Source organism: Macrosteles quadrilineatus, unplaced genomic scaffold, assembly GCF_028750875.1.
Source record: "Macrosteles quadrilineatus isolate MER2022 unplaced genomic scaffold, UCM_ALF_1.0 Scaffold_8__2_contigs__length_117827958, whole genome shotgun sequence".
NCBI classification, from domain to species: Eukaryota; Metazoa; Arthropoda; class Insecta; order Hemiptera; family Cicadellidae; genus Macrosteles; species Macrosteles quadrilineatus.
Window position 1 is genome coordinate 2,212,313 of NW_026542601.1, and position 60,948 is coordinate 2,273,260.

Genomic DNA, 60,948 nt, shown 5'->3' on the forward strand with positions numbered 1-60,948 from the left:
CAGTTTTGAAAAACAATTCCTACATACAAAAATAAGAAAGTTTCCACGTTTGATATACAATTTTTTATTAATGAAGTTAAATATTATTTTGGATATGAGATTTCATTATGCAGCTTAAACTTTTCATAAATATACTTTTAGAAGGGAATTTTTATATACAAGAAACTAAAAGAATATTTGTAAACTAATCACAATCACAAAAAATCAGGTTAAGAAAATTAGGCATGATAAGCAGTTTTGGGTGAATTTAAGTTGTTTTGTAATACAGTACAATTTACTGCATTTTAATCTATTATTATTTTTTTAAGTTAAATATTTATTTAAAACTACTTTCAAACAGTATAGCAGGGTGGCTGAGTCGTCGTAGAACTTTTACAGTAATCTGATACTGAGAAAAGTCAGTACCTTTTTGATAGTTTGAAATAGCACTGAGTCACTGAGCTTTTGGTAAAGTTGACCATGACTAAAGGAGCAGCTGGTTCAAGTCAATTACAAAACTACACAGTCTTGTATACATAAAGTCCTCTTTAATTCATATTTTTCCAAATAAGCCCTTGTGTCGGGAGAATCTTGTAATGTAATGTCTGGTAACACTAAAAAAAATCTCTATCAACTCTCAAAACTAAAGGCTACAATGCTAACCTAACTCTGCCTCCCTGTATTTTAATCTTATCCCCTCAACTTCTAAAAAGTGAATACAGTCAAGAACAAGAGCACAATAGTAAGTCATCCTTCATAACAAGTGTCGTTTATAAAACACCCTTGATGTTGCATACTCCCTAAATGCATTTTATTACTAAACTTGACAAGAAGTCTACCTTTATAAGTCTTAAACTACTACCATATCGAGTTTCTGCATTACTATCGCGTACTCAACAAATGAACCTTAACCCCGGCGAAGTGGAAGTCAACGACCAATTTGAGGTACGAAGTTTAACAAGCTTCCGTAACCAAACCCTGCTCCAGTTCAGAGTTGCAACAAGCCATTCGCTCACGTCTGGACGTTTGTTACGTGGAGTGGAGCGAGCAAGTGTTGTGCTTGGGATGACAAGACCATAGATCATCGTGCTTGTTGAGAGGGCACTCAAACTGACGCAAGTGGGGACGCCGACTACCGCATCCTTTAGTGGTCATTGCTGCTGGGTTGTTGCAATTTAACTTTTAATTCAGATCTAGTTTTGACACCCTTTAGTCGCCAAGTGATTGTTGTTGGGTTGTTGCAATTTAACTTTTAATTCAGATCTAGATTTTGACTCGTGTGGATTGACTGGCAATCGTTTCAGTTGGAGATACACCGTAGTTTTTTGATAGTCTGTCATTGTAATCTGATCCCCAGTACAATTAATACAATTAATACCCCAGATGCTAAATATACAGTATACCAGAGTCATAAAAGTCGTGAATGCCAACTAATATAAACTACAAATAATGGATTATGAATACGTTACAAAAATGTATTATAACGATGGATCAAATTTATTCTCAGAGCTAATTAAAACATGGCTTACTGTTAAAACCTGCATACGTGTGGTTTCGTCAATTGGTCACGGTTGATGTAATTGGATTTTTTAAATTTTACTTATTTCAAATTCAACTATTGTTTAAATTTGACTTTTTCTCGTATAGTTCCTACTGGATTATAATCTTTCTAGTAAACGTTAATACCTGATGTTTCGTATGGCTTTCATAGGCAATTTCCTATATTTCTTCTGTACACTTAACTGTAAACATTTACAAGATTGTAATTAGCCTATATCAAACGTTTTATAACCACAATCGTTTTATACCAGTCATTCCGATCCCCTACCAGATAAATTGACCGCTATTGTAAAATTCAATATGTGCCGTTTGAAAAAATGTTCACAGTATAAAATTTATATATATCGAAAAGTGTTGTAAAACGTACTTTTCTACCCATATGCCAAAATACGTATTGTGGGGGTACAAGCGGTACAAGCAAAAACTACTCGTGTATTCTATTCACAAGTCTTTCCTCCAAAAAAACATAATTACCCAGCAGCATCAAGTGACAAAAACTAGTGAAACAACAATTATACAGTTTCAACATGCAATTTATGATGTTCGCACAATAGCATAGGCAGATGGGAATAACACCTTGGAGTTTATGAATGGGAAGTCGGCCAGTGGTAAAAACCATGATGTGGTAATGAATGAATGCAGTGTCAGACTGACAATATGTCTGAGAACCTGCGATGATAACCATTCTGTTGTAGATCTTATCTTAAACGCTCTCTCAATTGAGCAAGTGCAACGTTTTGTAATTACTGTGATTGTTCGTTGTAGGTCTTATGAACAGTTGTGGACGTTTGAGGTGTTCCTTGGTTTTCAAATCAATAGTTGTATCATGTTTATCAAGATTGTATCACAGACAATAACCATTGATTGGTCTATTGTTTGTGATTGTGTACAACAACTTTGGTTTTAGAACTGGTTTATCCTTAACCCTACATGACAGGTTATATTGTTATTTACCATTGTTATTGCCACATTGTTATTTACCATTGTTATTCATATTGCTATTATGAAATTGAGGTGGTATCTGTCTGTCTGAGCAGCTGTCACGGCTAAAATACTAAACTGATACAGCCAAAATTAAGCACAAAGATTTTCAACATACCTAGGAATGTCATAGGAATATTCACTTCTCTGAGTTCATCTCGGGCTACGCCCCTTGGATGTCCAAGGTTTTGAGGTGATGTTTTCCAAAATTAAATATTAATTGGTCTCCATTGAAGCATGAGAAAATTCACAATGTTTACCTTTCGTTGACATTTCAATGTAAACAATCAGCACGACTAGATGCTTATTTCACAATTCGAGATAAGACAGCTGACAAATTAAATACTATTTACAAATAATAATAATAATAATAATATTTTACACAACTAGAGGGTAGGTTTATTTATTTTAAAACTATAATAACTATTGTCATTGATTATCAATATTAAAATTAGCGGAAGGTAGATAAATTAAATTAAATTTTAAATAAATAAAATATATATATATATAAACAAAATAAATAGATAACATTTTACTTTCCAAAAATTTAATAACACGTACAATGCTGATCAAGAAGTTATTTACATAAATTAGGACAATACTAAATGTATATGTATTTGCTCTAAATTTCTACCTTGTATCAAGACTATTCAAAGTTCAAAATACCTTATAAATATAGCTCTACAGAAAACAAATTATCAAATTATTTACGTTTCAAATTATCAATATGCCACAAAACATAACTACGTTATGACCAAAACAATATTCGAATTACGTGATTTTATTGATTTCCTATACAAATAAACTGATAAAATTCAAAAAATATTTTTAATCTGGTCAAAAATATTGAACAACTTTGTAAACATGTCTACAAAATGCCGAAGTGAATCGCAGAATTCAAAATCCAAAACAAAACAATGATTTACGACTACACAACAGGACATCAAATACGTGATTTTTACCCCTGGAGGCAAAGTATTATTATGATACAATTATTTTAAACATCAAAAACAAGCAAAATAATAATTATCTTAAACATCAAACTACCTTATGAATATTCTACACAAAACTCTTGTAAATTAAATTTAACATTAATGTAAAATTTTAAATGTAGTATATTTTTAAACTTACAACTTGGTCATTAAAAACTGAAGACCCATATAAATATTTCTACAAAACAAGATGCGAATTAATCCCAATTATCTCAGAACAAAACGATTCCAGCAATTCCATGACAAAATATCAATTACGCGATAATTGTTGGCAGTTTCGGCTGCATTTTTCCCGCTCTGGCTACAATTAGCTGCAGTGTACCAAGTCCCATTACCATTGTCACCTTACGTAATGGCCCGGGACAGATCGTGCCGCCATTACTCGCATTACTTGGTAATTTCCAGGTGAAGGTCTTGGGCTTGTAACGCACTTCGCACATTACTTTTATATTACCGTGAGATTCACCCAGATTTGGAATCCTGGAATATACAGAGAACAACTGTACGGCCATTTGTATCTCAGAAAGTATCTGATTTTTAGGGGGTTATGAATCAGAAATATGATTTTTTTCATTCAAAATGAGAAAATGTTCTCAAAACAAGTTGGGTGCTGCTAGACGAAGGTTAGCGTCTCGTTTGAAGGTTAAATTTTGAGGGGGTTTGTGTTGGCCGATTTTCTTTCGGAGCGTTTTTGATCATGGAATACATTGTAGTCGTTTACATAAATTGATATCGGCTTTGAAATTGTTATTAAAATCAATAATTTATGGACGGATTCGTCCTAAAAGATGAAGTTGAACTATAGAACATCATCCCGTACCATTATATTTTAAGCAAACCAATTTACCATTCATCCTTTTCCATCATTCCACCATTCCTGAAAAAGAAAGATCAATCAGATTTTACTTTGGCAAAACGAAAAAATCAAGTTGAAATTCTGAAAATAGTTTTATATTTCTACAAAAATTAACTAGAAATACTTTCTTTGACAAAATCGGCTGAGGTTAACCGGAGAGGAGACGCAACGTACAGCTGATTTTCTTGATGCCAGATTTTCCTAGGCATAATAGGCATAATAGGTTTTCCTGGGACTGCTTTATCCCAGTAACACATGTATTGAAAAAGTATTGACAAAATATTTTCCTTTAGTGTTACGAAATAGTATATTTCATCACTAGGCGCTAGAGTAACTATATTTTTCAATATTCAAGTAACTCTATTTTCAGCACTATATCAAGTTAAACGACCGACGCAAAACCCAGTTTTGAAAATGTGCGAGGACCGAAAAAAAGATTGTGTACTGCACCATTATTAAGCTAATTAAATCACTAATAGATAATTTCGTACATAGTTCAGACTTGATTGAAAATACCGGTACTTTGATATTATAACGACCACACCGATAAATCCACTTCCAAATAAGATTCCAATTAATTAAAATAACATGATCTTCCTAACATAATTTAACCTAAACTAACCTAACCTAACCTAAAACATAGTCCACCCTAGGTCAGGTTAGGTTACGCTAGGCTAGGTTAGGTTAGGTTATAATTACTAGGTGTGGTCGGTATAATGCCAAAGTACCAAAAAACCTACATTCGTATGGTCAATATTTCATAAAAAAAGTATTAAAGTATTACTTTTAGACCTTAGTATTGGTTCCGAAATAATTTCCATTTCGTTTTGCTATTGTATGCCTACAGATGTCCCCGTTATTTATAAGTAATACGTATTACTCCGCTAAAACGCCAATAGATTCGAATTCATCAAATTTTTCGTAATGTTGATACTGCAAACTTCAATTTTATTGTAGTAAAAATATACTGTGACACGAAAGTAAACACAAAAATATTTTTACTTATAAAACGATGAAATCGTATTTTAATTTATCAAGACCATTTCATTACTCATAATCAGGGGACAAATTTTACCTTGAGAAGATGTACAGCTGATTTTCTGGACTCCATCTAATCGCTTCTCATAGGGAGGAATAGCTTTAGCCCAAAAATAGCTTTTTGAGCACGGTGGTGTGTTCATGTGTTAACACATGTAGTATTGAAAAAGCCTGCTGCAGTATAATAATAGAGACGTTCCTTTTCAGTCGGTAACCATCGAATGCTAAAAGCGCACACAAATCCTTGCTAAGTTGGACCTAGTATTTCCTAATCACCGTTTCCTAATGAGTAGTTCCTGAACCAGTGACTGTATTGTCCATCAATTTCGCAACCTTAACACCTTTCTCTCTTCCGCCTCCTTCCCGTTCATTTCCTTTACGTTATGGCATCTTTTATACCAATGAATGATGTTTTCAATATAACCTGCCGGGATATTTCTATTCGACCTTGTTTTATCTTGGCATATTTTTCTTGTACCATTAAACCAGCTGTAGCTAAGTTTACGTTGAAATTAAATATAGCTCGCAGAGTGCACCATTGTCAAAAGTATCACAATTTACGATACTTGAGTGATTTATTTGACATTAATTATGCTATGGTTAACATCAAGATTTTTGTTGTAGTTTTTTCCTTAAAAGGATGGATGACATACAACTTGAAGTAGTAATTATCTCTCAATTTAACCACGTCCATTTTCATTTTATAACTAGATGTTACTTCAATCTGAAAATAGGATATCCTCATAATCCATGGCTACATACGAAGGAACGTATTCAACTTGTTGAAGTATTGTCCATTATGCACTTCAACTTTTTGATAAATTTGTTTGATAAATATCTGTTAACTAGTTTGATAAATTTATTCAATAGATTGGGACTCAACTTACTGTTCCTCTATACAAGTTTGTAGCTCATTTCCAAAAATAAGTTTACTCTGCATTTTCAAAATTTACACATTTACATTTACACATTGCAAAAATTGTGTCACCGCATGCATAATATTACAGTCTGCGGCTAACTTACCCGGATAATGACAGTTTCATTGAATTTATCTAACATAATTACGTACGCGGGGAACCTTTGGTCTCATTTTAGTTGAGTTTGTAATTATTTCTCCGTTGTTTCTTAACTTTTCCGTCCTGGTGGTGGTGGTGTACCCGGGAGTGTGGTTTCTTGAGTAACTGTTGTACCGTATTATATCGTTCTCCACAGTTTCAGTCTAGGTTATGTTAGTGCGGTTAACCTAGGATTGAGTATCAACATTATGTTCAGACTGAGTCACATCCGTTACAGAGTTACTCTTCAGGGAGTAGTATATTGTGTCGAAAAACAACAAGTCAGTGGTTCTTGGTTTGCATTGAGTAGAGTCGGTTTGTTCAATTCACAAATCAACTAATTCTACACCTTAAAAGCAAGACCTACTGAGCTGTCCTTTTGTGTGCATGCGCAATAGGACTTTCTGGCTCAAAACTGTCTTATGATTTTACAAGGAATATTTCAATATATGGATGTAGTAAATATTTAAATTCTGAAACTGGTTTCTGTCTTATTACCGAATTTCTAACAAAGCCATATTAAAATATATATATATATATAAACTGGAGTATGCCACATCGACTGTCATAGTATCGTACTGAGGATTGAAATAGAATTTTAAAATTAGCATACTCTGTTATAAGCTCATTCCTTTGAGGCTCATTGAACCATCAACCATGCTCAAATAAAATTAAAACAGCTAATTTAAGAATTTGACTTTGTTTGACCTATAGTAATATTTTACCAAATGTTTTGCAGGTTTGCCTAAGCAGTTTAGCGGTGCTGATGTGCCTGGGGGCAGTTTGGGCAGAGCCCCCCGTACCTAACTACTCAACGACCAACGAGGATGCCTTCGCCCCACCTCCACCCTCCGCTCCGTCAGCTTCCTATGGTCCACCCTCGGCATCGTATGGGCCACCTTCACGCGGCAGGTAACCATAGGTTTAACTTGGTCAGAAAATTCATCCATAGATGTATTTGAAGTTAGTCATAGGGGTTAGCTTGGTTGTAAGGGTTGCTAGTTTTTGGTTGTACCCTAAGATAGGTTGTCTTTACCATCTGTTCTTGATAGTTCTTCTGACAGATCCGTTGCTGCATGCCTAGCTTCCAGATTATAAAACTTTTTTGAAGGTTTGAAAGGTAATTTGTTAGTAACTCTTCCCTTAGTTTCTTTGTCACGTTCCTTTCTGTCAGAGAGGACTACAATATAATTTCCTACTATGGATGATTTGAGTTTACTAAAAGAGTTGATCGGTTTGAAATTATGGAGATTAAGAGATGCAACTTATAAGGTTCTACTGTAGAATGAGATTGTAAAGAGAACTTGCTTCAGATATTTTACATTAGGTTTATACCTAATGTAAAATTGCTAACCTAAACCATTGCTATTATCAGAAATAGCAATGGAGGATTGCGAATTCTCAAATCCATCCAATGCAAACACTTTATCGCAGCTGATTTTGAATGCTGCTGATTTGGACAACTTGGATAAAACGGAGGATACATGTAGCTTAAGTACTTTACTGCTTAGTAGACTTAACAGTAACCCTGAAATAGACCGGATCAAAATCTTTGTTTATGAAAGTATGCATTAAATTTGTTTATAATACCTATTATTTTTACAGTAACAGGTTCGGCAACAGTAACCGGCACACGATGGCAGTTCTCAGACCCAGTGCCAACTACGGCGCACCTTCGTCATCCTACGGTGTACCGGGGCAGATCTCTTCGGCGCCGAAACGTCCAAGCTTCGGGGGCAACCGAGGGTTCTCCACCGGGGCTTCCTCTGGTGGGTTTGGAGGCTTCAGCGGGGGCGGTCACAGTGGGGGTGGATACAGTGGGGGCGGTCACAGCGGGGGTGGATATAGCGGGGGCGGTCACAGCGGGGGTGGATATAGCAGAGGAGGCAGCAGAGGAGGCTACAACTACGATGATGGAAGCTCGGTATGTATACAAAGTTGTTTTAATTATGTCACTAAATTATAATGCATTCCTACTATTGTAGCCCTAATCTCAGAATTGCTTCAGATACTTTTCAAGACCTTTTCTTTTAGGCTTGAGATACTATTTCACCAAATACACAAGCCTTGCAATAACCAGACTTACCAACGTACCAGACCAATAACAACCTCAAAAATCCAAATAGACCTCAATATTCCAACCAACCACTTACCACTGAGCCCTAAAAAACAAGGCTTCACTTTAACTTGTGATACGTATGTAACGTCTTTGAAAGAGGATTAAGCCCTACAAGAGCCTTAGTTGGCTCATTCTTGACTGAAACTTTACAGGAGGAGTAGACTGTACCGTCGTCGGTGGTTAAGAACAGTTAAAACCTAAGTAAACACACACAAAATAAAATAAAATAAAAAACGTTTAACTGCTGAATCCACACTGAATTTCAACAAATTTTTCAGGAGCCTGCCAGCTACCAGTTCTCCTACCACGTACAAGACGCTCCCTCAGGCAACGACTTCGGCCACATGGAGTCCAGAGAGGGTCACGTGGCCAAGGGCATGTACATGGTCCTTCTGCCGGACGGGAGGCGGCAGATCGTGGAGTACACGGCCGACGAGACAGGATACCATCCGACGGTCAGGTACGAGGGGACGGCCACTGGAGGCGGCTACCCAGCCAGCGGAGGCGGCACTGGCAGTGGAGGCGGCTACCGCTACTGAACACCTCTTCAGGAACACTCTGGCAACAATGACAACCCCCACGAGCACCACACCGTCGTACTTCGGCGTGTAAACCAGCGTCATCTTGCCGATTGTTTATAGCTTTACGAGTTACCAAAAGTTACCTTTGAAAGTCATTATATTAATGGCTCGTTTGTGACCAAGTTTAAAAACTGTACCTTTGACTTTTGTATTGAAGTAGACACAGACCAGCTGTAGCCAATTAAAAAGGAACTTAGTTGAAAGATCCACTCATAGTGTGATGCTAAATTTATTTTTCGCACATCCTTGTACTGTGATAGTTGATGAGGTATAAGAAGCTAGATTTAGTAATCAGCTGACCTTTCAGTTTAGCTTGGTGAAACAATTGTTGTATTCTATATAAATTTACATCTGCGCCCCCAGTCAATGGCTAAATTGGACTACGTAATTGTTTATCCAAGCCTACTCGTAAATCTGGCTTCAACTCTAACATGCGAATGGAGTGTATCCATGGTCAAGTGTTTTACATAGTGTGTATTTTGTACAAAATTATCTTCTTGTTTCATTCCACTCTATTTTAATATAAGTTGCTTTTAGCGAATTTCCCTATAGGGAAGTAGCTATTACCGTAGGTCTCATGGTAAGACTTAGGCCCGGGACCGATTTACTTTTTCATTTTAATGTCCCCAGAGGCCAAAAACACCATTCGTTCAAATTTTTATATATGTATATATATATATATAGATATATATATATATATATAGATTTATATATATATATATGTGTCCGTGAACACGATAACTTGAGTAATTTTTATCCGATTTTGATGAAATTTGGTTTGAAGGTGTAAGGCGGGATAAACTTGAATGAGTTCGCGATCCAACATGATCGGACCATGGGAACAGGGTTTTATGGGGGGTTTTATGGGGTAAAAATTGGTTTTTCTCACTTTTTACCCTCAAAACACAAAATTTCCCAATTTTTCTCTAAACCTTCTTAAAGAGCTTAAAAAAACAAACAATTCAGTATATCAAAGTGTTTTTGTACGGTTATTGGTTACGGAGAAAACTAAAAAAATGGTAAATTTAAAATTCCCATGTTATTCTTATGGAGAATATTGTAAAATGTTGTAGTTTGCTTGTTTATCGATATATTTTGATCAAACTTGGCAAATATTTTACTAAAAACACACTACTTTATTAGTTTCCTTGTAGCAGCAAACCTAGGTACTCGTTAAACCTAATGTTATTTAAATAGATCAATTGAAAATCAATTCGGCCAAATGGAAATTCGCTTAGACGGCAGGTTTGCTGCGGCGGGGGTATTTAATTTAACAGCTGTTTATGTAACATACTAATACTTCAATGTGATTCCGTTGTAAATAACATACATTACTGCTAATGATGTATACAGTACCATTTCACTCTAATTTTAAGGAAAGATAGATTATTGTTTTAGCTTTTCGAGTCTTAAAAATTAGAAATAAAATTTATTACGAAAACAATTATTCATTTTTAAATTATATCACCACAGTAGTTTTGTTCTCTTGTGTTTTATGTTCTTGTATAAGGTTTAGCTTTAACTTTAGTAAATAGTGAAGAAGATGTAGTTTTAATTTAATTGTAAGTATTTTCACAATAAAAGTTTGCACAAATACGGATATTGTTGTATGTATTCCTGCTTCCCATTAGGATGTATAGCCTTGATGTAACTCCAAACGTAAAGCAAATTTCATATGGATAAAACCGTCTAACTTTAAGAGATTGTAAAAGGAATGTGTTGGACTAAATTAATTTCGGTGGTCTCAAATTGAAGGAAGGTCTAAGCCGTTGAAGCTTTTAGCATGTTTCATTAGCCATATTTACACTTTAACCAGAAAATACTATTATTTTGTATTTTGTGCAAAAAGGTACGAATAAGAAGAGAAAATCAACTTGGACAGATCAAGGAGGATAAATAAAGGAATTGTAAGATCAAACGTTTATCCTTACATTAAATTCCCATAACATAACAGTCACATTTCTCTCGAAGATACTATTGCGCTTTCAGACAATTTCTTCGACAATATTATTTTCAATAATACATATTAAAGCAATTAATTCATTTATTTTATTTATTTATTTAACATCACATAAACAAATTCTCTTGACAGGTGATATGTCAAAAAGTCTAATACTACATTGATAAATCTAAATAATAAAATAGTTTACAAAATAAATAAAACAATCAATTTTACAATTTACAAAAGCAATAAATTTACAAACTTATGGGAGAAGTAACATCTTTAAAATAGCCTATAATACAATGAGTAAAATGCCCTCTCCTAAAGAAATTTTTTAAATATAATTTAAGTTTAGAGAATGAGGCCATGTTTTTAATCCCAGCCGGTAATTTATTGAAAATTTTTGGCCCCATATATTGAGGAGATAAATAAAGAGTTTAAGCGTATGTTGAACTGGTTTTATAATATATTTTAATCTTTTGTTATGTTGATGAGATTGTTGACAGTCCATGAATGTGACTAAATCACTTTTAACATTAATGCCAATTTGTTAATATAAGAGCTAAGGGTTACAACTTTAAACTGAATAAATAAATCTTCACGATGTGTTCTACGAAGACTCTGACCACTGATCGTACAGCTCTTTTTTGGAGAATAAATATTTTTGGCCTGGCTTGATCTGCCCCATACAGTAATCCCATAGTTCATAATGGATTAAAGATATGCGTGATATACTTCTACTTGTGTTTTTAGATTAGTAGTATTCCAAATTATCGTAAGAACAATTGTTGCTGAGCGTAGTCTTTTTGATAGGTTTTTAATGTGTTTTTGCCAATTTAGTTGTGGATCAATATCGATTCCCAAATAATTTATTGACTGTTGTGAATGAATTGAAGTTACGTTTGTATTTAATATAATTTCTTGGTTAATGAAGTAAAATAGAAAATGTATTTATTTAAGACGCGAAGTTAGGTCTAGCAAGTCCTCTCTACCACTTAACCTCTATAATAATGGTTAGTATTATATGCAGAAACTTAAATTAGTTGAGTTTTACCACATTCATGGAAAGTCCATTTACTGCAAACCAGTACCCAAAAAATTAAAATTCTCGAGGGTTTGATGCCTTTTTGAACTCATTGTTTTGTCCTGTATAAATTAGAGCGGTATCATCTGCTAATTGAAAGGTGGACATCTTAGTAGCATTGCATAGATCATTAACATATATAATAAATAAATATCGGGGCCTAGAATAGAGCCCTGAGGAATGCCACAGAGGTTAATGTTCCACTCTGATGTATAATTTCTCTGTTTTTGTCCGATTTTGATGAAATTTGGTTTAAGGGTGTAAATTGGGATAAACTTGAATGAGTTCGCGAACCAGCATGATCGGACCATGGGAACGGGGCTTTACGGGGGGTTTTATGGGGTAAAAATTGGTTTTTCTCACTTTTGACCCTCAAAACACAAAATTTCCCAATTTCTCTTTAGACCTTTTTAAAGAGCTTAAAAAAACAAATCATTTAGTATATAAAAGTATTTTTGTTCGGTTATTAGTAACAGAGAAAATTAAAAAAATTGTAAATTTAAAATTCCCATGTTATTCTTATGGAAAATATTGTCAAATGTTGTAGTTTGCTTGTTTATGGATATATTTTGATCAAACTTGGCAAATTTATTTATTTTGTACTAAGCTATCAATATTTTACTAAAAACACACTTTATTAGTTTCCTTGTAGCAGCAACCCTAGGTACTCGTTACCCCTAATGTTATTAAAATATATTTAATTGAAAATCAATTCAGACAAATGGAAATTCGCTTAGTCGGCAGGTTTGCTGCGGCGGGGGTATTTAATACTATAAGTCTTTGTTTTATTTTTTTTATATAATTTAAACCATTTTAATACAGTATTTTTTTCCAATACTTAATTTGTCTATGAGTATATGTTATGGATTTTCAGTACCGAGTTCTGGGAGGAAACCAAACTGAGAAGGATTTATAAAAATATTACTTTCTAACAATTCTGTTGGTTGAATATTTATCATTTTTCCAAAAATTATTAAACACAAGGCAAAATGGAAATGGGACGGCAGTTAGAGGGATCGTTGGCATCGCCCTTTTTGAAAAGGGGTTTAATCTCAGCAAACTTATGCTTGTCAGGAAAAACATCATCTTGCATCCATATTGAATCATCACTACTTTATCCAGGATTGCCCAAGACTAAATTAGAATTGACGACGTAAGGTATGTAAACCTACTTATATTGTCTTAAATATTAACTGCCAAAAGCTCCACCTCAGTCCGAGGAGATGCTAAGCCATGAATATGTTGGGGAGGTTCACGGTGTACTTTTGTGTACAATTCAAGTCTAATAGGTTGAGTTTCTTTTTCGTTAGCCCAAAACACAGCTAAATAGACAGACACCACCACTTGTTTGTACCACCACATTTTTTTAACTCAAGCATGGCTGATGAATTTTGAAATTTCTTAACGTATTAGTAGAGCATTGATCATTGTATATGTTTGAAGGCCTATGTGACACATCGCTGGGTGTCTAGAATGTCAATCGACTGTCAAAATTCCGTTTCATCAGACGTTATGAAATATGCTGCCTTCGTAGGTATTTTAAAGCAGCTTATTAAATCCAAATGACATGCTGATTATCGGAAGTTGCATTGATAAACGTTGCTTCCTTTTCGATGCAACATAGCTATGTGAATCAATATACCTATATGGAGATTTAAGCTCCATAAAGATTTTTTATAACTTGCAACTCAACATAAATCTGCAAGGATAATAACTTAAAGGAAACTCATCTTCAGTGCTGATTCGGATAGATCAAGCCATTTTTAAGTTCCAGCTAGTGGATGCTGTCAATAAATGTGATGGTAACAAAATAACATTTTCAAACAAAATACGCATAAATAACTAAAGGTTTGGACATTCAATATGGACTTTTAATCAGCCAGCTTATATTATATTTACAATCAGATATTGGATTTTAAACTATGTGTGTAGTAAATCTTAGTACAGCTTGAGCCGTTCCCAATGTTAGTTTAAGTAATAATTTTATCTTTACCACAAGGTTTCGGAAAGCTGTCTCCCCACGGCTATTATTTTTCACTCAATCAATGCCTATGTGAACAATACTTCAATAAGTCCAAGGGATTTTGCTTTCTCTAAAATTATCATTAACCCCTTTTTAGTACAAGTTTTTAATACGAGTTTGTATAATTCAAACGATTAGCTAATTAATTAAGTTTATTAATAAAAAATATAAGCTCGATATTATGGGGCATGAAAAATGCAACCTCATTATTGTTATTTTTAGTTTTATTACGGTACACAATATTCTTAAATGTTCATGAATTCATCTTTATCATCGTCGACAAGGAAACTTGTTTTGTAATTTGTCTATTTTGCTATAAGGTTACAAGGGAAACTATTTAAATGAAATTACTCAACTAACATTACCCTGAACCAGCATTATTTTTTAAAATTGTGGACAGCTAAATGATTTTGACTGAAGAGCTTTGTGTGAAAAAAATAATATAGTTTCTTTTGATAATTTTTCCACACGACCCATTTTGATTATTTTCCCTTAACACCCCATTTCCCAACTAGAGTTTACTACAAGAGTAAAATCTTGTTGGAAAATAGGTCATAAGGGAAAATTGAGGATCATCCAAAAAGTCTATGTCACGAATGTGTGTGAAGAACTGTACGGTATATGTATTAACATCTTAGCCTAGTAACGAATTTCCCACATAGGGAATAAGCTATTACCAAAGGTTTGATGGTAAGACCTGGAAATCAGCTTGATTTACATCAGCATACTTAATTACTTGTTGACTCAATTAAACACCATACATTTTCATTACAAATCTCGCTACATCTTCATCATGGGGATGGAAAGACTATTTTTTCATTGTCATAGTTATCACAAAATGTCGTAGATTCGACACTAAACTATTACCCACAATTTCCTGTGTCATTTCTGCAGTTGAAGCCACATGGATGTGCTGTGACGTAACGTACACAACGTACAACGTTACTGTGCGGTGAGGTTGAGGCGTAGGTGATATTGGGTAAGAGCACATTACACGGTAATCGTTGTCAAACATGGGACAGAGCAGCCTTGGACTGAAGATGGCCTGCAATCAAAGCCTACGGACACTGAAACGAAATTGATTGCTGACATCTCAGTTTGATCTTGGAACAGCCAAAAGTCGCGATAAGTGGTACAAGGTTCTATTGAAAAATCGCACCTAGAAGTAAGGAGTGAACGATTCCACAATCTTAGTGACAGAGCTAACTGTCTTGGTGTTTTGAAAAAAAATCCCATCAGGGTTTTTTTTAAGAAAATTTGAAAGAAATTTAGTGACAAAAAACATCTGTGGTAGCATGGTGGAAGGAAAACCAAGCTGAGGTAGTGTTCTGATTGGATTAATTGAGTCAAAAGTTCTTGAGATGTGTGTGTTGAGTAACAAGTGACTGGTGTACCAAAACACATATGTAAGATAGACAGATCAAAATATCTTAACTACATCCAATATCAATGCTACTGGATATCTGTGGACCGAAAAATCACATGACAATTTGAAGTATTCAGTAAAATATTTTAGAGTACTGGAGTAGCCTACCGGTACTTATAATGTATTGACAACTTTTATTAAACTCAAAATATCTAAGCAAAGAGGTTGCTGTAATAGTGTAACGATTTTGCATTTGTAGTCGAATCTTTCACATCAATATGTGGAACTTTAAAAAAAAGTATTAAAAAGTATTTCCCCACATCTCCAACAACTCCGGTTACATTTTGAGAGTTCAATATATTATTATGGTTCTAAACTATACCCAGCTCTCCTTGATCACGGTTCACAATAAATGGCTCCGTCTACCACAACCAGCTTATCCTAGTCTGTTACACTCATCTCCATTCATACTTGGCTTAAAATACCTACTTTGTATGGTCGCCATTTCATTAAACAGTATTAACAGTACTCCCCTGCACTCACATTCAGCTTAAAATACACATCTGTGTGTGTGTGTTGCTAAAGAGTCAATTGATTGGTCTTAACTAATGGACTGACCAAAATCAGGAGCCAATAGACTGTTACCAAAAGCGTTCTCGTTAGAAGAAAGCTCTTCTCGTGTTGAGCAGAAGGTCGTGGTAAAGAAGGCATTAACAGGCTGACAGAACCATTGTAACACAGGTCAAGGTCCTTGTCAAACGTGATGCTCGTGTCCTTTACCCTTGATCCTGGGAGAGGACAATTAAAACTGACAGATTTTAAGGAATGGTTCGTCCCATCAGCTTCACATAGCTTAGCCATTATTCATTGTTGGTATTTGAACCAGAACATTCTAATCACTGTTCCATCCGAAGTACACTTAGGTCTATATAATTCTGATTTTTACGAATAGGCTAAGTTACGTTACTGCTTATAGGAAAATTTAACCATGAATTAACTGCAAAATCATAAAGATCATAGAGGATAGTTCTTCAAATTTATACAATTCGTCACATGGCTGTAAAATATTATTATCATTTGAGATGGGGGATGCCACTTAGAAGCGTATTTTAACCCAAATTTTACTTACCACATAAGTATATAAAAATTTCCAATTTTGATGAGCCAAATTAGAATTCAGAAATTTATATCTTTCTGCTTTTTTCACTAAAAATAATAAAATAATTTTTATAAGCTGAATATTGTTACCTGGCAAACCCTATGACAGACCTCTACGACACCTAAATTTTGGGGAAGAAACAGATAATTTATACTGCTTGGTTCTGCACACAAAACTTAGTCATTCTTCCTTCCCCTTAACTTCTTCATCGGCTCTCAGCAATCTTATGTCTTTGGTTACTTCATGTTTCCACCTCTTCTTTGGCCGTCAAAAGGGTCTCTTTATATCAGGGTTTATAATATATATCCAGGTTTAACTTGTACAGACACCTATTTTAACAATTCAACACAGTGGCATTACAGTAGGCCTACTAACTTCATTTTCATAATTGCAATTTCTAATTACTCAAAATGTATGCAAGAATAACAAATAGTGGAGAAATGAACACGCTTAACCTCCAGCTGATGGCTAATGTCAGTTTCCAAGGGCCGCTCATTTACAAAACATCAGCGAAGGAGTCAGTTTTGGAGGCTTCACCCACATTCACTGCAGCACCTAATGAGGATGTAAGAAACGTTTATATCAAGTCATTAGTGAGAGTACGACCTCTACTCGATCATCTGGGAATTAGGGACAGGAATGAAAATTTATCGAGGAAAAGATTCATGTGTGTGGGTTTTTTCACTCTTAACCTCTAAGGGAGTATGTCTCATCTATGTCAGTATTATTCTACGTGAGTCAGTAATTTACTCGAGGACACTATCAGTGCCTCAAACCAACTACTGTACGTTCATCTTGATTTAAAAAGTGGGACAACTATACCATAGGTATGGAATGGCTAGTGTATTAATATCTAAAGATGCCATGTTAGACATCAGATGTGTATAAGCCAATCAATTAGTGTGAGGAGTCTACTACCCTCTAAAGTCAATAGAAGAGTTGCTAATCGAAGTTATCGGGTCTAATTTGGTCCTCTTCGTCTCCTTTGATCTCCAGCTCAGAGTTAAAATAGTTCAAACATACCGTGGGTTTTAAAGGTTGGTAAAGTGGTAGTGTCTTGTATCGTTTGTATGTATAAAAAATCCAGTGTTACCACACGACCAAAAAAATCCTAGTCTACAAATAAAGTTCCAATTTTATTCCGCATGAAATATCATGGGAAAGCACATTATACGCCACAACCACCACCACTCGTTAATATCCCCCGAATGGTCTAAAATATCCGTTTTCGGGCTCAAATCCTGCGTATGGAAACACTGAAACCATTTCAGTACTCTTCAAAATCGCTGCCAGTGGCAGTAAATTTTCTCGAGAAGTGCTACCTCCAAATTCATTAAAACCACATAGCTCATTGTTAGAATTTTCATTCCGCACTCATATCCAGCTTAAAGTACACATAAAGTGTGCGCTTCGTCTGAAATAATTGAACTGAATTTGTAAAACACCTGCTTGTACGAGTTCTACCATATGCAAATAGATCTAAATATAGACCGTCAGCAGTGCTGCGGTTAGCATAAGTTCTGGCGTCCACTGCTGGTAGCACCGTGTAGTTGCGGCACACGAGATACGTAACTACACGACGCTTGCAGCGGTGGATACCAGAACTTATGCTAACCGCAGAACTGCTGACGGTCTATATTTAATTATTGTTTAAGGTTCTACCCATAGAATATATTGACATAACTCAGCTTAACAGATGGCCAAACACTATCCTTAACAGCTGTTTTTTCACCAGGATAGTGAAACGGTTAATATATCCCACCCCCGCTAACCCTAATGGCAGATGTGTTGTCATCTTGGACGCTGTTATAATTTTCACACCTCGCTACTTAGTGTAATGAACCAAAGGAATGATAATTATCTTAGCACGCGCTTCGCTGAATTATTCCCCAATTTGCGGTCGAGATACGATTATGGTTTTCTGGACCGTGAAATAGTGTGGGTGATGATTTAAAAAACTCATAAATGCGAGTTGAGGAAAAAGTGTCAAACAAGGATGTGTGTAGGTAATCTATTCTGTTTGACACTTGGGTATCTTGTTCCATGCATAAGTCATAGGAAATAAATATCCAACGCAAAACGTTTAAGTCCCTTTAAACCAATGTTTAAGTCTGTTGAAAATCCGGGATGAATTTCAAAAACGTTTCATTGTGCTTCATTGTCTATAAATATGTATAAAGAGTTTACACTTATCAAAACAACGTGTACAACGGTTGACAAAGGTAAACCGGACAGGTTATGAACTTGTATTAAGTTGTAATAAACTACATAATCTTTTTACATGACTTCTTGTTTTTTCTTCTTCGTATCTAAAAGAGATGCATTCATCTAGGTGTTTCGCTGGAAACACGAAAAGACAGATGAAGCGGAAAAATAATGCGTTTGGTAACCCAGGTTTGACCTCATGACTTCTTTGCATTTCCAAAGATGCAAGCAATTAAAGTTAAGTATTTAACAAGTTGAGTACATAATTAATTTAATCTTTGAGTCCTTTTATATAAGGAAATAGTTATATCCTATTAACAGACATATCGTAGTAATATATTTCCATAGAGAACTCTTTTACAACATTAAAGGCTGAAAATTAACATAATCTTTCAATAACTAGGTAGTCCATGGACAAGACGAACTCGTGGAAATTCAAGATTGTGTCAATCTCGGCTCACTAAACTGGTCTAAAATTCTGAATGAGTTACATGAACTATTTGCCTGCATTACCAAATGAGTTAAGGTAACTCGATACTTCAACTATAAGTCTATACTTCAACCATAGATAAAACATATGGTTAGTCTATACTTCAACCATAGATAATACATGTGGTTAGTCTATACTTCGACCATAGATAATACATGTGGTTAGTCTATACTTCAACCATAGATAAAACATATGGTTAGTCTATTCTTCAACCATAGATGAAACATATGGTTAGTCTATTCTTCAACCATAGATGAAACATATGGTTAGTCTATACTTCAACCATAGATAATACATATGGTTAGTCTATGCTTCAACCCAGCTGAAGAAACGGTGAACTAAGATTTAAGAAATAGTTATTTCTTGGATTTAATCTGGTAGAACCTATGTTTCTACAAATACATTTGTATTTTACCAGATTTTTCATCATGATATGAGAGTTTATATCCGTTATTTGGTCATGGATATTTAATTACTTTCGGTTGGTAACTGGCGCCATATTAATCACAGAATATATTTTAAATTAATGTTTCTTTGTAGTTTACACTTACAATAAACATGTAGTGTTATTTCTTGGCAGATAGGGTTACTAAAATTAATTAACTAACTACTTGCTTAATATTGCGTGATTCATTGCAATATGACCGTGGTAACGAATCCATTATAATTGTATAAATGGTAGTGTAATCATGGTAACGTATTCATGGTAATTTATCCAAGGATGGTGGTGTGGTCAGTTGAAGTATTCACGGTACTGCACCAAAGTCTATCAAGTCTATCAGTCTACTCAAGTGATCGTATCCAGGATATCAATGCATATAAAGTATATTATCAAGAAAGTTTGCCCATTCTAGAGTTTCCATTGCACTCCTATCAGAGACAGAGTAGCTATGGTAATGAACCCAAGGTAGTGTATCCATGGCAATGTATCCAGAGTAAGGTAACCATGGCTCTCTGAACGTAAAGATGCTAGTTACCAAAGATGCATCGCACTCTGCAGTGTTTCACACAATGCATAGTTAATGTTCAAGTGCAGCTGGCGACCTTCCCCGGACCAAGGTCTGCTAAAGTGACGGATGGCTTCTTGAAAGTGTAACATTTCGGTCTGTTGAAATAGTGCACAAGTGACTAATTGACAAAAATGCAGAATTTTAGTTCATTCCGAAAACGATCAAAATTTCCATTGTTAAATTCCGTCAATTTGCGCCTTGTAAAAGCAAGCTCTTATATTTGGGTATTTTGTCCTCTAGTATCAAGTGATAAAATTAAGTCTTTCCTAAGTTCAATTTATTCGCATTTCTCAGTTGTATAGGAACTTGTATAGTTTCAAAAATTGCAGTTGTTAAGACGAAAACTTCGGCATTGTAGCAAGGCCGGGTGTTTAGTTAGTTGCTTCGTTAAGCGATTCCAAAACAATGCTGGACTCTGGTCGCTGTACACTCCTTGCTATTTGTGTGCTAATCGTCTTGAGCTACAAACGGTGTCCGTTTGTAAACAATTCTCACAAGTCAAAAGAAAGGGAAGTCTTCCAATTGTTTCTAATCTTACCTACAACTTAATAGGTGCACACTAGCCACTCAATATGCGTCACAACTTACCCGTATTATTAAAACGTATACTTACGACTGGGCAAATCTTTCATTCATCCTCATTTCAAAGTACTTATCAACAACGAAGCAAATTACAACAGATTATTTACTCTCCATAAGAACAACAAACGAACTTAAAATTAACATTTTTTTATAATTTCTCTTACCTATTAGGTTTACAACAACGGTTCAAGGGGGGGGGGCAAACCCCCTCCTTGGGGGAATATATTCATCCAAAGCTCAAACTTGGAAATTTTGACGAGATCAATACTTCCTCTTTATACTATGTATAAGGGGAAAGTAAAAATACCGTAGAATCTTCCTCAGAAATAAGTACGCGATTGTAGTGTTTCAAATCAACAAAAAATCTTAGAAAAAGTAAACTTGAAGACAAATTCAAACAAGCGGATCTAGCTGAAACATTTTCCCACAGACTACATTTACCGCGATATTCTGTGACCCCATCTTCATGCGTTATGGCCAAGAAGGCTGGTAATATAGAGAAGGCCGTGAGGACGGACGTGATGCCACTACCGAAACGTCGTGGGTAGAAGACGTGTGCAGAGTGTTGATTAACGCCGCCATCGGACTCAGATATCAAAACGTTATCAATCTTTCTATTCGTCACGCCATGTTACAAAACACCGTCAAATCGTTTTGGGTACACTGATGAAATTTTTATAAAACTGGCTATATAAATGTCTAAATTGTTAGCCTATATAGTAGTTGCTACTGTAATGCACATGGAGTTTGAAATTAAACTCAATTTGAGTGATTGGGGGATATATCTTACAGAACTCAATTGGATGAATAGAAGGGCTAATTAAAATATACTAAAATTGTAAAGCGTTATTTGAGACAACCTACTGGTTTGGTCTTTGACAAGTGTTATCTTTTCAACTCTATGGTTCAGATTATAAGGTGCACAACGTACCGGAGCACGTATTTAGAGCGAGTACTAATGAGATGATAGCTTGGTTACTAAGCTGGTTTTTAGCTAGAGCCATCAGTTTAAAGTCCAATGCCTTAGGGATAGATGGATAGATGGTTTATCATTGCTTGTTTTATAGTTAAGGTTTTCTCCAGTTGTTTATAGTGCAAACCGGGATTTGACAATATCCAAAAATCGTTTATGATCTTTATAGCTAGTTCGTAAAAGGTTAGGTTAGGTTGGCTCTTAGGAATGGCATTCAAATTTGCAACGTCTTCCCTCGTAAACAAAGGGGTTGGTGGGGATGAGATTCCACCGATTCCGAAAGGTTGGGTTAGGTTAGGTAAGGTTAGGTTAGGTTAGGTTAGAATCACACTTGGACCTCGCTCTTAGGAATGGCATTTAGTTCAGCAACGTCTTCCCTCGTAAACAAAGGGGTTAGTGGGGATGAGATTCCACCGATTCCGAAAGGTTAGGTTACGTAAGGTTAGATTCACACTTAGACCTCGCTCTTAGGAATGGCATTTAAATTAGCAACGTCTTCCCTCGTAAACAAAGGGGTTGGTGGGGATGAGAATCCGCCGATTCCGAAAGGGTAACGGTTGGACGGCATTCCCTCACAGAGTGTTTGCAAAGTATCAATTGAAAGTATACAGGTCATGGGCCTCATACTACCTGAACTGCGTTCCTCAACCCATCTTAATTTTTCGTCGGGCCAAAATGTTACTCCGTTAGCTTAAGCGATTGGGACGAAGTGTTACTGGGCCGATGTGTTACTACACCAACAACCCCAGAGTTCTGGAGCCCCGGGCACTGAGAACCCTATTACCACCCTCCACATCCACGTCCTCTACATCCTCAACACCCTCTTCATCGCTCAGGCCTTAGGTCTCCTGAATCCCGAATGGCCCGATAACCATCCCACTCCGTTTCTAACAAAATCACCAAACTCGACCAGTTCCCTCGCCTTGGGGTAATCGCCATGACTTCCTGTTCTTGGAGGAGGTAGACCCATGATGATGACGATTGTGTCAGCTCATAGCCATGGAGTTCACGTATCAGCAAGGCTAGACACCATTGATGTAACCCACCGTTGTCAATGTTACAAGCCAGTATATAACGTTAGTCCACTGACCGACCCACATAATCAATTGGGCTCCAACATCATGGTATGTAGACATTTTTTAACATCGATTTTTTTCATATTAGATAAGTAGGGTGGATGTGTTTTTCTCTCCTGTAGTGTATTTAAGTGAAGTGTAAATTATTTATGGCATTGACTAGGACAATTTTTTAAGTTACGGTATTTTAAAAAACTTATTTTCAGAATTATGACTCTAACTCGTCCGATTTTAATCATCAATAGTTTAAATGAAAGCCCTTACATCACTGACTATTTTAAGGCTAGAATTAACTGCAATCGTTAATAAGAACTGGAGATATAAGAAAAATAATCTTAAAAATATTCAAAGTACGAAACGTTCATAAGAAATGTATGGGGAGAGTTTTTATTTAAATATATCTTCCAAACAAAAAGAGATATTTAAAAACGTATTTCGGTATTGAAATCAGCGTGAAAATCTATTTTATAATGAAGTGTCACAACACAATTATTATATTTAAAAAATGTATTAATATCCAATATGGTGGATCCAAGATGGCGGTCGAAGACACCAGAAAGGCCACACTTTCAGAGAAAACACCCGGTAGCACACAATTCTATAACAAGTCATTCCCTATCTATCGCCACCAATCATGCAATGCTTCATTCAAAATCCCACGAAATTACATATGCCGCACTGTTCAGTGTTCAGTTCAGCTAAGGCATTCTGTTTATTATTTGTATCTGGTTGTTTTACTTATTTTTTAACTATTTTGACCAAATAAAAAGATCGAATCATAAACAACAGCTCGTCCTCTAGTAAAGAGTAGCAAAGATCAAAAGAATTTCTCAAAATAAAAACTTTTCGAATACACATCACCAACATGAAAAACACATAAAAAACAATAGGATGAAAAGTCTATTCGTACTATTCAAAGTCAACGGTTGTATTTAATTTTCATAAAATGAAAACGTGTAATGTGGTACGTTATGACATTTATACACTGTTAGCACATAAGTGGTGTATGTTTAGTATAGTCAGATTTTATCAAATTATTAAAGTTATTGAACCAACTTAAGATTTTCCAAAGATGTAATAAGCATCATATATCAATTTATAAATAAATGAGTGCGTGCTAAGATATAAACAAAAGCGTCAATGTATTTTTTATACAACCGTAATATTTTCAGACTCCAACTTGGTTAACAAAGTTGGTTAACAAGTATTATTGATGAGAAGGGCATCCATTGACAAATTGTAACATGTACATTTTTTGTAAGCAAGTACTTAAGTCAAATAGATAACAAGTGTATCGCTGGGCAAGAATTTGACATCCGTTTTTCTCTTTATATAATCGCAAGCATATTGGACAACATTGTATATCAAGTGGTTACTTTTTTTGTAACAGTACCTTTAATTTTAGTAATGTAATCCAACCGTTCCAACCCGTAAATTAAAACATGTTTTCTTGATACTTCTTTTTAAACTGTTACATGGTGGAGTATTGTTATCCCATTTAAGCTAACAATACAACATAGGCGAGAGACACAAACTCTACATAGTGAATCTTTAACAAAACGTCCCAATCTAATTTAATCAGTATAAAATACTGTAGCCTCTTTGTTGCCTTTTGGCCACTCTAGTTGCGCCTTCAAAGTGCCGCAAACTACGTGAGATACGCAGGCTGCGTTAAATGTTCGGTTTCGTTTTGTTTCCTTTCTAATGTGACTTGTGTCAATTTGCAGTTCTGGAATGTGTTTATTTTTACTTATGTACAAGCGTACAAGTCAGGTTTTTTTATACAAGTAGGTACTGGGCTACACATTTTTTTACAGTACATCAAAATCAGACTTGAATGCCAAATTTGGTTGTGCATTTAATTCACTATGGATTTGATACGACAGTTTGAACTATGATTGTGTTTATTCGAAACTTTTTTTTATCAAGAGTAATAATTATAACCAAAAAATCTATAGCTTTCAGTTCGGCATAAACTGTAAATCAATAAAAAATATAACAGTATTTGACAGCACTCTGTTGGTACCTCTTTCATCTTAATGTTTTCTATAACCTTACCATGGGTATGGGATCTTATTCACGTTGTGTATATTTAGTCAAAGGTGATTATTTTAAATAGAATGATTTAAAGACAGCAGAAAGTTGCAAGGAGAGATTACACTTGAATACTCATAAAGTATATACATATCTAAGTATGTGTATAAAGTATACGAAACTGTTTCACAACAATTCAAAATTTCATATTCCTTTTGTATTTCAATTGACGTTGAGCTCACTTGAGCTGTTTCAGGACATCTATCCCTGCGACATAAAAGATCTTTGTAATAGTTTCTTCCAGAGCTTTATTCCTCATCGGCCTTCCCAAATTAAAAATTGTGTCATCATTTCTTCCACAGCTGTTCAAAGACTCTTACATAGACTCTACATAAGTAGTGAAAAAAAACTGGATCACTTTTTTGTTCCAGACTATACTGGTTCCTCTGGCAATGCTTGTACTGGCTGTGGTGGCAGAGCCCCCGGCCGCCGCTCCTTACCCTCCAGCCTCCGGGCCCTACCCTCCCTCAGGCTGGCACCCCTCTGGCCGCCTCCTGGTACTGCCTGCTCGTCAAACAGACTCCGCCACCCCCAGGCCAGTGTACGGGCCTCCACCCCAGTCGCCACCACCCTCCTACGGGCCTCCACCTCAAGAGTACGGACCACCCTCTACGGAGCCGACCACTGACGAACCCACTGAACAGCCTACGGAACAACCTGAGGTTAGTCTATTTTTGCTGTCTTCACATAAACATACATAGGTAGTACGGTATTTGTGTCCCCTTGAACTCCAAAAAATGTGGTTTTTCAACGGCGAACCGGCAACCATTTTTTTAATTAGCACATAGTATGAAAAAGGGTTTTATAGTTCGGCCGCTTAGAAAACGACCTGCGCGCTAATGCTAAACCAATGCTGGAGGAGGTCGCTTTCTACGCGGCCGAACTATAGTATAAAGAAATTCATGAATAAATCTGCCTAACGCTCGGTCTTTACCAAGACACTGTGGATTGATTCTGGCCCCTGTTATTTGCGAAGACAAATTATAGCTGCAATAATTATAGACCAAATAGGCATTCACATTTAATTATGGACGTTAGAAATTGTACGTAATAACAACTGATTTTCAACCTTTGTCACCCATAAAGTTGCCAAATACCTCTGATGTTACGAAAAATGCAAATACAAATGCTTAGTTGACATGGATTTAATGCTGATCTGTGCCGTAAACATTTATTTTATATACTCAATACTTTCAATTGTGTTTGTATTTGATTGAGAACCACATGTCTCGTTCTTGTGCTAAATATTTTAGTGTTTAACGATAAAGTTTTTGATTTTATATCAATAAAATTAAAATCAAAACTACACTAAAACGTTGTAGGCCTATAACAAAATTACCAAAAACTAGAAACATTACTTAACACTTTTATAAATACCAATTTCTGTTTTTAAAACACACTTTACCCTTCATAATGCCATAATGTATGCACCTATACTTCGATTCCAATTGGGAAATAACTTATTGTTCTAATTAAATAATAATTATTTTTCTAACTAATTATTCAAAGGGACGTTTTACCTAATAAACTTCTTTGTTTCTAAAATGAAATAATAGGATTTCAATGTCAAAGCTAATGAACTTGGAAAAGTTTAAATGAAAGAATAAACATTCAAATGTGTTGTATTTGTACTAAATAGTAATTTTTCAAAATCTGTCTTCCACAACTCAATAATTTACAATACACCAGACATATGATGTAAGGTTAGAGTATATAAATGTACACCAGTTTCGTGATTTGTACGAGTAGTATATTGTTGAATACGAAATCCTACTTTTTCCCAAATCCGACAGTATCCTATAATATAGTATGACCTATTCGTGAGCCTATAACCTATTGTACCTATTGAAGAACGTTGCCTACCAATTTTTTTTAACTAAATTGAAATCAATAATTCAAATAAATAAACGTGTTAATCACTTACTTCGCCATATGATTGAATACTTGTCGATAACAGTGGTGTAACGGTTGCAGCAAGTGATTCTGATGAAACCGTGAAAGTCGGCATCATGATGCCAAGCGTAGGCCTAAACGGCATCATGATGCCAAGCGTTCACCAGGGTGCGTGACCACTGGCAAATTGCAATTATAACCACCATGAGTTACGCCATGTAGTTACCAATAACTCAACGCAACAAATACAGTGTTGTAGCTACAGCCTTTTCTTCGAACACAAATAAATATCAGTAGCCTAGTATTTTAAAGCGGAAAAAGCGCGTTGATTTTTCAAAACGTTTTGGATTAACTGTTATTTACAATTGAAAAAAAAAAATTTTGACCAAATATTAGCATCTGATTTACACACTTAATTCATTTATTGCTAGAAATGAGCCTGTGCTTAAAGTTTAGTTATGGCACTGACTATACACAGAGTAGACTTTCCATCTAAATTAACTGAGACTTGGTACTGAGGTACTGAACAGCGATGTAAAGTCTTGAAGCCAAGAGAATACTGTAGATAAAGTTCATGACTACCGGTACCTCACCAGAAGCATAGAAAACATACTATTTTCTGTGCCAGAAGGCAGAAGATACTAGTGTATGCAATCATTTAGTCGAAGTCAGCGCAGTGGACCCAAATGTAACCGACATAAACACAAATCCAGCCAATGCTGAAAATACGAGTTGTTCTCGTTTAATTTTTAGGTGTTTTCTCACCGGAATCAGAAACATCGTAATTCTTTTTACTTATCGTGGTGGTAAATGTCCGCATTTATTTCCTCAGATAATATAAACTTACCATCGCCAAAGTATAAAAGTAGACATAAAAGAAAAACCTTAACCTCAAAATGTAATGAGAACGAAGATTTCATCGACATCAATGGGCCTTTATGAAAGTAAAAGTAAAAGAACGTCAGTGCCTACTGGATAACAAACGCCACAGTGAAAAGTGAGTGTATGAAGTTGCTCAACATAGAGCAAGTCGTGAGTTGAGGTTCAGGATCAATCAAGAAGGCTGTGGCGGTATTATTGTCGACATAACCAACAGCTGTTAATTTGACTGATGATCATTTCGCCATCTTGCCGGCCACTGCCACATATATCGTGCAATGAAAGCTGTTTGGCTTGATAACAAGCTTGATAGTTCAAACTTAACTAACACATTTTATCAAATTTCCCTATAGGGAAGTAGCTATAGCTATTACTATAGGTGGCACTGTAAGAGTTAGACCCGGTGCCGATTTACTTTTTCATTTTGATGTCCTCAGAGTCCAATAACACTAACTTACAAATTCACATAAAATTATGAACTTGTGTGTCTATTAGCACTATAACTGGAGTAAAAATTATCCAACTTTCATTAAATTTCAACAGGTTTGCGAACCAGCATGATCGTACTATGGGAAATGGGGTAAAAATGTATTTTCCTATTTTTGACCCCCAAAACATAAAGTACCGGTATTGCATTTTCTTTCCGAACTATTTTGTAAAGCTTAAAAACCCAAATAATAAAATAAAATAAAGCGTTGTGCACCTAATGGTTGCAGTGAAAATTTTTAAAATTATAAATTAAAATTCTTATATTATTTTTATGGATATAAAGTAAACTGTCGATGGGCATATTTTGACCAAATTTGTTTATTTCATACTAAAGCTAATATTTCAATAAAAACCTACTTTTTTTATGAAGGTTTGTGCACTTTAGCAGCAATTCTCAGTTGCATCAGTTCTTATTAAACCTAATGTTGTTTAAATTAAAAAAGAAGTCCTCCTAGGTAGGAAGTTGGTCTGGTGGTAGAGCAGGGTATTCCCCTGAAATCTCATGTTTAACTGCCGCCGACGAGCCTCTAAGCAGCCTGTAGTTATGTGTCAAATACACTAGGTTTCAGACTAGAGCGGGCTTCCTAGGATATGGATGAGGAACAAAAAATAGTCTTCTTGTAGTAGTATAAAGTGAATGCAAATACTCTGATGATTGTCTAGGATGGATCTGAAGAGCCATCAGAACAGCTCGTAGACCGAGGAGTCTACTACGTACTGCAACCTGACGGCAAACTTCAGATGGTCAGATACACAACGAAACCACTCCGATCTCAGAAACAGGTAAAGTCTTCAGTCAAATATGAGGGAAGAGATAATTAGTTGTACATGGACCATACAATTCTACATGTGAACATATTAAATATGTACCAGTAGACATTCCATCTACATGAGTCAGCTGTAGCCAATTTTTTACCCCAAAAGAATATTTGAATGAGTCACACAAAGTGTGTGCTACTGCATCTGTCAAAAATTAATTTCCTCCCTTTAAAATGTCTCCATGATGCTGAAAAATACTAATTTGTGTTGTATACACAAACTATTTAACCAAGCCATAGTGGTAGGACTACTCATTGTAAAGTATGGTGTCTTTCATTTCACACAACATCTTTTATTGTACGGTCAAGAGACAAAATTGGATTTCTGCAGTAAGGTACTCTCTGAGAGCGAGAGGCTCATTCTGTCTATCTACTTGTATAAAAACATTGACCCCAGCTGGTCCATACAGATGGTATGTCTCAGTGCCATATGTAACGTAACACTACCTATTGTGAGATGGGTCCTTTTAGTGAGGCGTATATAAATCCAAATGTAAAAGATAATGGAGGTGACTTATGTAGCTTTGTTACTGACTAAGACCAGGTGTTTCTGTAGGAACATTTATTATAGTTCGGCCGCTTAGAAAACGACCTGTGCGCTAATGCTACACCAATGATGGAGGAGGTCGCTTTCTAAGCGGCCGACCTATAAAAGCCGAATCAAGGATGCTGGGTGAAGTTTAAAAAAACTACCTACCTTCTCACTTTTCTCAGGATGGGATTGGCAAACTTTAGATTTTCAGGCAAGCACTTTATCCATTCAGGTATTTAAAGTGTATAATACTCTGTTTTGTTAACTGTAGAAACAGCAGCAAACTTCTCCACAACAGTTCCAAGGGAATGAGCTTTCTTTCAACAACTTTGAAAGTCAGAAGATTCAACAGGAGAAGTTGCAGCAACAGCAGGCTCAGCTTTCCCAGATTCAGGCTCATCACGCTCAGTTCCAGTTCAGTCCTGAACAGTTTGAGCAGAAACCGGCTCAGTTCAACCAACAGCCATCTCAGTTCAACCAACAATCTCAGTTCAACCAACAGCCGTCTCAGTTCAATCGTAAACCGGCACAGTTCAACAAGCAGCCTAATAAATACACCCAAGTCGAGTTCAACCAAAAGTCCAGCCAGAATCCATCTCAGTTCAACAGGCCAGCTAAAGTACAGCAGCAGTCCACACCGTTCCACTACGTAGAGATCCAGAAATCCCATGAGATAGAAGTAGCACAACCACCCCCGGAAAAAGCTCCTGAAGGTTTTGTCGCCAACTTAAAATACAGAGATGTAGAACCCATCTCATCTCCTGTATACGCATTCAATCCAAATCCTCTAGTTCGTGTGCTCAAGAAATAGGTTATTTTTATAATAATTACTCATGTGGCTTAAAATTATATCAACGCAAAATAATTCTGTTGATACAAGCCAACAGAAATAAAATGATTTTCTCATAACTGATCATTCATGTATTTATTATTTCATTGTCATTCTTCATTGTTAGAGAAACTACTTTGTGTTATGAAAAGTACCTTTATCAATGTGAATAAATATTGAGACTGAGAAAAGTATTCCTTTTTTTGTTACCTTTTGCCCAACGTCCAACATGTATCTAAATATTTAATATGTGAAAGTGATTTATACGAAACACAACTCCATTGTAAATCATGGATAGAATTTTACAAACGATGAGTCAAATGAGGTGGTTTTTTTTTTCATGTAAACTCCCTCTCCACCTGTTTATGTATCTACATCTGAGTCCTCGGACCTTGCCTCACAGGCCCTGAAAGTTATATTGTATTCTTAATGGAGAACAGGGTTGGTTGACTTTAACAGACAAATTATCAAGAAATAAAGCCATATAAAATAAAGTGTTTAATGATAGGTACCGGTGAGGTTCTGAATGCTTAGTAGGAGTGAAAAATTCAACCATCTAGATTCGATATCCTTTCACAGGGAGACATAGCTCTTGTATCTTTTCTGTTTTCAATAAAAGAATATTCTAAAAAATTATGTAGGTACACCAGAAAGGTACATATGCATAAGATAATGGATACATACAATCCTTTTGGTGAATCACTGTCTTCACTGAAGTCCTAAACAGTTAAAAAGGTGTATTTACTGCTAAAAGAACAACACAGTTTGCAGTTAAAAACGATTTACTTAAAATTATTGACATAACTTATGGAATTGATCAGGATCATGTTGCATTTTTAGACGTCATATGCCTCATTAGGTTGTTGATAAACTTTTCTATTTTTCTCACATCTTGAGCAACTTCTGTCTTGTATTGAACACACTGTAACATACAAATAATGTTAACACAAATGTAAATCACGGGAATTTACAAAATCTTTGTTTTCAAATATAAAACATCCTTGTCACAACACTGCAACCTTTAACCACTTAATAGTTTATTTTCTCAGTTTTAGCTCAACAGGTTCATTAGAGAAATTCTACAATTGGATTCATTTTGAGCACAATAGCATTGGCATTGGCTCAACAACTGATTAGGTTTGCTGCTACACGCAACACAAAGAAAATGTGTTTGAGATCAATCTGAAACATATAACAATATAATAGTTTTTTTTTTGTTTTTTTTTATACTTTTGAATAATGGAGGTGACCTATCCTGTCCCCATTGGACCAGCTATAGCCAATATTTTATCCCAAAAAACATAGTTGAATAAGCTACTCACAGTCTACAACTCTATTTTCTCCTTCATTTTATTGGTTACTATAGTATTGAGGAGACATACGAGTTAATTTCAGTATCCAAAAGTGAATGCTACACATTTAACATGAGAATGGAACAAATGGATATATTTTAAACTTACAAAATCTACAGTTGAAATTTACATTGTTTTATGACAATTTAGCTTTTTAAGGGAACACCAAATTAATTTTTGATGGCAAATACTCACTGTAACATCATCTGTCATTTTCACAGAGAGTGAACTTCGGGAATGGTTGTACTTGAGAGAGTACCTTGCCTGTAAACATTGTAACATTAAAGTCAGTCTTTGTAGATAATGTCAGATCTCAAATTATAATTTATTACTTCTTGAGGCTGAATAACCACTAAGCCCTCTGAGATTTTTTCACAAATTTATATTGTTTACCGTGTTTTCAGCAACCTACACCACAATATTTAATTTTTATTTTAAAATTGAAAATAAGTTACCCTGATACATCATTATCAACACTTGGTTGGCAGGAAGGCGAGTGGAAGCTTAGTGTTCAGATGTCCAAAGAGTCAGTTGTGTTGTGGCTTTGTCTGATTTTTGATAGGTTGACGTCTGAAAACTACTTATTATGAAGGTTCTGGGTTACATTGTGATTCAGGAAAAGGGGTGTTATTGAAATTGTTTTAATAATATAGTCATTTTATAGAGGTTATTGCAACAAAATGTGTTATGGTGTTTTCAAGAGGCATATTGCACTCATCTTGATATTCACGGTCAAGTGACAAGGAACAAGGAGTTAAGTTGGATTTTTTTAACTAATTTGACTATTACATTGTAAATATAATTGGAAAATGGTACAAGCATATAAGTAGGTTTACCTTATTAACTGAATCGATGTACCGGTAGTTAAAACTAAATGAATAACCCATAATATCTAGACCTGAAAAAGCCTATTATAGCTCTATCTTTGTCTAAATACGCCACCTAACTCTCATCCTTGACGTAAAAAATTTTAAGAACTTACCCTAAGAGGATCTTGAAGGTAAATATTTTGTGCTGTTTTCTCGAATTCATCCCATGTTGAAACGTACATTCTAAATATATATTCTTCTTATTTCACAGAACTGTGCTGGACTACAAAACAAAAGAACAATATTAGTAACAAGTTTAAAATTAAACTTGTTTGAAACAACTGTTATAAGCAGTCATTGAAGAGCTAAACAAGTAATGTAAGACCAAACACTCTCCAATGAAGGAGAGAAATGTATAACCACGTGGCCGATGTGATTTCAATGGGATTCTTTCACACTTCAAGTTTCCAAGTAGGAATCGAACAGTCCTCAACAATACAACTACAACATTTCTCATAAAAATACTTAAAATCTACACAAACAAATATCTTGTAAACATTTTTACTGAAACAATATTTGTTTTTTTCTTATATTATATGTTTTGTCTTAGGACGCTAGGCACGAGCTCGGAATTGTTTTTCACAATACTTCAGGCTAGACCTAGGGGTTGCGGCATTATCACTTAGATAAAATTCATTGGTGGTTTAGGAAGGACCCCCCCACCCAGGATATAAGGGACTGAAGTCCCGCGCTCTAACCACTAGACCAGCATCTATAGGAAGAGTCAGACCACCTGAAATTCAAAAGGAACTTAAAATAATTTCTTTAAAATTTTTTTTATGATATATTATAATTTCTAGTGTTTTTAGCGAATTTCCCATATAGGGAATAAGTTATTACCGTAGATCTCATGTTAAGACCTAGCCCCGAGACCGATTTACTTTTTCATTTTGAGGTCCCCAGCATACTTGGGAATAACGAATAGAAATTCTATCGAATAGCACTATTCATTAGTTTTTTTGGCTAACTTCTATTTTATTCGTTTGTTTTTAAATTAACTAACTAATAACTTCTATCAGTTACTTTTTACGGGACTAACTAATAACTTCTAACTAGTTAGAATTTTCAACTAACTTTCCCAATTATGCGGAAGCATCTCAAATACTGGTTATTTATTTCACGTGATCAGTGAGGGTTGCGTGCAGCCGTGAGAGGTTAGTGCCCTTGTAGACAAACAACGCGGGGGGTGGGGAAAGAGAAAGTCAAAGTCCAGTTGCTTTGGAATGCAGTGGGCCTGTAAAAGGGTAGTGACGGCCATTATCAACACCCCAAGCACTTATGGGTGGGAAGGGGAAATGTTTGTTTGGTGATTGATATATCATCTCAAGTGTCGATCAAAACATTGTCTTTAGTTGATGTTCATTATCTGACAAGTTTTATGTCATTTGTTTATGTTGTAGTAATGTAAAATGTGACAATGTTTGATTTAAACACAAGTACCAGGGGACCGATCTTGCTCGAGGTGTTTGATTTGTTCACGAGGTAAAAAATAGAGCTTATAAGCCTACAAATATTTTCAGTCTTACTACGATTAATTAAGTAGTAAAGTCAATTCGTTTTTGTTAGACATCCACTTATCCTCAATTTAGTCTACAAAACTTTTTAATTTGGACGATCAATCTATAAAATGTCCAAAATAAGCTTCAATCAATATAAAACTCATGATACATAACATCTGTTATCTGACGACCGTTATTGCATTAAGTCACTGGGATCGTGGAAGTTGCAACTATAATTACGGGATGGTGTAATAACGCATCAATTCGTGCGGTGCATTGTCGAAAAATACAAATCTCCTTGGCCTTTCCTTTAGATTTTTAGTTCAATGTCAGTGTATATTGTTTTGCAGTAAAACACTTAATGTTTTTGAACAGTCGTAATTATCCCTTTGGTTAGTAAGAGATCATACAATGCAAATGTATTATACAAGCAATTTTCAATAGCATTAAAATTGGAGGAAATCGTGGGAGCCATTTTTTAAATCATATCTTGCGCAATCTTTACTCATATTATAGTATATATTAGTAACCAAGATGTGACATTAAGAAATACTTTAAAACAACTGTCCAACGAACAACTAATTTCTACTAAAACTAACTTTATTTTCTATCGGTTAGTTTTTCAACTAACTAATAACTTCTATCAGTTACTTTTTAAACTAACTAACTTATAACTTCTATCAGTTACTTTTTACCGGACTAACTTATAACTTCTAACTAGTTAGAATTTTTGACTAACTTTCCCAACTATGGTCCCCAGAGGACAAAAACACCCTCCGTTCAAGTTCATATATATGTGTGTGTCCGTTAGCGTGATAACTTGAGCAAAAATGATCTAATTTTTATTAAATTTCAAGGGCACAAACGTGTAAATTTACATTTATTCGAACGAGTTTGCGAACCCCCAACATGATCGCACTATGGGAACGGCGGTTTTATGGGGTGAAAATTGGTTTTTCACGTTTTCCCCTCTAAAATCATAAAATTTACAATTTCTTAAAAGACCATTTTTAGAGCCATTTTGTAAATAAACTGTTGTAGTTTGCTTGTTTATGGACGTATTTAAACCAAATTTGGCAATTTTGTTAATTTCATACTAAGCTATCAACATTTCAATAAAAATCACACCTTCCCTGTAGCAACAAACCTAGGAACTCATTAAAATTAATGTTATTTCAATAGGAAATCAAACTGACAATTTTCAAGGAATATTTTCAGTTGTAAATGACGTTTTCAAGGGTTCGATCTCTGGGTGTCAACTTGTCTGTATAAAACAAAGCTACTGACAGATGACCATATCATCAGTTCAAACATAGTGTTCAAAAGTATCCTGTAAACCGCATAAACTAGACGGTACTAGCTGTGTGTACTAAAGTATTAAGTGGAATTTGAGGAGTTGCGAATGATTTGCAACAGTCGACTTGTATACTACTAATTATAATTTATAAAGTGCTTTATTTTTGTCGGTAGGCCATAACTTCCTTATTTCTTCATAATTTTTCATAAATGAGGTGTCATATTAAAGCTGTTATCTTCCTCTACACCGGGAAAATATTATTTAACTTACTCACATTTCAGGAGTTTCTTGAAAAAATTCATTTCATCATTTAATTTTAACTCAAAATGTTGCCTAAAGTTATTTGATTACCGGTAGCTGATTTATATCCAAGATGAATAAGATCAACCAAAATTTTGATTATAAATACTTTCCTAAATCTAGTTCATCCCATCCTGGAGTATGGATCCGTCATTTGGTCATGCTACCATATTGGCCGAGCCATATTGCTTTCCTCAATCGTGGCACAGAAAACATACTACCTACTATAACCCAGAATGCCAACCGCATGGTAAAAAGCGTTAAGTACTTTGAGAGAGCTTTGCCTATCAATTCATAGGCAGCGCCACCAGTGTTGCTATGCTGAGTGCATGGCACGCTGGTGGCGCTGCCTACGAATTGATAGGCAAAGCTCTCTCAAATTGCTTAATGCTTTTTACATACCATGAGGTTGGCCTTCTGGGTTATAGTAGTATGTTTTCTGTGACCGTGGTCTCATCAGGATAATCGATCGGACCATGGGAATGGGGGTTTATGGGGGTTTTAACGGTTCAAAATGAGTTTTTCCCATTTATGACGCTAAAAACATTTAATTTTGCAATTTCTTTCTTCACAAATTTGTAAATCTTAAAAAAATAAATAATTTAGTACCTATATTGAAGCTCTGCTGTATGCCTAAAATTTACAGAGAAAAGAAAAAAATATGTAAATTTAAAATTCCCATGTTATTCTTAAGGAGAAAATGATAACTGTTGTAGTTTACTTGTTTATGGAGATATGTTGATAAAATTTTGCAAATTTATTTGTTTCATTCTATGCTATTAAAGTCTGGTCAAAAAAAGCTTTTTACCTTCCCCGTGGCAGCAAATCTATTTAAGCACTCGTTAAATCTTATGTTATTTAAATTGGAAATATAAATATGTCTTGCAGTATTTATGGAAATATTTTAGTAAAGATGTAATCAGATAAGTTGAAACTTGCTTAGTCCTCACGTTTGCTGTGGCGGGGTATTTAGTTTTACGTCTTCTCTCTGTACTCCAACAGCTAATTAACCCAAAAATAATACAAATTCAGCCATGGAAAACCTTGAGATTTTGGCAAAAACATGAATGTTCGACGAAAACATTGATGTAGGCCCTAACAAAAACATCAGTAAACTAACTTACAATCAATGTAAAAATGGTGGATCATTGATGGTAAATAAATAAAATGTGCATTGTGCACATGTCTTGTATTAAATTAGACAGTAAACAAAATCTTAACCTATGCCTAATTCAACTTTAAACCTTTAGGCTAAACATTGAATAAAAAAATGCAAAAGCTCAGTTTCCTATAAGTATGTCGAAACATAACTTAATACCTGTGTCCATTATAGTAAAGTAATATAAAAGTCAAACATAATGTCCCAGAATCCAGTATGTTTATGTGGTCTTGTGGTGGATAACTAGATGGCCAAATGGAAAACTTAAATCATTGGGTAAAGCCTAGGAATAATTTATGCTAGAAATGAATCTAGGCCTAAGTTTACTTACATTATTTTACCTAACTAGATCGCAGGACTAATCAATCTGTAACAAACAATCGACTTTTTATCACGTTTTTACAAGTCAATCCTGCGTTTAGATGTCCGTTTTTGATGTAAGGTTATGTTTCAATTTCATTGTTATTTTTTGAAAACGTTTGTTGTGACGTGTGATTGTCAGTGTCTGCTCTGCAGTCTACAGCAGGGTTGCCATCCTAGACCTATCAAAGTAGTTATAAGAATGGTGTCATATACGTGAAAGATAGTATCATAAATAAAACATTGTCCGTTTTATCTACAGTATGGTATTATTTAATCACTGTACATATTTCAGTTTCGGTCAGATGAGAATAATTCAGTTTCTAAAAAAAAATTAATAGTTGTTTCCAGTTCACCCGTTCTCGTTGTTCACTAAACATTGTTGCCTTTTGCCTTGTATTTGCAATTTTCTTCCTGAAGGCGGGATTTAATTACCCTCAATCTAAGTACAATGAGTACTGTGCTTTAATTTATTAGTAGTGTTGATGCCAAAGAACAGTTTAAAAACATTTTAGATTTTTATAAGGGAAATGTGGATCAAAATCAATAACTCTGAAATATTCCCATTTTACCGACGTCACAAACAACAGACATCGCATCTTGCCGATACTGAAATAGTCGCATTTAACCGACTTTATACTCTTTGGCTAAAAAAAGGAACAAGTCTCCCGCAGGCCAGCCACCTTTAACTCCAGGCCGCGGCCTGGTAGAATTGGCAACGTCACAAGTAGGGTTTAGTGTCAGACGTCCCATAAGATAACATGACAGACAGGTGACATCAGCTCATTATTTCGCACTTTTTATTTAAATTTATGAACGTAACTATATTCAAATATTGAAAATAAAACATACAGAATTGAAAACGCTAGATAGGAGGCTCTATATACTAGTATTGGTCTTATGTGATCGCTGATTCTAAACGAAAACAATATAAATCGAACATTTATTTCTTTGCATTTAAGATGGAGACAATACTTTCATAGCCCAGTAACCAAGATTTTGTATACTTAAAAAATACACAAATACACATTAGCTGCCTTCCAAACAAAACAGCTGTAACAGCACTACAGACAGTGTTGTCACTAAGGCCTCTTTTATACACTTCGGCACGCCGCACGCCGCACGCCGCTGCGTTCTCCAGCCCTGTAAGTGCATTGAGTTAAATGGGTGCTTTTATCCTCTGCGGTGGCCGCCGGACGACGCTGCGGCTGGCTAGACACACGACGGCGCACCTAGGAGCCATGGAAACGTGCGGCCTCTAGGTGCATTGTCACGGCCACCTTTACTACAGGCCGCGACCTGGTAGAATTGGCAACGTCGCAAGTGGTGTTGTTTAGTGAGAGACGTCCCATAAGATTAAATCGCAGACAGGTGACATCAGCCCATTTATTCACACTTTATTGATTTAAATTTAAATTTATGAACATAAATTTATTAAAATATTGAAAATAAAACATACAGAATTGAAAACCGAAACAATATGAGTTAAAAATCTATATCTGTACATTTTAAACGGAGTCAATATTGTCATAGTCCAGTAACCAATCTTTCATCGTAAATACACAAATACCATTAGCTGCTTCCAAAAAAACAGCTGTTACAACACCACTTGCGACATTGCCACTTCGAAGGCCGCGGCCTGGAGTTAAAGGCGGCCGTGGCATTGTGTAAGGCTATATGGGAGCCTTTATACTCTGCGGCGTGCCGCAGCGGCGCTGTCAAGTGCTGCCAATTTATCAAAAGAAACTCAGGGCAACATGGCACTGCCTTGCCTCCCTAATTTCACTTTCTGTTGCCGGTGTGGTAGGTGGTTTTGTTTTCCTTTTCTGAGCATCAGTTTGCACTTTTAGTTGATGCAAAATGACAGAACCCACTACGACTTAAGTCAACATTGAACAGTTCATCGACGAAATAAAATCTAGACCAAGTTAGTGGGATTGTTAATCAGAGGACTACAAGCTCAGGGATGTCGAAGGGGCTCAATCAACACTAGTGGTAAGGTGAATAAAAACTCTTAAGTTGGTAGCCCTGATAAACCCACCGATGCCATGGCCACCACACAAACATTTGGTGCCCGCAATCGAACGCAGCGGCTTCCGCAGAGTATAAAAGGAACCTTAGAACGCCACGGCATAGGATTAAAGGTGACCGCGGTGGCCGTGGTCGGTCCCGTCCCGTTCTTGTCTCCTGTTCCTGTTGTCTTGTCGGTAGTGTGTGTAGTGTCAGTGTGTCAGTAACTTCACTTCTTCTTCTTCACTTGAAATGCTGTCACCGCTGTCGCTGTCAGTTCAGTCAGTCTGTCAATTGTATTATTTGTATTGTATTGTATTTTGTATTGTAGAGAATTTGTAGCATTGTAGCTGTACAAACAAGCCTAAGTTTTTAGTTAAAGTTAAGTAGTCAACATTCAAAGTTACACCCCATCCATAGCCGTGTGATTTGTGTTATGTTGAAAATAGGAGCCAACTGTATTCTTATACATTATTATAATTGTGTCGACAAATTGAAATAGACATTGGCATAATAACAATGACTGCTCCCATGGAGAGAATACAAACACTTGATGCCATAGAAAAGGACATAATTTTGTGTTTACAAAGTGCAGGTTAGTAGGATTTTTCAGTGTTATAATGTATAACTTACTTACACCAATTCCAATTCGGATGAACCCTAGGAATAAGGAATGGCGACTAGGCCTAAATTTGCACTTAAAACAGCTCTTTAACACGTTCGCTGCGGGCCATCAAATGGCAGGCGTAGCCTCAGTGCGGTGCAGCCCGCAGAGTCGAACAAACCTGATTGCCGGGTGATTGGCTCTCATATATTTCGGTAGGACGAATAGCAAATAACGTGCGGTGATGTCCTGCTTTATAACAAGAGTCAACGTAGTTCGCTAAACACTCACAGATAGCAGCACTGCTTGGAACGTAGCCGGTCCCATTGTATTGCCAATTGGAGGGAGAATGACGGGACAACAAGTTGATTTTTAAGTTTGCCGGACGGGGATTTTATGGGAAAATTTTACTACAAACCTACAAGTACTACACCTACCTACTACACAATAAAAAGCAAGTCACCCACTACACGCTAACGTGGTATAGGTCCGCCTTCGACCGACGCTAGAGCAAAAACAGACGATATACGAAAGGCATTGCCGAGCGTATCCGATCGGTTACAGCAGCACCTGGACAGCGCTTGGCCCGTATCTGATCGGATACGCCCGCAGTGACGTGTTAAAATTCTGACAAAACTTAGAAATAGCCTATGTCTGAATCTGCAAATTAATAACGATTGGACTGTTGGTATCATCATAGACTAACCAACACAAGTAGACTTCTCATCCCATTGTAAATTTTGAAGCTCGTTTTTCATGTCTAGTTCATGTACGCCGCCACACTGGGCGCTAGTGTAGGTGAAATTTTGTTTCTATTATTTTAGGGTTAATTTCTTGATTTGTGCTTTACTGTTTGGTTAAATAACTAGGTGACAATTTATTGTTTATGATTAGATCGTATTATTTGGTTAAACGAGGTTTTAAATGACTGTATCAACAGGAAACAAATTGTAAACAAAACACAACCTCTACTTAAACCGTACAGAACTAACAATAAAATTGTCTTCAGCTGTTCCATTAGGATGAGAAATCTACTAAGGGAGTATGTTTTATCTATGGTATCATTGAGTTCAATTGGTACTTATTTAGGACCCAGAATTCAGCTTAAGCTTTCTACAATGAAATAGCCTTACCGGTAGCCTAATACATAGGCCTACATTATATACTTTATTAGCTTTACTGCAGTTTTATTATTTTGGGGAGCAAGCTGGCGTAGTGGTTAGAGCGCGGGACTTCAGTCCCTGAGGTCCCGAGTTCGATCCCCGCCAAGTCACCAATGGATTTTATCTAAGTGATAATGCCGCAACCCCTAGGTCTAGCCTGAAGTAATGTGAAAAACAATCCCAGGCTCGTGCCTAGCGTCCTCAGGACAAAAAAAAAAAAAAAAAAAAAAACTGCAGTTTTATCATGTAGCTGGGTTAGGTTAGTTATAGAGAATTCCTTCAATTAAGATATGGAGAACAAGCTATTAGGATACCATATATGGCACTGTAGATGACGTGGAGTTTGTAAGTTAGTATTGGGTAACAGGACTAACAAGGGAGGAGGGGCGTGATAACGCTGATGGGGTCTCCAGGACTGTCACGTATACTGACCTCCCTGCATAGTGACATGAGCCATGGTGTACCGTAATTGTTAGGCCTATTTAATTATTTCCAAACATGTTGTTCTAAGCGTAGCTCAGTTAAGTTAGTTAAAAACCCAGTAAAGTTACTGAGCTATCATTTTGTATTCAAACCTTTGCTGAGGACTGGTTTTTATTTATTGGTGAAAGACTGTTGTACTTTATACTTTTATACTTTCTTATGAAATGGCGACCATACTATGTAAGTATTTTAAGCCAAGTATGAATGGAGATGAGTGTAGGATGAGTGGCGCAATCTTGTAGTCTTTGTTAGTGACTAAGGCCGACATTCCTTAGACACAGCTGTTAATTAATAGCCCGAACAGCTAATGGCAACTAAGGGACCTACAGTTTATAGTGGAATCCGAACCACATTTTTTCCTTGGTATATACGAATTGGTCTAATTATCAGGATAGTACTGCGGATAGTAGTAGTACTCACTAGTGCGGACGTTAATCCACACCAGGGAGTATCCCATCCACAGTGCATGCCTATAAATATCCACAATCCGTGACCTCCAAGTAGCTGGATTACATTGTTGATTACATACAGTTGTAAGACCTATGTAAGTTATTCACATGGGTACTTTCCTGTTAAGGGGAACATTCATTATTATCGATGATTTAATGAGTTTGAAAATCAATTCCGACAAATGGAAATTTGCTTAGTCGGCAGATTTGCTGCGGCGGGGGGTATTTTATTTTAGTGTGCAAAATACTTTAAGAAAATACCAATCGATAACTGGCAGCCTACAATCAGACACGTGTTTGTGTTTAATTGTAAACAATGCAATACTAGAAATCAAATAAACTAATGTAATTTTTTTCAGGACATGCTCTTATGGAACTTAGTAAAGACAAATCAAGCCTAAAACAAGCAGAAAGCCACTCCAATCAGTTCCTCAAAACCCTACACCATGTGGAATCAAAACTTACAGAGCAGATTAACTATCTCACTCAAGTATCAACAGGTAAATTAATGTTAATCCAGTAGGATTTGGTTTTAGAAATTTGAGGAGGTTTTCTTACACACAACCAGTTTTAACAAACTTTCAATGCTGTTCATGAAATCTTTTGTGTCAAAATAGTTGTTTATTAAATGTTTGTTGAAAATATAGTGTTTGTACTTAAAATATTGATTCACAGTTGCAAATACCAAAACACAAATATTAGAACAGAGATTTTATGGATCATAAACATAAACAAATGACATAAAACTGGCCCGAATCCAATACTAATAATATTACATGGTTTGGACACACATTAGAGTAATGTTAAATAATGTTTACTTTCAGCAGTGACATCATTTTTTATGTTTATGGTCCTTACCTCTTCAATTTTAATATTTGTGGTCCAAATAATAAACTTGAGTGAACCCGTGCGCGAATTGCATATTTTATTTGGTTTCAAAACTTGTTTCTTGCTATAGAAGAATATACTTGCTGAAATTCCCTTTGCTCAAAACGCTATGGAAGACTATGCTCACCTTTTAATACAGAGTGCATTGGCTGGTCTTGGTTGTTCCCAGTTTTGCCGATAGAGTGCAGGAGCTATTGGGGAACATCTCTCATGATGGTAAATCACAATAATGACATTTCCCCGCCCACTCTGATTGTTCAAAATGGCAGCATGCTACACTTGCCGGTCTCTGCTATGAGACACCAGCGCTGTGGACGGACTAACTCTCAAGTGTTTTATTAACTCGCAGACTCCGCGGGAAATTATGATTGTTATATTATTATAATTATCAAAAAAAGTTAGTTTTAATTTTGGGAAAAAATCTTTTATGTAGGCTATATGTAGCGTTGCGGCTTTGACTATTAATACAACTATTAATATGGTTATGGTTAAGGCCACCCAACATATCTGTTGTGCGCGGTAAGGGTTAAGACTTACACTCTTGTTATTTTGTTTATTGATTAATAAAAGTTTTACATTAACATTTCCGTACTATCAAGCTTTGCTCTGGTTAGTGGCTATTTCTGTAATATTTGTCAAATTAAAGTATATAAGCTGATAAATTTGTTTCCACAGTGGAAATTCATACCAGCTGATTTAAAAGTAATGTTAAGTATATTTTCGTGTCGCTACGGCACGCAAATGGCGTCCGATGTGTCCTGCGGTATAACATTTAAACCTTTATAAAGTTATTTGATCGGCATCACTGGATTGTTGAAAGCAAACTATAGAAATAAATCTAACACTAGGGGGTGAAGTCCTGAAAGATATTATCTTTTTAGTCACTCCCCCGGATCCTAAGCTTAAAATGACACCTCATTGGTAAAAATCGGTTAAGTAGGACGATTTGAAATGGGATGTAACAGAAAAACGTGATTCATGGTACATATTTTATGTATGCTGTCTTTATTTCCAGGGTGAACTGACCTTTTTTCAAACTAAGCTACCTACCACAAAATACAGACACAAACAACAAAATTCTGATATCTCTTGAACTTTCAGGCCAACCACATGAAGGGTCGGGTTATGCTTCTCAGAAGGTGCTTCAGATGGCCTGGCATCGTTTGGAACATTTACGCAGCCGAGTAAACGAGCTAGAACGTATCAAGAACAAACAGCTGCAGTCTAGAGGCATCATGAGACCAGCACCTCCTATGGGCCAACCTATGAACCAGTGAAGTCTGATTATGAGTGTTTTGTGATTTCTCAATGTAACTTTTGTGTATAGCCTAATATTGTTTTGTTAGAGAGTAAAGACATCAATGTGGTTTTCAAGTGAAATATACTGGTTTTTCCTATGCTACACTGTAGTTTCATTTAACATTTTTTTATGTAAATAAACTGATCATTGAGGTGAACCTTGTGAACTTCACGGTGAGGAATCAACAATGTATCTTAACTATAGCTCCTCCCCTTCCCTCCTCTACATCCCCCTCATGAGTGATTTCCATCAGAAAATGGAGATAAAACTATACAGTAAAAGCCTTTTGTGAAATGTTCTTGGTCAAATCTTCTAAAAAAATTTATTAAGGGCGAGAAATCACAGAAGATTGGTTTGCCTCAAATAGAACATTGCTTGTTGAATTGAAGTTTTGTGAACTGGATGTTTAATGACTAGTTGCATTTTCTTCAACATATATACGATGCTTTAAGTGCTATAGTAGAAAGAAACACAATGCTGTGTCTTTTTCAGACTCGACTAGTGATTTTGATTTAAAAACACAAGAGATAATGGCTCACAGGTATATGTAATGGAATCATTAACAAAAATCATACAGTAACAGTGTAAATGACAAATGTATACATACAATTATTCATTCATTCATTATTCATTTTAAGAAAAAAATGCCTCAAACAAAGATCGGAATAGTAGCGAACATTAACAGAAAACAAAACACGAGAAATGACACATAGAACTGAACTCTAGGAAATTAGCACTGCGGGAGGTGAAACACGGTAGCAGCATCCATGTTGCACAGCCCTTAAACATTTCAACTAAGTATGAGAGGTTATGCAGGAGAATTTTAGTGAACAAACGAGATAAAGCCAGTTCCTTAGACATGATGAGGTGGGCAAATGTAAACTCAGTCACCTCTCAAGGTTAATTATTTAAATTCGTAGTAGGCTGATTGCAATTTCTATGTAATTCAGATTTCTACAGGTAATGCTGTTGCCTTAAAATGAACGATTCAATTCAGAAATTACGACCCATGATTAACATTTTGATTCAACGACCAACAATTTATTTTAAGCGGATTTAATAAAAATTTAAATGCCTGTGTGACTGGAAATGATGATCACAGAATCTTCTTTTCCATTTTAAAAGAGAAATATTTTTCATGAAAATAGTATTTTTCATAAAAATTATATTTTTCATAAAATAAATCTTGAAGCAATAAAAATATATCATACTGTTGGGTACTTATGCATTAGTTACCAGTTTCTGCAGTTTTTCATGGTCTTGATGGTGCATCATTATACTACCTCTCACACAAAGTGACATAGTCTATGGTCTGAATTTTTAACTTACAGTGTACTATAAAGTATTAAAGTGTACTTAAGTGTGGTTACTATAAAGCAACTACATTTTACAAATATAAATGTTGTTGCATGTTTTTTACTAAGCCTTTTCCCCATAGAATAATATGTGTATTGTTTGACTTCCAATATTGAGGTCTGCATTGTTGATACAAAATATCTAAATGACAAGAAAAATATGGTTGAGAGGAGGATTTATTCTCCGATTTTGAATTATATAACATGTCTACTTTCAGTAATAGTTAAAGATTTAATTTATTAAAACTATGAATACATTCTGTAATGGATCGATGTTTATTATTCTCACTACTGTATGCAGTAATTTGCAAATTACTTATAAAATCTGTTTTAAAAAGTCTGAGGAGTTTTATTTGTTGAAAAATGTGGATGAGTGTCTCCCAACAGCGCCTAGACCTATTCTCACTCTGTTAACCCACCCACGTCTGCGACGGGTCACCGTATCAGTCGTTAGACCGGTGCCAGAGCGAATACTGAGGCACAGCGGGACTATCGGTTGTGGCCGTGTAGCCGATTATCCCCTAGGACACCATTACGTGTCTTTAGCTCCCCTACCCTCCAGGCTTGGCGGGCCCAGTGGGGCGGACGTAAGTGGGTAATTTAAGAGGCGAGAAATCAGCCCCGGGGCATGTTAGGATCCAAACATCCGGCCTCCAAGTAGCTGGATTACAGAACTACGCCACGAGTTCCGGCCATTCATCGTACGAAACTGAGGATTCTTATTCTTGAAGTTGAGTAGGTAGTCCGTAGCTTTGCTCATAGGTAGCATCACCTGTAAAAGTGTAGCACATTTCTTTACTTCTTCTTCTTCCCACTCCACTGTCAATGTTGGATCGTTCTTACGTAGTAAATATTATTGTCAATCGCAACTTCGCAAGTCGCAACGCAACGCAATCCTATTCCCATCCCATTGAAGTTTGAACTGATTAAATAGTGATTGCTCAAGATTTTAAGATGGGTTGGGGTTGTTAAGATTTTATTTTTAGGTTAGCCTATCCTTATGGATTTAGAAATGACTTAGATAACTCAACATTTCAGGTTATAATATAAATATTTTAATTAACGTCTATAAAGGTTTGTATTTGTGTTACAATTTGCATGCTTCAACGCTAGGGCTATTTTGGTAGGAATTTCGCCTTTTTCTGGTCATTATTAGAAAAACTTTTAAATTTGACTAATTTTGTTTACATTTTGCAAGTTGAGGTTGCCAGATAATCTAGACTATCTCACTCCTGTTTTGATGGTTGTAGTTTGATAACAAATAAAATAATTAGGTAGGAAATAATGTTAGCAACCATAATAACTTGTGCATAAATGTTATTAACTAAATTCAGTTCAGTTAAGTTTTGAGTTTTTGTGATGATCTCTGTTCAGTAAAAATACGTGAGAGTAAAGCTATAAACTAACCTCAAATGTGGGTTTTCCACAGTTTAAATAGTGGCGGCCCTTTTCTGAAAAAGACCCTCACCTTCCCTTAACTTAAGTGTTTGCGATTGTTTCGTTTAAAATGCCACTAACTTAAGTAAGTTTAAACACCAACAAAAATCATTTTCTGTAATTTTAAAGCCATGGTTTGAATTAGCCTATAGGCTAGGCCTACTTATATGTGTTGGGATGTGAATGTAAGCACGTCTCCGGGTCCAATTTTTTAAAGGCAGTCTAATTTTTAGATCTTAAACCTACAAAAGACATTAAGCTACCCCTTTAGTTACTGGTATATCTATTCACCACCTTTGTCATCTTGTAACTTAACTACTTATTTATAATTGTTCGTGCTAAAACCCTTTTAAGAACTATTAAACAGCCGTATTCATATTCTAGTTAAATTAGTGAAAAGTAATTTCGGTAAATATTTTAAGAGCAAATGCTATATAGAGTCTACTTAGTCTATTATGCTCTCTTAACTTAACTTATAATTAAATTTAATGTACCGTAGACCTATTTCTAAAAACTATGTTTGTGCGTGTGTGTTCCAGGTCATTTATACTTAACTGCAATGGAAAATATGATGACCGTTTTACCAGAGAAAAGTACTCTTTTTAATTTACAAAAATTCTGCATAGGCCTAAATGATCACTCTGTACTACAATCCAGCAAAGGAAAGTTTGCGGTCATAAAAGATTCAAATGGCATTAATTATTTATGTCAAATATTTCCCAAAAAAATGCTCCATTTATCGTATTGTACTATCAATAAAAGTGTTAGTTTTTATAATGAATCTAATAACACCGGTTTGTATCCTCTAAAAAAGCCGAGTCCTATAGGTACAAGTACTGTACAAATACCAGATATTAATATTTTAGATTCAGTGGAAAATATAAAAACAGTGCATGTATCAGTTGTTTTCAACACTCCTTCAGATGTTAAGAAGTGGAAACCATCATGTGCTAAATTATGTGATTTAGTGAAAAATCTCTTGAAGCTATTTGTGTTAAAAAGGGGAGCACTACTGACTTTAGATTGTGTTAAATCTGTTTTTGATACAGAAATAGAATACATTTTGATAGAAAGTATTGGAAATGAGAATTTTGGACGAATAGTCAGCAATTCAAAGGTAAAAATTAAACAGTTAATGAGCAATACAACATTTTATCAACTGTTTACTTGTGGTGATGAATTACCTTTTCTTGGAGGGCTTGATCATCATTTACAAACATTAACTAATTTAGTTAAGTCAGCCTCAAAAAGCAATGTGCAGCATCATTCAGTTTACAAACAGGTAAGAAAAAGCCATACGGTATTATTGAAGACTAAAACCATAAACAAATAGATTGAATAGACCGACAGCAGTGCTGCGGTTAGCATATGTTCCGGCGCCCACCACTAGGAGTGTCATGTAGTTACGGCACACACAGCTGCAGCGTCTGCTGGTAGCATACGGCTCCTGCGCTCCTTGCCTGCAGCGGTGTGCGCCGTACCTACACGGCACTCCTAGGTGGGCGCCGGAAGCTTCCTTTGACAGTCTATATTTATTCCATTTTTCTATGCTAAAAGTAAGTAGGTACTTAACTTATATGACCATTAACTTTTGTTTTTATAAATTCACTTTTTTGTTATCATAGTTAAATTAACCTAACCACCACAGCACAGATAAAAAGAATCTTCTTAAGAAGACCCTATAGAATGTTTATATTCAATTCAAATCAGTAGGCCATAATCATATGAAAATACAATGTTTCATGTGCAATAATGTAGGCCTACTGTAGGGTCTCTGCAGAACTGAACCCTTATGCAGGGCTACTGTTTATATTATGCATTGGTTCATTGGTTCCCTCTACTGGTACTCATTAGTACTGAGAATTGCCTTCAGGTATAGGGTAATTTTGTTCTAAGTTGGTAAACGGAAGTACAAAAAGTTAGATTTACGTTTACCTAAATTAATATTGCTGCATCTAATAAATTGACTGCGTGTGCTCAATAAATTGTTTTAGGTATTATGGCTCTACAGTTCTTCTTCAATTCAAGGTTTAGCCTGTAAAACTCTAGTTTTTGCTGTAAGGAGTTAAGAAAAGAAATTGGTGTGAGTGATCCCATTTGAATCAATAGTTATTCGGCCCTAAGATAGCTCTGTTAGAACCATATTTCTCTGTGCCTAGGTTGATACTCGCTGTGATATAAATAACAATGGAAGGTCTATAATTTCAGGCAGTGTCTCATTGGAAACTTTTGAGTTGAAATCTTTTTTACTTTTTAAACATCATATATATATGTTTAAAAGTCATGGGAAGAGTGGTTATCTACGATTATATATACCGACACTGTTTTCCAGGTATTGATTGTTGGTCCGTCGGGCTGTGGCAAGACTGCTATGGTCCGAAAGGTGGCCAGAGATTGTGGGATGGTTATAAAGACTGTGGTGGGTCCAGAACTGAACTCGCCTTTGCCAGGGGAAGCTGAGAGGGCTCTCTCCAAAGTATTTGAGGAATGTCGACTTCTCGCCCAAGAGTCATCTGGTAGGTTGTTCATAAACATCATGCTTTTTTTTAATTGCCTGAATGTACAAATATATGTCAAATAACACTTGTAATAAATATATTTACACTTAGGCCTTTACTGTTTACTCACAAGACGGTAGGTAAATAGAATGAATAGGGAAAAGATGGTAAGTGGTGATCGATTTCGATCAATTATTAAGATTGGACGCCTCTATGTGCGTATTTTAACCCAAATATGAGTAGGATGAGTGGCGTGATCTTGTACTCTTGTTAGTGACTAAGGCCGACATATTCCTTAGACACAGCTGTTGATTAATAGTCCATACAGCCAATGGCAACTAAGGGACCTACAGTTTATAGTGGAATTTGAACCACATTTTCTCCTTGTAATCAACAAATTGGTCTAATTATCAGGATAGTACTGGGGTTAGTCCCCCGTAGTACTCACTAGCGCGGATGTTAATCCACACCAGGGAGTATCGCATCCACAGTGCATGCCTATAAATATCCACAATCATTAGACTGTACTCTTTTGGTACTTAAGTAAGTACTGGTACCAACATTGGTTCATTGGTTCCCTCTACTGATACTCATAAGTACTGAGAATTGCCTTCAGGTATAGAAACAACACTAATACAGTTCAATGAAATGGCGACCATACATAGTAGGTATTTTCTCAATCCTCTAACATTTTCCATTTAAAGCTAAATTCTTATTGTGATATTTTTTGTTATGTTGTTGTTGTATGTTTTTGTTGTAGGCTGTATCTTGCTGTTGGATCAAGTTGAATGTTTGTGTGGTCGTCGAGATGGAAGTTCCGATGGCCACATAATCAGGTATTACTCTAGAACCTTTATCAAATCAAATCAAATCAATTAATCTTTATTCCAAGACAACAATGTACAAAAATCATACAATGCTGTATAGGCTGCGTCAATATGTAAATTAATAAAACATTTCAAAGGTCAAACCAATTGTCAAAATATTCATCTAAGTCATAAAAACAGTATTTCAATAACAAATTCTTAACAGCTATTTTAAATTTATCTAATGGTAACTCTTGAATATAATATGGTAGATGATTGAATAACTTAATCGAGGAATATTTAAAGCTTTTTTGAGTAACACTATAAGTACAGTAATAATTTCTTAGTTTAGCACAGTTTCTGGTCTTATAACTATGGACATCACAGTGGGAAGACAAAGTGTTTAAGTTCTTTTTACAATACATAAGACAGTGAAAAATATATATACAATTAAGAGGCATGACAGATAAACGACTAAAAATAGGCTTACAATGAGTTTTCGGTGGAACACCAGCAATTAATCTAAGAGCTCTCTTCTGCAACACAAATAAAGATTTTACATAACCACAATTAGCCCAAAGAATGGTACCATAGGTAAGATGACAGTGTATGTAGCTATAGTAAACAGTAAGCAGAACTTCCATTGAAACAACATTTTTTAGTTTTCTTAATATAAACATACCTTTGGATATCTTAACAGCTACAAATTCTATATGTGATTCCCACTTCAAGTTGCTTTGAATTAAGATACCTAAAAATTTAACAGGTTGTTGATGAGAATCTGTGTTAGCATAAGAAATTTTCAGGTCTTGTGTTTTATTTAAATTTAAAGATAGTTTGTTAACATTACACCAGTCTACCATTGTATTAACAGAGCCAACAGTGATTCCATTCTGCAAGTCCTTATGAGTTTTAAAATTTAGACACACATCATCAGCATACATATAACAAGAAACACAATCATTATTAAATTATAAGGCATATCATTGACATAAATAATAAATAACAAAGGTCCTAAGATCGACCCTTGCGGAACGCCATGATGATTCTCCACCAAATCCGACAGAACACCGTCAAAGAACACTGCCTGACTTCTACCACATAGATATGATTCCATCAATGCAACTGCGCTATCACTAAAACCTAAAAATCTCAGTTTTCTAAACAACAATTGATGTGACACAGTGTCAAAAGCCCTTGAGAGATCAAAGAACTTGGAGCAAACACTCTTTTTCAACTCCATCGCATCCAAAGTATCTTGAATATACATTAACACTGCATCTGTGGTTGAACGGCCTTTTCGAAAGCCAAACTGAACACCAGACAAAAGACTGTTAGATTCTAAAAAATGGATGATTTGCCATGAAAGTAATCTCTCAAGGATTTATGTCTGCTTTTAATCTTTAAACTGACAGAAACTCTAATAACAATTTGTTTTTGTTTCTTGTAGTGATTTTATGACCGAGTACTTGGTACAAAATAAGATCATGAAGACTTTTGACCATGTCATACTTGATCTTAAAAAGGCAACTTGTTAAAAATCATTTGTAACTTGCATGAAAATAATGTAGTAAAAGAGAAATATTCATGGTTGAGAAATTTCTAAACAACTCACCACAGCTGTTTTTTTTTTATCAACATATTTTATTTATAGCTTCTGTTTATTGATAGACTGTCAAATCAGCTGTTTGCTCTACTGGAAACTGTCAACTCAACAGCTGGCTTGATTGTTGTCGGTACTTCCAGCCGCCCTCAACTGCTGGATCCTGCCGTCCGTAGACCAGGCCGATTTGACCACGAGGTAAATTAGCCTACTATTAGGGAAAAATTTCTAATATCTTATAGCTTTGTAAGGAATTATTTCAGTGTAAAAATTACTCCAACATTTTGAATCTGATGCTGTTTGTGATTCAGGACAGGGCTTCCCCAAAGGTGATGCCTTGGGCGGGATTTTAATCTGTAATGTTGTTAGATTGTTTTACCTTCCACAGCTCCCCTGGCACAGCGCCCTGATTTTACTTGTTATAAATATACTGCAAAAGAAAACTAAGCAAATGACATTGACCAAAGATTGCTCTCAGAGTATACTAATGATTTTCCCCAAGAAAAGCTTGGTCCCCAGGTATAAATAAATGATAAACTTGGGAAACTTGAGCCAAGATAGGAGTTAGGCTTTATTAACTGACTAAACTTCACAGTTATTTTCTGAATCTAGGATTTTTCTGCACACCTTTTGTTTGTGTCCAGATGTTGGTGTAGCAATGCCATCCAAATTTGTATTTTCTTTGTGAATTTTGTGAAACCACTTACCATCTTTTTTGTGTATTTACCGTCTTGTGAGTAACAGTATTAAGCGCAAATATATGTTTTAAGTGTTATAAGACGTTTCTCCTATTTACTTTACGTAATTTGTTTGTTGTAAGTAAAGTTAATTTGTAAGTAGGCTTAGGTGTTTAAATTTAATACTAGGGCTATGTCTCCTGATTAGCTGTAAGCAAACCCCAGGGGAAGCGGAAGCATGAGGTTTTGCCCACGTAATAATATATCAAGTTAGAGAATGTGTTTATCCATCTCAATTAACACTCTTTGCAGATTCACATCGGAGTCAGCTCGGAGGTGGAGAGAGCCAGTATTGTAAGTGCTGTAACTCGTCAAATGGGAATGAGCGACTCTGTGAGTGACCGAGTCGCTCGGTGGACTCCCGGCTTTGTTGGAGCTGATCTCGCGCTGTTAGCTGCAAATGTTGCTCGGCTCATGGAAAAACAAGGAATGATAATGAGCCAGTAAGTGTGTGTTTTGTAAGCCAGAAGCATTTTGGGCAAATATATGCTGGAAATCAAACCGCCCCTCCTGCACTAAATCCAGTGGTGTGGCGTTAACCACTAGGCTAACACACTCTAGCTAATTTGTTTGTCACACATTCACATTTCCACTCACACACACAGGCATCACCTCCAACACCAGTTTTATGGGTTCAGAGAGGCCCAAGACTGATATTTCCACCAACAAGTCAAACTTAAAACTTTAGACAAATACAAGACTTTCCCTATATAATATGTATAAGTGAGAAAGTAAAAATGAGCTGAGGATTAAGAATGTTTCTGTTGACAATTCTTAACCTTAAACTGAAATAAATAGTATAAATCTTTACTCCAATAGTCGCTTATTTGATCCTGAGATAATTCAGAAGCTTTTTTGATTGTTTGAACCCAGCTTTCCTTGATCATTGGGCTTTTGATAAAATGGTCCTGGCTGAAAAAAAACACTGATCATAGTAAGTTACAATACCATCATCTCATCCATTCAACCCTCGTTCCTCACTCACCTTTTTCTTACACACCTTGGTGCACCAAAAGCATCTTGTTTGCTCGACAAATTTATTGTTTGTTCTTTCACAGTAAATGGTTCTATGAACCATCACGGTTAAGTGTTAGGAAAAAAGGCAAGTTAGCCTCGGTTTTTAATTTTTGTTTCAACCAAGCTCCGTTTTTTATTTTTTTATTAATCTATCTTTTAATTATTTAGAAATGTTGTATGAGAAATAACACATCTAACCACCCTTTTTGCTCTGATTTAGTGATATAGAAGCAGAAATTCTGCCGTGTTGGCGCACCTGTGTAGGGCAGCTCCGCCCCAGCTGTTTACGAGGCCAGCTGGGTGTTGTGGCACCCTTGACTGGGGAAGGCTCACTAGATGAACTTGGTGGAGTAGACAAGGTCAAGCTAAGCTTACTGCAGGCTATACAGTGGCCTCTGGAACACGCCGAGGCCTTTCAGCGGATGGGCCTACCTCAGCCTAAAGGTGTGTAAAATCTTGTGGCAATACTTTCAGAAAAAATCTATTTCTTCTTGGCAACCCCAAGTCTTGGCCTGATTGTTTGTTATTACCATGGCAATATGCTGGCCAGTGGGTGGTTTCCACACGGCTTTGTATCAGAGGAGGCTATTGTATTACTGATGTGTCACATGTTATATTACCTTGGTAATAACTTACCATATTATTTTTGCATGGTCGTTGGAACTGCTGAAGGCTGAGTATGTCTTTCTGTTATCAGCGACCGGCTGTAATAAAATAGTTTGTAATGGGTGACAAAACTAATAGTATTATTTTACCTAAAAAAAAACCCCCAAAGACAATACTTTCCTAACTATTATTGCAAAGTAACGGCGTTTCCCATCTCTATTTCTGGAACGTTCTCCATATTTACTTTTCCTCTCACAGTTCCTCTTCCTCCACCAGGTGTCATCCTCTTTATGACCATCTTCACTCTAACCTATCCACTTTCTTCTATCTTCTGTCTTTTTCTTGGTCTCATTCATTCTACGATTATCTGAATTTTCTTAGCCACACATCTACCATTTCAATATAGCTTAGGTAGAATTTGCAAGGATAGCACAAACAGTTAAGTTGAATGTTATATGCAACAAACCTCACTCAACTATCATAAAGGATAACGTTCACAAACTCACAGGAAAGTAGCACTTAAAGAAACGATAATCTATGTGACCGCTACAAACAGGAGTTGTATAATATGGATATAGCTGTCAATTGATGATGCAATCTAACAAAAGCTAAAAAAAATAAGTATGCAATACTAACAAATTAGCTCTTCGGTATAAGGCCACACTTAACCTAACCATTGACATAGCTTTATATTACAGTTCAAATAAACTAACAGAACTGTCCTGTTGTCAGCTCAAACTATAAATCAAATGTCTCCAAACGATTCACGTTCCTACACAACTTAATTCATTCTATTATTTCAAAACCAAACACTAATTCTATCCACAGAATTGAGAATAAAATGTAAAACCTTTTGACTGGAAATCACTTTTATCCAAAACTTTCCTCTTAGAAATCTTTACATAAGAGTTAAACCCATAGACAGTGTCAAACACTTTCTCTAGTCCTCTTGGCCGACTGAACACTTGATTTGCCAAAGGTGTTTTATTTAATCGCTCGGAACAACTCCAGCACAACTCCTAATTTGCAAGGTCTAACCACAAGTCATAAACCCAGCTTGCCTATCCTGCACACTGCACAGTTTAAACTGCAGTCCATTGCAACTAGTTGGTGATGTTTCAGGGGTGTTGCTGTATGGCCCGCCAGGATGTGCCAAAACCAGTTTAGTGCGAGCTGTTGCTTCCGCTACCAACACAACCTTCCTTGCAGTGTCGGCTGCTGAAATTTACTCACCCTATGTTGGCGATGCTGAGAGAACTGTCTCAGAGTTGTTCCATAGAGCTCGTATTGGCGCACCTGCTATACTGTTCATCGACGAAATTGGTTAGCTTAAATCTCCATTTTTCACCTCTGATTAAATAGTTTACATATTTCATCACTGATTTTCTCACAGATTGGAAAAAATGTATCAAATGATAAACTTTTGCTGATAGATTTACTAAAGAAAGAAAATACACTTTCCAGAAAAATAAATCCAATAGAATTTTTTTTAATTAATCATTATTTGACACAACAGTAGAGTTCCGATATTCCTAACTAACTGGGACCTAACCCTGTTTAGGTCATCAGTAATTCTTTGCTCATAATTTCATGTTTTCTTATGGTTCAAATAAAATATATCTAATTATTAACTTACCACAAATAATAATTTGTTTTATAACACAATGTAACTGTTATTCTCAAGGTCTGATTTTTGGTGCCGTAGATGTCAGCTCACATAAACTTCTGTATTTTAGATGCCTTGGTTGGTTGCCGCGGGAATCGAGAAAGAGGCTCACAAGAAAGGATACTTACCGCTTTTCTGACAGAAATGGATGGGATCGGTGTTAGATTGGACATTGGGACAACTCAAGTAAGTGATTAATTGTACAACACATACTGCTTGGTACAACACACATCCATAATTGATAAGGTTTAAATCTACATGATGAAATGACTATCACAATTATCCTCACAACGTAAATACTGTAGGACATAAATACAGTGGCGTAACAGAAGGGCCCACAATGCAGGGGGGCCCGGGATCCGAGGGGGCCTGCGAACCAGTGAGCGGGAAACGGCAACGGAAACCGGCGAGTAGTAAGGCCCGCAAGACGAGTGGAGCCAAAAAATTTTAGTTCATTCTAATTGAAATTAGTTATTAATCATTTATTAATTGTATAAAAAAGTAATAACATTAATGTTATTAATATGTTTATCTTCGTTTAACTTTCATCTTCAGATCATAGTACATCTACTAGTGAGGTTATTAACAACTCTCAGGATATATTGTGTAATTTCCCTGTTTTACGATAGGCTGGAGTGATTGTAGTGGCAGCAACAAACAGGCCCGACGTGTTGGATCCAGCACTAACTCGACCTGGGCGATTTGATAGAATCGTCTACGTTGGCCCCCCTGATGCCAACCAGCGGTTGGAAATCTTAAAAATACTCACAAAAAGGTAAAATATAATACTACTTCTTCATACGTTTCTTTTTCAGTTTGGGAAAATATAAAAACATCACTGGTTTGTGAATTTATTTCTTAGGCTGTATAAAATTCAAAATTCTCTTTCAAGAATGTTTGCAATATACTTACTTGACTCTACAATATTTATGAAAATTTTGAACCATCAAAAACAACGTACAAAATTACTAGCAAAGGTCAAAATCAAATGCAACACATTTTTTAAGATCAAAAATATCTGTTCATCGTTTATGATTTAAATGAAAATGTTACAGTAGTCATTATAAGGGATGGGCAAGATTGGACTTTCAGTTTGGGATTGGACAGGATTTTTACATTCTTCTTCACTTTGGCCAAATCATGTACATCTCTCGCAATAGCAAAGAGATCATTGTCTCCTGCAAAAGCGGTGTAGTCTGCAACATCTCACACAAGTGCAGAACATCATTGTCACTTGTAATCACAGCGAAAATACTGACTGGAACTAACCACACCTCAAGAAAATCCTGAATCAAATTAAACCCAAAAAGGTGTTTTTCTTTAAAATTTACTGAAATAAGTTCTTCTTTTTTTGTTTGACTGTATTTTATATAGGCCCTTGCATATTTCCTAGGAATGACAAATATGTGAATTGGTCCCTAAACGTTGTTCCAATGACCAGTTGATTGTTCCATTTTCTTTGTGGATAAATATTGCCAACAACACCAATCGATAAAACCATCAAACTGAGTAAACTTTTTGTTGCAGGACTGAATTAGTACTGACATTAAAATTTAAACTTGATACACTAGATTGTATCAACATGCATACTAATTGAATAAATCTGTTTTTACAGAACGCCCCTTGCAAATGATGTGGATTTGTCGGTTATGGCTGAAAAAACAGACTTATTCTCTGGAGCAGATCTTGCTCAGTTATGTAAGGAGGTAAGTCATTTTAATTTTTATTGAGTTGGAATAGCTGTTGAATTCAATGTATTTTAGTAGAAGCACCATTTCCAATTAGGTTTTATATTGTACTAGTCGCTATACCCATCGGGAAGGGAACACAGAGCGGGGAAGATTGGTTCTCAAGTCTGCCTTATGAAATAGTTAGTAGTTACACATGCGTAATCAATTTTACAAACAAAATTCAATTGCTCCGCTTTTAGGATAAGATAAAAGTTTCTTTTTTTTATTTAGTTAAATGGTGAACATTTACTATGCTTCCTATTATTGTGATTTTAGAAGCGCTGATGCATGTAAAAACGTGCTTTTCAACAATTTTAGTGTGTTTACAGGTTTAGTGTATTTTGTTGAACAACAACTATATTTAGAGTTAGAAGATAATCTATATACATATAGTATCTAAAAGTATGTCTGTTTGTCGTTGTTTGTCATATGTTTGTTTGTTAATTAAGTGGGTTCTACCAAGGTCCCACTAGGAAAACAGGCCATGCTGCGGGATCCATGACGTCACACTAGTGGATAGATTCATTGCCATATCCCATATGTTTTAGGTAAATAACCTGCCTGTTTGTCAGATTTTAATGGTAAGAGTTTAGTACAACTATCCACCAATGTGACGTAGTGTTGCGCTGCCCACGCTGCAGCATGGCCTGTTCTTCTAGTGGGGCCTTGGTTCTACCCAGCAACCTGAAGTTCAATTCAAGATGGATTATATGGATTGAAATATAGTTTGAGATTAAACATGCCTCTATTCTACAAGCTCTCAACTTTCTAAAACTAATTAGTTTTCAATGATTGTGTGCTTTTGTGCTCTTAACATATCAGAGTTTGCTATGGATGGGTAAAAATTAATTTTTAACTATCATTTAGAAGTTAAAATAACATGTTAAAAGTCTAATTTACAGGTTTTCAAAACTATTTTGTAAATACTTCAAGAATTCATTGTGAAGTTTCAGTTCATCCAATGCATAGTTTGGATCTTTGTAAATATTTTACAATTAATTTCAACTCAATAAACACTTGAATTATGCAACAAGGTTATTTTTTGTAGGTCCAAATAACAATTTTAAATGTTGATTTTACTATATGTATATTTTTTTTGTTACTCTCTTCAGGCAGGGCTGGAGGCTTTAACAACTGATGGGATGTCTGTGACAGAAGTCATGCAGAAACATTGGATGTCAGCTCTTGAGAATATGAGTCCGTCACTATCAAGGGATCAGGTAGATCAATACAGATGTGTGATGGCAGATGGCAACTGATCAGGTGAGAATATGAGTCCGTCACTATCAAGGGATCAGGTAGATCAATACAGATGTGTGATGGCAGGTGGCAACTGATAAGGTGAGAATATGAGTCCGTCACTATCAAGGGATCAGGTAGATCAATACAGATGTGTGATGGCAGGTGGCAACTGATCAGGTGAGAATATGAGTCCGTCACTATCAAGGGATCAGGTAGATCAATACAGATGTGTGATGGCAGGTGGCAACTGATAAGGTGAGAATATGAGTCCGTCACTATCAAGGGATCAGGTAGATCAATACAGATGTGTGATGGCAGAAGGCAACTGATCAGGTGAGAATATGAGTCCGTCACTATCAAGGGATCAGGTAGATCAATACAGATGTGTGATGGCAGGTGGCAACTGATAAGGTGAGAATATGAGTCCGTCACTATCAAGGGATCAGGTAGATCAATACAGATGTGTGATGGCAGATGGCAACTGATCAGGTGAGAATATGAGTCCGTCACTATCAAGGGATCAGGTAGATCAATACAGATGTGTGATGGCAGGTGGCAACTGATCAGGTGAGAAAGAACTTTCGACAATCATTATCATTTAGTTACTTTTTAGACATCAACGCATACCTACTAACATGGAGTTTTCATAAGCCATCATATGTCAACTGCAGCTTGATACTAGCCATCCTAAATTTTTACGCTTCTTTACTTTTTACAACTAATTTTGGCTATACGAAAAACGGGACCGGGCCATGGTCAGAACGGCGAAAAGTTCGGATATTAGAAGAGTAAAAGAAAAACTCTAAAAGAATTTATGTCTGAAAGTTTATTTGTTTTATAAAAAAAAACATTTTATGTAACAATAACACATTCTGGCCTAGATCGGGTCAGGTGTAACAATTATTTCTAATAGGCCTACTAACTGAAAGCACTTGCCTAGATGCTCAATTGAAAATAGATGATTTTGGCAATAATTACAAGAGAAAATGATGTTGCCGTTTTCTGGCCAATGTGACCTTAATATTTCCTTGATTTTACGATGACCTCGAAGGTACGATTTCGCCGCTGACCGCGGAAGAAGTTCCTGATTTCATCGTGACAAAGGAAGATATTCATAATTTTAAGTAAGATATGATGTACATATGATCAAAGCTTTAGATAGATCACAAAACAAACCTGATCCACCCAACATCCATGCAATGTCATCTATAACATTTGCCAAGGCACAACTGATACTGTGATTTTTCTTCCGAAAAAACATTATTGCGCTCAGCTCAAAGAATGTAAAAGTTGTGAACTTTCAACTTTCTCAAAAATGTTTAGAAAGGGGGTAATTTAGACACAGGACAAAAGTTGTGTCTATAGATTTCCTGACAATTTTTCAAACAGTTAGTGTTAGTGGTGAATATTGCCTGATTTTGTATTATTCTTTCAGTTGTATTGGGCACATTTCCTGTCAACTTGTCTCCCCAGTTGAACATCGTAACATTAGTGATGGAAATCCAACCATACAGAAACATATCCAAGAGACACTGAAAGGAGGATGTACAAGTTTTATAATACTATTTAAAATGTTACCTAACCCCATTATAAAGCAGAAAATATTATTCAATAAAGGCAATGTTATGAGATCTAGTGTAAACAAAATTATTCCCCATATTGTTATGATGTTGTATTTCGTTAAGTAAAAAATATAGTGATATTCTGATTATTTTTGGTTTATTACCTAAATACCTAAATGTCATGTGCAACATTTTACCCTTCAAGTCTCTAAGACTATTACTGTTTGAGATCATAACCAAACCCTCTCTCACAACTATCCATGCCAGTAACCTCAATAACTAAAAGTTTTACTTTATTTTCCTCAACCTTAGGGGTAGACTTAGAACTATTATGCTTATTAGATTTACCAT

General features: G+C 35.8%; 5 protein-coding genes across 7 annotated transcripts in view; 4 read left to right on the forward strand and 1 right to left on the reverse strand.

Annotated features, from left to right (window-relative positions):
- The window catches only part of LOC128999469 (pro-resilin-like), an 11,870-nt gene extending 2,180 nt beyond the window's left edge, over positions 1–9,690 (forward strand). Inside the window, exons 2-4 of the mRNA XM_054426010.1 lie at positions 7,201–7,373; positions 8,067–8,385; positions 8,859–9,690. Of these exons, the coding sequence (XP_054281985.1) occupies positions 7,201–7,373; positions 8,067–8,385; positions 8,859–9,119 (753 nt within the window). The 3' untranslated portion in view covers positions 9,120–9,690. The remainder of the gene's footprint in view (positions 1–7,200; positions 7,374–8,066; positions 8,386–8,858) is intronic.
- A 13,279-nt stretch (positions 9,691–22,969) lies between these two features.
- On the forward strand, positions 22,970–30,797 carry LOC128999470 (uncharacterized). The gene is made up of 4 exons (XM_054426011.1): positions 22,970–23,119; positions 25,537–25,827; positions 29,090–29,209; positions 30,048–30,797. The coding sequence occupies exons 1-4, from the start codon at positions 22,970–22,972 to the stop codon at positions 30,585–30,587; spliced, it is 1,101 nt and encodes a 366-aa protein (XP_054281986.1). The 3' UTR covers positions 30,588–30,797.
- Positions 30,798–31,376: 579 nt separating this feature from the next.
- Positions 31,377–37,537, reverse strand: LOC129001542 (signal recognition particle 9 kDa protein-like). Of its 2 annotated transcripts, none has more exons than XM_054428869.1 (4): positions 37,413–37,537; positions 32,940–33,049; positions 32,153–32,221; positions 31,377–31,527 (listed from the first exon to the last, which is right to left on the reverse strand). In XM_054428869.1, the coding sequence occupies exons 2-4, from the start codon at positions 33,006–33,008 to the stop codon at positions 31,429–31,431; spliced, it is 237 nt and encodes a 78-aa protein (XP_054284844.1). In that variant the 5' UTR covers positions 33,009–33,049; positions 37,413–37,537; the 3' UTR covers positions 31,377–31,428. The 2 variants fall into 2 exon arrangements, with proteins under 2 accessions (XP_054284844.1, XP_054284845.1); XM_054428870.1 differs by lacking the exon at positions 37,413–37,537 and adding an exon at positions 37,241–37,400.
- A 2,228-nt stretch (positions 37,538–39,765) lies between these two features.
- LOC129001239 (mediator of RNA polymerase II transcription subunit 11-like) lies at positions 39,766–44,440 on the forward strand. The gene is made up of 3 exons (XM_054428469.1): positions 39,766–40,046; positions 42,510–42,650; positions 44,140–44,440. The coding sequence occupies exons 1-3, from the start codon at positions 39,971–39,973 to the stop codon at positions 44,313–44,315; spliced, it is 393 nt and encodes a 130-aa protein (XP_054284444.1). The 5' UTR covers positions 39,766–39,970; the 3' UTR covers positions 44,316–44,440.
- A 2,193-nt stretch (positions 44,441–46,633) lies between these two features.
- On the forward strand, positions 46,634–60,666 carry LOC129000161 (ribosome biogenesis protein SPATA5L1-like). Of its 2 annotated transcripts, none has more exons than XM_054427100.1 (14): positions 46,634–46,767; positions 47,670–48,247; positions 49,463–49,646; positions 50,389–50,464; positions 52,106–52,235; positions 53,027–53,217; positions 54,012–54,235; positions 55,520–55,720; positions 56,134–56,249; positions 56,693–56,838; positions 57,679–57,769; positions 58,906–59,013; positions 59,560–59,602; positions 60,471–60,666. In XM_054427100.1, the coding sequence occupies exons 2-13, from the start codon at positions 47,690–47,692 to the stop codon at positions 59,596–59,598; spliced, it is 2,064 nt and encodes a 687-aa protein (XP_054283075.1). In that variant the 5' UTR covers positions 46,634–46,767; positions 47,670–47,689; the 3' UTR covers positions 59,599–59,602; positions 60,471–60,666. The 2 variants fall into 2 exon arrangements, with proteins under 2 accessions (XP_054283075.1, XP_054283074.1); XM_054427099.1 differs by having other exon boundaries at positions 46,642–46,767; positions 47,670–48,412.
- Positions 60,667–60,948: the final 282 nt, after the last annotated feature.

What these genes read in the sequence shown, in the direction of transcription:
- LOC128999470 (XM_054426011.1), top strand. Translation starts at nt 22,970, where the DNA reads ATGACGATTGTGTCAGCTCATAGCCATGGAGTTCACGTATCAGCAAGG. An exon ending in AATTGGGCTCCAACATCATG is followed by an intron (nt 23,120 to 25,536) that starts GTATGTAGACAT and finishes TTTTTGTTCCAG; the next exon opens with ACTATACTGGTTCCTCTGGC. An exon ending in CACTCCGATCTCAGAAACAG is followed by an intron (nt 29,210 to 30,047) that starts GTAAAGTCTTCA and finishes TGTTAACTGTAG; the next exon opens with AAACAGCAGCAAACTTCTCC.
- LOC129001542 (XM_054428869.1), bottom strand. Translation starts at nt 33,008, where the DNA reads ATGTACGTTTCAACATGGGATGAATTCGAGAAAACAGCACAAAATATT. An exon ending in ACCTTCAAGATCCTCTTAGG is followed by an intron (nt 32,222 to 32,939) that starts GTAAGTTCTTAA and finishes CAATGTTTACAG; the next exon opens with GCAAGGTACTCTCTCAAGTA. An exon ending in AAATGACAGATGATGTTACA is followed by an intron (nt 31,528 to 32,152) that starts GTGAGTATTTGC and finishes TGTATGTTACAG; the next exon opens with TGTGTTCAATACAAGACAGA.
- LOC129001239 (XM_054428469.1), top strand. Translation starts at nt 39,971, where the DNA reads ATGACTGCTCCCATGGAGAGAATACAAACACTTGATGCCATAGAAAAG. An exon ending in TTTGTGTTTACAAAGTGCAG is followed by an intron (nt 40,047 to 42,509) that starts GTTAGTAGGATT and finishes AATTTTTTTCAG; the next exon opens with GACATGCTCTTATGGAACTT. An exon ending in TCTCACTCAAGTATCAACAG is followed by an intron (nt 42,651 to 44,139) that starts GTAAATTAATGT and finishes TTGAACTTTCAG; the next exon opens with GCCAACCACATGAAGGGTCG.
- LOC129000161 (XM_054427099.1), top strand. Translation starts at nt 47,690, where the DNA reads ATGGAAAATATGATGACCGTTTTACCAGAGAAAAGTACTCTTTTTAAT. An exon ending in CAAGGAATGATAATGAGCCA is followed by an intron (nt 53,218 to 54,011) that starts GTAAGTGTGTGT and finishes GCTCTGATTTAG; the next exon opens with TGATATAGAAGCAGAAATTC. An exon ending in TTAAAAATACTCACAAAAAG is followed by an intron (nt 56,839 to 57,678) that starts GTAAAATATAAT and finishes CTGTTTTTACAG; the next exon opens with AACGCCCCTTGCAAATGATG.